Below are 72089 nucleotides of genomic sequence, written 5' to 3' on the forward strand. Positions count from 1 at the left end.
TTTTCAGTAATATGTATAAATTGTGACGAATTCTTTAGGGCGATATTCAAAAAACAAAATTTATAAAGGTGAGTGCTATTTAATCACAAAGGAAGAGCCGATAATTTGTACTAAAGTTCTCTGTTGCATGCACAATGTATTTTTTTGTGTGTTGAAGTAGAAAATGTCCTTTCTTTGAATGTGCCCCGTATTTATTGCAAAATAAGTCTGCCTGCTTTTTGCGAATGTTCATTCATTCCATTTTGAATTTGACCTTGTTTTATAGCTTTTATGTTGGTTAAGTAATAACTTGCAATTGGCGCTCAAGTTTGAGTCATATGCGTTACGAGCGTACACAAAGTAATTTACTCTATCACGTATATTTATTGTATTCTTGTTCCAATGGCTTGCATTTTTTTTGTCTAGTGCAATTTTGCAAAGTCAAAACAAAGCTACTGAAAAGAATATAGATTTTCACCGATACACTGAGAATTGGACATTTCTGCACCCACTCAATACGGCCCTCAAACACTCTCCTACAGTTTTCTCTCTAACCCTAAATAAATACAAACTGTGTGATTAAAGGATATGCTTTAGGTCTAAAAACAGACTGCTGCAAATATTTTTGTGAACTGATTTTTTTTGGTATGTTGAAAAGTAATTATCATCAGTTTGAATGCTGCGACATTACTGCGCTTGTTGTATGTATTTATTTTTTATTCGTGCGTGTGATGAATAATTGGCCATGTCGCTGCCTGCTTACAAATGCAATTTCTTGTAAAAAGATGGCTTATCCCTCTGCCAAAGGAATCGGTATAACACAAAAGTGAAACGTTTCATTAGAGAAGTAGTTAAATTGTTTATAGTGCATTGGTATATGAGAGCTCGTGCAATGTCTACTGTTGTCGGCAGATTCTTTTGATAAGGAGCTCATCACCAGATTGAATAGCAGTGGAGAGATAAAGGAGCCTTGTGGCGTACCCCTCGGCAGTATTCAAGCATCTCGGAGCGCAAGTCGCCTATTCGCACTGTGGCTGTTCTTTCTTTCAGAAAAGATCTTATGTAGTTGTACACCTTTTAACGCGATAGCGTTAGAGAGCTCGTTTCGCAGAAATGCCGCCGTCGGTGTCGGCGTCGCTACGTCGCTTGTGAGCGAAAAATTGAGAAAGATGCAAATAAAATAAACAGTAAAAATCTTCGGTCCCATTGAGGATCTAACCCGGGCCGTTCTGCGTGGCAAGCAGGTGTCCTACCACAAAGCCACGATGTTACTTGCAACTGATTCGGGGAAAAAAAACACTACATAAATGCCATGTAGTGGAAGGAGTCTCCTTGACGCATTTGGTTCGACAGGTGTCACGAAGAAAATGAGCCCATTCGGCGATTTGTAGGCGCATTGGCGAGGCCATCAAACTACGTCTTTTGCGCGACGCCATGCTTCGAAAAAAGCCGGGATAGTGCAGCCATCGCCGCTATAAAACACACACGAACTTTCAAACAGCTCCAAAAATGGACAACTATGTCCATCTAGCGGAAAACATATCAAGCCAACGCCTCCTTTCTGGAGGAGGCGTTGATCAAGCAAACAGCAAACATTAGATAATGTGCTGCCATCTGTGAGGCATTATGAGAAATATGTCTCGACTCTAGCACAGGGAAGTGCTTCAATCGAAAACCTGTACCATTACTATAGATACATAGCGCGCGCGTGCGTGTCTGTGTGCGTGTGTGTGTAACAACACACAGTTAATAAGTATGCACTGAGTGGTTGAAGTGCGCACTAGGGGCCGGATTTCGATATCGCGTTCAACTCTTGAAGACGAAGCTTAAAGGCCCCGCAATTTTTTTTATCCGCAGTTGCAGACGTTCAGGTGTTGCAGCATGGCTTCGTGCGACACGTCGTCAAAAGCCCCTTTCACGTCTAGTGCGAGGATGCCTCTCTCGGTGTGCGTGTCCAATTTATCGATGACTTTTTCCTTGATGTGCAGTAGACGTCTTGCGTCAGAAACGCAAACATTGCTTCGCTAGTGTACAGTCGCGCTAAATATGACTCACAACACGGAAGCGTGTGGCCTCAAGAGTTTAACGATTTCGCATTCCTTCCACTAGCCCTTATTTCTACAACTAAACGCTGTTCTCTCCCTGGGGGATGTTCCCAAATAAGGAAATAATATTGAGTTGCAGAAATGAAGGAAGTTGAAGCCGTGCGCAATCATTAAACTCGTGAGATAACGCGCCCCCGTGTTGCAAGTAATATTGAGCGTGACTGTACATCCCCATATGAATGTTGCGGGCCCAAGAAACTTTTTGTAAGTTCGTTGAATGTTTAATATCTGGGCAAAAACGAAGACAAGTACTTGCTCATGATGGTAAACAGCGCAAATGGCAACGGAGTGGTTGAAAAGAAAACAGGACAGGCACTGTCAACCAGTGCCTCGTAGTAAACGTTTAGGGACTATATAAAAATATATATAGTTGGTGCATTTTTAAAAACAGAAGGATTGCACAAAAACACAGCACGCCATTGGGGTCGTCGTATCTGTCCATTGTGCGCAGTGTTTTTTGCGCAATATTTCCTTTTTGAAAGCAGTGACTTGTAATTTCGGCTGTTTAACATCACAAATCCGTAACAACTTGCCCAACTTTGCACTTTAACAAAAGTACTGGCCACTGCCACCCCGTCCCCCCCGCCTCAACCTTTCCCACAACGGTATTCCTGCGGTCACACGTCTAAGAGCGCAATCTTCATCAGCATTTTATCAGCGGAAGGTACTACTTCGGTGTGAATGAAATGCGTTAGTATTACGTTTAATTACTTCTAATTTCCTTCACCGTGTTTGATGGCCAACTAACCGAGCGGTATACAAGATCAGTCAGTGCTAGCCGACCTTAGTCAGTGATGGTAATATGTGGGTAAATGCGGCAGACTGCGCGCAGCAGCCTTCAGACCCTCGTATGCATTTTTTAATTTTTATTTCTTTGTTAATATCGCTCCTCCAGATGGCAACACCTTTAAAAAAGAAGCAAGTTAAACTGTGTTTATTCGAAGATATATATGGCAGCTCACAGCTGAAAAGGACAGGCGGAGAATGAAAGAAAATCAGCCACAGTAAGACGTCTACCAATACACGCAGACGCAACATGTGCAGTTACACAAGATTTCGTGTTGACCAGTTAATTACTCGACGACTGAGTCGGTGGAGTGGTGGTGTTAGAGCGGATGCATTCTCAATAGTCGTGGACTTTGTTATGTGAGCATCGATAGCACGCTACCTAACCCATATATGCCCAGTGTCCTACATATAAGACGCGTCTTTGACGCACTCTAACATCGCTATTTCTTTAACTGATGACTAGCGCCACCTACAGCACATCAAGCAGGCCTCATTCTCAACGTGAGCAAGGCTACACATTGCTTGCTTTTCATGCGGCCACGTTCCGACCGCTTTCTCGGGAAAAATGCGTGCTTTGTGTTAGACGTCATGGAGAGGAAGAAGTGCACGTGAAATGCCGACAGCTTTCTCCGGGCCAACGTGTGCTTTCCATGAAAGACATCATGGAGAGGAAGAAGTGCAATGTCGGTGTGCACGTCAAATGTTTCAAGGCTTACCACACCCGCACATAGCACCCCTAATGCCCAGTCTCCTGTGTCTATAGGACGGCTTGAAAAACAGTGTTGCGTTTACCTGGCAGCAAATAAAGAACTTGTTCCTTTCTTTTAAGGGTAGAAGTACACTTTTCTGTGAAAAAAAATATTTGTTTTGTCATTTTCTTCTGAGTTTGGGCATATATAGGTTAAAGGTTAAGGTAGACACGTTCTCGCCTGACGACGGCGGGATTCAAAATGTCGCTAGCAGCACCTTTCTCGGTAGTTTGTCGACTGATGCAAAGATCAAGGCATAAATGAGATACCAAGTTGTCGTCAATGCAATTTACTCACTAGAAGGCCACTCAATAGGAAACGCTGTTGGTTTGACAGACATCGCGGAAGTATCGTTAGGTGCAGTAGTCATACTGCGCCATTCTTCAAACGGCTGCTTGCTTGTCCAAGCGATATTCCTTGATCCGTCTGGAGTGACCAGGTTGTTACTGAGCAGGTGGCTTTAAGCGCATCCTCAGCAATTCTCATATCCGTCTTGTTCTTCTACATTACGATACAGAGTCAACGAGTGCCTGCAAAGTGAGTAAGGTCCTGTGGATAGTGAATACGGGTGCGTGTTTTGTGGCAATGGCTTTAGCGTTCAGTGGCATGCTGTCGACCAAGATTAGATAGATAGATAGATAGATAGATAGATAGATAGATAGATAGATAGATAGATAGATAGATAGATAGATAGATAGATAGATAGATAGATAGATAGATAGATAGATAGATAGATAGATAGATAGATAGATAGATAGATAGATAGATAGATAGATAGATAGATAGATAGATAGATAGATAGATAGATAGATAGATAGATAGAGAGTTGAGGTTGGTGAAGAAAGGACGCCATTTATGCAGCCCAAAGACATGCATTCCGAGACTGCGAATCTGTTGGTGGAAGGTTAGATTCCTCCAGACATCCTCCGAATCCTGCTTTCTCATTTTCTCGTGGAGAATCTTGGGATAACCACAGACGGACACCGAAGGTGTACAGGCTCGTGCGCTATTGGGGTGAACACAGCTCAGCGTGGCAGCGCTCCTCGGAGCTCTAGTGCTTCCGACACGGCCGCGCACCGAAGCGAAGCGGCGCAGGCGGGCAGGGGTGGTTGGCATCTCCTGCTACCAGGCTGGGGTGCGCCGTTCCTGCTTTGCTGTGAAATATAGTGAGAGCGGCGCATCTCTGTGCGCATGCGCCACTTTCGTTCGATGCGCCGCCGCGACGGATGTGCTGGCGCTCCGCAGAGCGCTGCCACGGTGTGCCGTGTTCTCATTAACAGTGAATGAGGCGGCACATCAAAATGACTTCTTTAATTTATTTACCGAGATAGCTCTTAATATGAGGAAAGGAGGTTTTTGGAACAAGTGGCGTCGCGCCAATACCGTGCAGATTTTTCTCCGTATGATACCACACTGGCATCACGATCAATGTGAACATCCTCAGATAAGAGTGCTTCGTCATGGTGATACTTCTGCATTATAATTAAGATATACGTCTCCACTGGAACGTGACATTTTGCAGTTCAATAGTTCCATACATTTTTTTATGGACTTCATAGAGGTTCCATATATATATCACGTATATTTGCCATGGGAATTTTAGTGATACATGAAATTAAGTGAATGGCATACCAATCATTTCGGCAGAAAATTTGATCAAATAATTCATGAAAAAATTGAACTTAATTTCCTGGCACGGCAAGTGTAACTTGTTAATTGAGAGACTGAATCGCAATTGTCCTTACAAAAAAAAGAAAAAAAAAATAACTCGATGCGCGCTGCATGCCTGTCACTGTTATATTGTCCGGTCCCTCTGTATTGCCGGCAATATTCCGTAAATTGAATTTACTGCTCTCAACTCTCAGCTGAACATTGCATATTGGTACTCAGATGCTTGGGAAAGAGGCCACGATAGAGATCATGTGTTGGTAGGCACCATTCACATTCGACTTGATCCGGTTCGCGAAGTGTTCTTTTACGCTTTCACTCCTCATCCGCACACATCGTACTGAGCAATACTTCGTTCCAAATCTGAATATCTAATTTCTGGGCCAGTCTACTGCTTTTCGCATACAGTGAGGCGATTGTTCGGGGTCGCCATTCAGTCAGAATGACCGACTGCAGACATCCGATGAACTCTATGGTCATGCTTGTTTTTATGTATGTGTGAAAAAAGAACATGCGAAAGTGGGCTGCGTTAGAGCCGTCTATCCCATCAACTTGGTATAAGGATTGTAGAAACAAAGACAAAAAAAATTCGGCAGATCCCACGTACCGTGGGAATCGATGTTATGCGAAGCATGCGCAGGAAGTTGAGTGTGTCGCAATTTTTCACAGTGAGCGAAACGTTACCGAATGACGCTAGAGAAACGTGCAAATGGTATACGCACACACTTATTTTGAAGAGTCGCACATGTCTTATATAAGCAGTTGTTTACAGTTGCTTAACGACGCAAACAGCAACACAGGTATTACCAACAGCAAACGCAGTGAGCTGATATGTAGTGCTTATATACATCTATACTGGATAGCGCGAATTCAAATATTACACTGAAGGAACACAGATGCAAAGGACAGGCGCTACTCGCAACTAAGCTTTATTCATAAACGTTTCCCTAGATATATACACAGCCGAGTGGCACGAGCAGATGCACTGCACGTACGTTACAGTTACAGTTGCAGTTGTTAGAGTTGCGTTACAGTTGCTATGCTTATAGTTACCCGTTATGACGGAGAACGCACGCGCGTTTCGCGAACGCGTGCGCATATGTGGAAGGGGTTCTTGGCAGTTCGTGAATAAGGTCATCATCACCGTGATCAGTCAGCACCAGCAGCTGGGCAGGACGTGTTATCGGATCCGTTCGTGATCGCGGCTACGAACGGTCTAAGTGTAGTGAAGTATGAGGTATAGTACAGCTGTTGGAAATTGTGAATCCTCGGCCATTTCGTCGACAAATTGTCTGTCGATATAGGCCGTCGATGCTGGTAGGCCCAGATAGTGCTCCATAGAAGAACATCAGTGGATGGCGCTTGTCGTATACGTAGACTACCTGGGCGTATGTGGCCTACGTAACCTAGTCTACAAAGCGGCTGTCTATGAATCTGGCATCATCCTCGGTCAGCATGAGGCCATCGCCCAGCCTCGTAAGAAATGAAGAGGACACTGCGTCATTCTGGCAGACTAAGTGCACTTTACGGCGCGATGATGTGAATATCATACGTAACTTTCGTTATTGTATTCCTCCGGGGTCGAGCAATGCTTCAATATAGCTTGCTGAATCATAGGGATACAATTGTAATGTTTATTAGAGTGCTATAAAAGCGGAGCGAACACTGGAACCACCGACGTTCATCTGATATGACGCCTGTATCGCAGGAGTACACATCGTAGGAGTATCATGTAGTGTTTATTGGTTTCTTGCAAAATTAGATAGCCAGCACAACAACCACAACTGACGCTGCACCGATTTTACGCCTGCATAGGCTGTTTTTCCAAACCAGTTTGTAGATCTGGCGTGGTTCTGTGGTAGAATACCTGACTGCCACGCAGAATGCTTGGGTTCGATTCCTGCTGAGATCCTTTGTTTGTTTTGTTTTGTTTTGCCTTCTTTTCTATGGCACGTACCCACTCTGGGGGATGGGCCAAGAATATGTAGTTGAAGCTTAAAATGTTATTCGAAGAATGTAAAATGGTTAAAAAAAAAAAGATCCTAATTTTCATTCTTTCCATTCGTCGGCTCAGCGCTGCCGATGTCGGCGTTTCTTAACGATATCTCATTTAAGTAACCAATGTGTGTTATCGCCGTTCCTGGGTATAAACTGTCAATCACCTGTGGCGCATACCCGTACACCGCTGCCCGTGGTAAACGGGTATGTGCCACACGCGTCCGGAGGAAAGCGTTTGACGACGTACGCGACAGGACTTTCACGTTATTCATGTCATGACCCGACAGACATGTAGCGGCATCATCATCATCCCACACAATCATCATCGTTTTACCATTTACGCGCCGCGCCTCTCGCGTAGCTCATGCTCGGAGCTCGAGGCGCGATCAAAAGAACGAGCTCACGCTCCTGGGGGCTGGACGCCGGCAGCCGCTGCCGCTCTGCTTGTACCAGGGCCTTCTAATAAAGTGGCGAGACTTCGGCACGGCCACGTCGGCCGCCGTCACGTCTCTCTCTCGCTACAATTGGTGACCCGGAGAACACGCCCTTCGCCGAGCGGCCCGCTGCCATGCTTCCGCGACTCTGCCCTCCAGTTCCGCCGTTTCACCCGGCCTACCCCCGAGCGTGGTTCATGCAGCTCGACGCCTGCCTCGCGGTGAATGGTGTCACCGCGCAGCCACTCATGCACGAGATCCTGGTTGACGCCCTCCCAGCTGAGCTGAGTCATCTGTCCACCGCGTCGTCCTCCAGCCCGCAGCCATATGACGACCTCTGCGCTGCGGTGCTGGCCCGCTACGGCGAGACGTACCGCCCGCTACCGGGGACCCGTGAGTTCCGGGTTTCCCTTCCGCCAACGCGAACGGTACCACCCGGCCCGCAGCCCTCCCATGACCGCGACCTACCTCCCCCGGCTACGTCTCTTTCAACCTCTCGTCCGGCCACCAGCGCAGCGGTTCCCGCGCCGGATGACCAGCCCGACGACGTTCAGGTTCCTACGCCCGAGGTTCCTGCGCCCGACGACGTTCCTGCTGCCATCGACCAGTCCGCCACGAGGTGCGTTTCTTCGACGCCCTCGGCCGACGGTCCATCAGGCATGCCGGCCATCCGCCCGTCGTCCCGGTCCTCGCCGGCTCACGACACGTTCCTGACCTCAGCTTCCACGCTGGCTACCTTGCCGCACGACCTGCGAGCTGACACGGACAACCTCTCGCCCGCTGTGCGCCCCTCGCTCGCGGAGGTTTCGCCGTCGACGATACCCGAGCGTGACCTTCCATCGACCTCAGAGCTCTGCGTTTCTTGCCAGCAGCGATCCGCATCGCCCTCGACGTCTCCCGCAGCAGCAGTGCGTGCCCCTCACCAACTTCGGACGAACATGCGGGACGCGGCAACGATGACGGAACCGCCTGAGGATGACATGCCTGTTTCATCAAAGGCAGCACCGCATGCAAATGTCACGCCTGCCACGACGGCAGACGTGCAGTATTCCGACCTGAGCACGTGCCCTCATGTGCCGTCTACCGTAGATGCTTCACCGAGCGCAGTTGCACCGTCAGAACCTGCAGAGACTACGCTTGCTCGGTTGCATCACGGGTTTCCTCCGGAGCTTTTGACGCACGACGCCGCCCACACGACATCTGAGCACGATCCAAGCGCGCTCATCACAGCACCGACGATGACCAATCGCATCACAGGCGTACCGCGCACAATGCTACGACGGTTTGGTTGTCTTACGACACGACATGCCAGAACCTGTACAGGGCCGCATGCATGCCGGCGCCTTCGATGTGCGCCAGCGCAATCCTCCGCGCTGAGCCCCCATTCCGTCGCAAGCTGCCGCATTCTGCTCACGCCCACCGTACACGACGGCGTTTCGTCTCGCGCCGGAGACAACGTGCACCGAGTGCGCGCAGTGGCTCCCTTCGCCGATCTTGCCGGTGTAGCATCTGTCATCGCGTCCAGCCATTTTTCTTGGTTCTGCTCCGACGTGTACTGCTGCGGGTGCTTTCGCTCCTACCTACCACGTCCGTTCGTCGCGACCCCCGCCCGCTACGGAGCTCCCAGAGCCGCCCGCCAGAGATTTGCTGGTTCCCGAAGGTCCTTGCACGCTGACGACCTGGACTTCTCACGGACCCCCTTGTCTCACGTTCCCAAACATTTTTGTATATACGCTCACATAGTTTTCATTCCGGGGTCATTTCTGCGGGGGGGAGTATTCTGTAGCGGCATCATCATCATCCCACACAATCATCATCGTTTTACCATTTACGCGCCGCGCCTCTCGCGTAGCTCATGCTCGGAGCTCGAGGCGCGAGCAAAAGAACGTGCTCACGCTCCTGGGGGCTGGACGCCGGCAGCCGCTGCCGCTCTGCTTGTACCAGGGCTTTCGAATAAAGTGGCGAGACTTCGGCACGGCCACGTCGGCCGCCTTCACGTCTCTCCCTCTCGCTACAGGCATATTTGTCAAGTCCTCTTACCCTCCCATGCCAATTTTGGTCTACACCAAGTTAAGGGGGCGATCATGAGAACACACAGACGTAGGCGGCTAGATAGATAGATAGATAGATAGATAGAAACGCTCAAAGTGCCAGAGGTTCGCTAAGAAATGCTTCGCATTTAAAGCAAGAACAACTGGAAAGTATTATCATGATTGCGTTTCTTCCGTTCCATTGCAGGACAATAAGCGAGAAGTAGGAAGAGCCTCCAGCGTCCGTCCAGCGGCCTGTAATACACCATGGGTCGCAAATTCGCGGGTCACGCATTCCCCGGAAGCTTCTTCATCCTTTTCGGAACATGGTGGACCTTTGCAGTGTGGCGCAACTACATCCGCAGCAGGCAGAACAAGCAACCATACGTATGTCATTGCACGTACGCGGTGCCCTGTCTTCCGAGGAAAATCAGCGTCGAAGGCATTGTCAAGGTCATCAGCTCCTGCGCGTGCATTGCCGTTGAGTACCACGTAGCCTTCGGACGCGGCCCCCGGGTGTTAGCGGAGAGTGTCACCCACCAGAGCATGATCCTGTTCTTCCTGCTCAACGGAGTCGTGGACCTCATGTACAACGCCGGGTTCCCTTTCCCGCCGAACACGGACTACGTGGTGCTGCTGCTCGCCTGTGCCTCCGAGGGCCAACTGTTCCACTCACACCTAGTTGGCAGTCCGGAACTCAACGTCATCGTGCACACGCTCTTGGTGTACAGCATGGTCGCAATGGTGGTCTGCATCGCAGCCGAGATGTGTCAACCTCGAAGCGTCCTGCTGTCCCTGGGTCGAGCGTACTTTTGCCTACTGCATGGGACGTGGCTGTGGCAGATCGCCTTCATCCTCCACAATCCGCTGCCCGGATACAAACCCTGGGACGTTAACAGCCACAAGGACTCGATGTTGGCCGCCAGCATATTTTCGTGGCACATGATGGTTCTTGTGGTCTACGTTGGCACGTTGGGAGCTGTGGCATGGGCGGTGAACCGAACGTGCGGCTCGCGCTGCGAAGACATCGCCTCCGAGGATGCAGAGGAGGACGGTGCCCTCTGTGAAGCGCTTATAAGGCGTGGCATGTGAAGGTGACCGAAATGCGCTCCTGAATGTGCTTGTGGGCGATACGGCGGGTCAACGAAAATTTTCAAGCTAAGTAGTTACAGCAGCGGAGACATTGGCATATCCTGGACTTTTCCGTGCGAGCCCCATGAGGGAAGAAGTGTGGCATGTGTTACGCTCTTTAACAACAAAAGTCGAAAACATCGCTGGGCTCATATAGGACAAGATGAACCGCAATGAGGACTACGTATGTCTGGCATTAAAGTGGAAACTAAGTGCAAGATGGAAGCTTGAAGAGATGAGAAATCCTTGGAACACGGGGTGTTGTCGGAGACAACGTCTCGACAAGCGGACTTGTCTTCTTCGAGAAGCCGCCTTGAAGAAGACAAGTCGGCTTGTCGAAACGTTGGCTTCATCGACGCCGCCAATTCCAAGGATTTTTCATGGCATTAAAGTGCACCCTTTGAACGCCTTTTGACGGCCCCTTTTCGTGTTGTGCGTAACTTGATGTTTTCCGCTTCTCGAGCCCGTCGCTGTTTCGCTTCTCACTTCCGCAATACAGTCTAGTGAATACAATTCAATCAAAAGGGTCAATAAAGAAAAAAACTTTGGTTGTCGGGATTCGAACCCAACCCTATCGGTCCGCCACGATGGCTGGCGGGCGTTTAGCCCACTGAGCAGGGGCGTAGCCAAGGGAGGGGTTGGGGGGGTTCAAACCCCCCCGAAATTTTTCAGTTTTGCTTGCGTATATATACACACACATACAAACGCACGCACGAACATACATAAAGTATGGTTGAACCCCCCCCCGAAAAAAAATTCTGGCTACGCCCCTGCCACTGAGCTACCGCCAAACACATAACGGAGGTTAAATGAACGCGCCTTTTATCTTTCACACTTTCCTCTTGCAGTGCTCTTGGGTGGGTGGATGGATGGATGGATGCTATGAGCGTCCCCGTTATAACGAGGCGGTGACATGTGTGCCACCAGGCTCGAAAAAAAAAAAAATCGCCGTTTCTACGACCGTCCCTTTCGGCGCGTTTATTTCATAAAGGCTTTAACACACCGCGAGGTGGCGGCTTTAGCCCAAGCCTAGCTTATAGCATCCATCCATATCGAAAAATAGCTCTCCGATGCTCGCCTGGCTGTCGCGCCGCGTTGCCCGCTGGCCCCGCGCGAATAAACGGCCACGCTAGAGGGAATACACGACGCGCGTAGCGTTTCTCTTCGCGTTTCACAACGCTTTGAAGGAGGGTATATCGAGTATCAGTATTTATTATGTGCTTGTTGGTGCCACCTTTGCGCGGGATTCACCCATATGCGGTGTCCACGTATATGTTAAGAACTTCAGCTACCGCAAGGGTTAAATCATGATCATGTGGGTTAGTCATCGGTACGGAGGTGTGCCACTAGGCGTCAGTGTGAATGCGTGCGCATGAAGCGGTGCTATATCTGGCAAAGAGTAGACATTGTGCAAGCTCTCATATACCATCGCCCTGTGAGCAACCAACTACTTCTGTGACGACACGTTTCACTTTCGTGTTTTACCGATTCCTATCGCGGAGGGATCAGCCAACATTTTTTTAGTATTTTCATCTGTCTGCAACCAAATAAATGTTAGTATGAATGAGCCCTTCGAACACACGATCCATTGCGCTGTCTGTTTGCTCTGTAGAATGCGAATGACTATTGTGCATTGTATAGACGCCCACTGTTTGCGCGTCGATAGTGAAGGGGGTCAGGCAGAGCCCTTCATCTCTACCTGCATTTTTCTGGCAAAAAATTGGAGGCAGCAGTCTTAGGCGACGGTTGGGGGATGGAGAAATCCTTGCCTTTGGTGTTGAAAGCACTCTATTGTCTGCATACGTGCATTGTACTGGTTTCTACGTCATTCGCATTGGTGGCATTCACCGACTCAACAGTGCCATCCGAGGCAGTGACTGTTTGGAAGCTTTCCTACGTCCCCAAGGTGAGACCAATCTATAGAAACCTACCCTTGCATGCGCACGATTGAATATCTTTGAACCGCACCACTTCCTTTCAAAAAAAAAAAAAAAACAGGCTGACATCCTTTCGGAAACGTGTTACTCCATGCACCACAGATCGAACTTCACGATGCATGCTTGCCGAGAAACCACATAGCAAGCTTCTTTTAGTGTTATTGGGACGCCTCGGTCACGTTGCAGAAGCAAGATTACACTTCACAATGTTATCATCATCATCATCATGATCATAATTATCAAGTCTCAGCGTATATTGCGTCATTGCATCGCGTGACATTGCTTTGGTAACGTGTTTCACAAATCTGCCAGCCATTCAGCGTCAGCAGAAGCGCAGCCAAATATTTATTTCAGGGAGTGCGAAATAAATCTGCTTTTAAATGCGAGAAAGAGAGAATGCACTTTATTTGCACCCGTCAGAGAGTATGGTGATCTGTGTGAGACGCAGCTCCCCTTTCACTGTCTACCCCTCCTCCTCCCCTAGACATCGGCCAGAACCAGTTGGCTTCCGGCGGCAGCCTGGCATTGAGGGATGACTTGCTTTTGGGCGTGTTCTTCTTGGCTGTGGAGACGGGATGCCCTATGACTCATTCATTCGCATTTAGACTGTTTAGCGCTGGACTAGCCCAGAGCATGTGATATAGAGTCATGGTGTAAGAACGCACAAAAACAGACGAGAACACGAAATAGGAGAGTATAATACTCGAACAGGCACTCGCCTTACGTGTTCTCGTCCGTTTCTTTTTTTTAACTCGAAATTATTTTATGCCGGGCTCCACCAAGACTTTCATGACGTATTTCCGTCCCGGAAGTACGTCAGCAAAATGAACGCCATCAGATGGCACAGAAAAACAAGGGAGAAAATTGCCCTCATCCTCGCCGTCACATCTCTCCTCCCCACACTCACTTTCCTTTTCAACCCCCTTGGTATGCTATAGTATACAAGGCTGTGCTGTGCTCTGCTAGCGTGCTTGGATAGCCGAGTGGTTAGGACGCCCGTCTTCTCATCCCGGGCACGCGAGTTCGAATCCCGCCTCGAGGAATATTTTTTCGCCAAGAATTTCTCTTTATATCCTTCTTTATATATCTCTCTTTCCGCCTCTTCTTCTTTCTCTAGTGTACTCGTTCGCTCAACCATCCGGGTTACTACAGGCCACGCCGGAGAAATCGTTGCACGTGTTCTGGGATCGAAGCAGAAGAGGACCAAGAAAATGAAGAGGATGTAGAGACCGCGTGCTGGTCCACGATGATGATCGTTTCTGTTTCTGACAAACAAACTGCGGCGAGCTTCGATAGCTCCACTTTTAAAAACAAATGAACCCGCTTTCATCTGAAGATGAGAGAGCTCACACCTGAATGGCACAGGAGGAGAATAGAAGAAAATTGGGACCTAAAGACATGCACATACACGGGCAGCCATAACGTGTCCAGTTATGCAAGACGTCTGGTTGATCAATTAATATCTAGGTTATTCAGTCGGCAAGGCGGCTGCGTAAAATTGGCCAGTATTCACGTGTCGCAGCCCTGGTGATGTCAGCAACAGTGCTCTACTTGAACATCGCGGTTCGTAAATTGTTTGTCTGACGGCGGCTCGAATCGAAAAGACGCTAGCGGCTACAGCTTTTCCGGAAGTGCGCTGAGGAAGGGAAAGGTTAAGCCATACATACGACATCAACCTTAGAAGAACCACCGACCTTTAATCTAAATCATGTGCTTTTGCACTACATTCTTTCTTTCTTTCTTTCTCCTCGTTTCTGTATATATATATACGTGTGTTTCCGAAAATAAAATTTCTAGTTTTCTCCCTTGTTTCTTTTTTGCCCAAATTGCCCTTCACAACAATATCAAGCTGACGTCAACGTAATTTCTTCGCGGCCTGTAATAACCCTGAGAACGAGTACAGAGAGAGAGAAAGAAAGAAAGCGAGAAGCAAACAGAGAGACGGAAAGAAAAAAATAAAGAAAAGGAAAGAGAAAAATTCTTGCTAAAAAATGTTCACGAGGCGGTATTCAAACCAGCGTATTCTCGATCCGAAGGCGAGCGTCCTAACCACTCGGCTATCCAGGCACCCTAGCCGAGCATAGCATAGCCTTGTATAGTATAGTGTAGCAAGGCGGTGGCAAAGGGAAGTGAACATGAGGAGGAGAGATGTGATGGTGAGGGGGATAGAAAGTAGCAGGGGCGAGAGTAAAGCATACCATGTGGATTCAGCGCGATACACCGAGGACAGAGGTGAAGAAAGGACACGAACACTAGCGCTGTTTGTTTAACAGTATGTTTCACAGAATCCAACTCGCCCAAATGTCAGTTCTTCTTCGAGAGAGTAAAGCGTAGCACAGAAAGAATGAGAAGGAGAAAAATAGAGAGAAAGAAATTCAGAAGAAAAAAACGAAGGAGAGAGATATAGAACATCAACGAAAAAATGTCGTCGAAAGACGATAGAGGAGCGCTGCGTTAGAATTACTGTATATGCTACCTTTGGGTAGCAGAGTTGCGCATAGGTCTGGCTAGCAACCATGGATATGTCGCGAAGACTCACTCCGTTTTTGCAGGCGACATGCCCACCGGGTTACCGCTCGACATGTTTGGCGTGTCGAAGACCGGTGATTTACTTTAATGTGAATGACTAGTGCCAATCCAGTTCGCTGCAGCGGCGCCATCGAGAAATACAAAACTTGGCCCCAGCGTCAGCTTCTCCGCAACGCATGGTTGCTAGCGGCGTTTGGAACACAGATGCGCAACTCTGCTACCTAAAGGTAGCATATGCAGTGACTCTACGCTGCGTTTACGCTGCGTCAGAGTCATATATACCCTTCGGGAGTTTGGCGATTGTTTCACCTCGACGCTCTCCGCGCCCCGCCCCAGCACCGCCTTCTTCTCGTGACGTAAACCCTCTCTCCTCGCCGGCGGTGGCGGGTGGCAGTGGCGGCAGCGAGCGCCGGAACGCCACATTTACACGATTGCTGAGTAGCGCGCGTAGGTGGTCGGTTGAGAAGCTCTTGTGCGAAGCCTCGTATGGTCTCGCGCGCGTATTCATGGCGACTGCTCCTCGCATTCCCGCTTGAATTTGTTGCGTGCGATGGGCTGTTGTTTATTCCAAAAGCGACAACTCCTTTGGATTAGAAACATCAGACGCAGCAAATTTGACCCCGAGCCTACTGCTCCGTGTTATGCGAGATACGTACTTGAGTATTTCGCTTGAATATTGCTGGTATTGCAAACAGCGTACCATTAACACAACCTTATTATTCGTTGTGCAATGGAGCCCTTTCAGGCGCACAAACTTTAAGAATCATTTTGCCACGCCGAAAAAAAGGAGTTTTATGGTTCGCGTTTCGAACGCTTGGGCACATTGAAATTTTGCAGCGATTAGGCTATAGTGTCAAGCCTGATGTGTTGCGTTTACGTAATTTATCGCGCGTTCTGAGCACGAGCTTGGGATGTTACCGTGATGTTGTGAGGGGAAGATTTATTTCAATATCGCGGGTTGTGCCGCCGCGCGTCAGCTGCGGCGTCTATCTGGCATGTGTTGCACGTTATGTGGTCTGCGCGTCTGTGACTGTCAGCCTACGGTGTCATTTACCGCAGTGTGTTGCCGCTTGTGCACATGCTACCAGTTTTACGCTTAATTCGCGCAGGTAAATTAATCCGCGCCTCTGTGCTAAGCGAATGTGCCTTGCGCTTTTTATTCAGTCATGTATGTGCGCGATGTCTGTGCTCGTGCAGGAAGCTCTTCTACTATAGCAAGGGGCCCTCATGTACTCGATGAAGTTTCGTGATTGGAAGTAGCGTGAAGTTGAGCAGGAAAATGATTTTCTAAAGTAAACCAACAGGATGCTCGCTATCACAGATTAGCAATACGAAGTAGTGTTTTCATCTAACACTCGCCTTCTAGGGGCCCTGCACCTGCTCTGGCGAAAACCTTAGATGCCTCAGCAAACCGAAGAAGTTACAAGCATTAGCGTGGCGCTGTGGTGGAAGACCCGACTGCTACGCAGAGGGCGCGGGTTAAAATTCCATTCGATACTATAAATTTGTTTCTCATTTAATTTTTTCTGATATCACGCGATAGCGGTCACGGACAACTATGGCGCCAAAATCAGCTGTTGTGATCTCATAACAGCTTTCGCTGTAACAAACTTCAGCGCCGACAATGCCCTGTACCACTTTGGCCTGCGTGACAGGCGCGCAAAAGTCCACTTGCGTTAATATAAACATCTCTGGTTGCCACTATTTTCGTTTCCTGTTTGAGGTTCGCGCTACTGTACCCTGAGATATACTCACATTGCATGAGCTCAGTTGTTCCGGATCGCGAAGTTTGATCGTGAACCGAAAAACGATTGAAAAAATTTCGGTTTCACTCCGGAACGAAATAACGGATAAAGTTTCGGTTACGCTTTCGTTCCGGTCTAAAATATCGGTTTTTTTTTTTCGTTTTTCGTTTTCGGTTTTCGTTCCGTTCCGACACACTGGTTCAAATACACATTCCCGATCACAATGAGCAAATCTCATCTCTGATAAAGGCCGGTGCCCGACCGAAAAGTCAGAATAAATGTTATGTTTTGTACACTGTGACTTTTTACTGACGTCATTAACCGAATGCCCAGGAACGTGTCTATGAGTAGAGTACAAATTGCTGCTGGGCAAATTCATTGACATCTAAGGATGGCAAGACGGTTCGCGCTGCTATGTATTTAATAAATATTTAAGATTCCGCTCATCTACTCAAACACTCTGTCTCAATTATATGCAGTGCCTCTCAAGACACACGGTCGCACGTGGCATATCATCGCTTCGTTAAATGTCATTCTGTGACTCTTTACAGCTTTAGCTTAAACTCTTTTAATTGGTGACGTGTACAGCTACCTCAGAGTTTCGAGCTGTTCATCGCCATCGTACTAATGTCTGTGTAGTGAAAAGGTTATGCTGTTGGTAGGGAGTTTCACCGGAAGATAAATATCCACTTTGCTATCCTGCTCTGGGAAAAGGGTAAGTGGTGAGACAGAAAGATACGAAAGAAAAAGGATAACAGTTAGCCACAGGCCTATATTGAATGCTGCCACAAACATGAACGAACTACGGGAAACAAACAATTTCATTTGAAAGTACCTATCTGTTAAACAAAAACGAACGTCAAGTTTGTTATGAGTGCACCTCGAACGCAATCAGAAAGCAAATTAAACATTTACTAATTAAAATTAAATTACATTTCTACTTGAGCAATCTTTGGAGGTGACCAGGAAATGTATATTGACATTGTATTTGCTTTCTATTACATTTTCCTGGGGTTTGTCCTATGTAGTACAACAATGTATGTGGTCATTATGTGTATATAGCTTCAGTTTAAAGGCCACAGAGCATTCTGCTTCCATATTTCGGTGCTTTATGAACGGATATGTTCTGAGCGTTATATGAATATATATGTATAGGGTATGCACATATTAGATATATGCCGTTTAAATCAGTGCTTATCTACTGCTTAAACAACGTATAAGAGCAATTATGCTCTAAAGAAGGATGTTCGTCGTTGACTGAAGTCTATGTGGGGGCTGGGCCTTTTGTCAGGCGCATAAGCCTTTAGTCCTTGCCTCCTTCTTGACTTGACAAGAAAATAAACACCTTGAATTGAATATAATTGAATATTATGTCACATTACGCTTTAGCAAATGCGTTCTTATGTGGGAATCAAATGGTAGTGGTTTAAACATGCGCGCGAGTTTACGATTCCGTGCAATCAGTAGACACAAGTAATCAGTAGACACAAGACGCGATCAACACAAGACGCAGGACACAAGACGCAATCAGTAGACACAAGATTCTGCTGCGTTTGTGTAAAATATTTCTATTCCGGTTAAATATATTGTTTTTAAAACAGCCGGCTTTAAATATTTCTAACAGTAATACATATTCCGCTGAAAAAATCTATTCCGTCCTGTTTTTTTTTATATATGAGGAGTGTAAGAAACTTACAGGGTCCCTTACGCATTCGCCTAAGACGACTCGAAGGCGAAAGCCGTCCTTTTTTTCTTCTCAATCTATGTATTGCTCCTTCCCCACCCCACTCCCAAAGCTTTGTGCACCTGACGTGGTTTTACATTGCCTCCAGGATCGGAGGCATCGCGAAGTTTCAGCACCTCAACTGGTTTTGCACTGCCTCTGGGTAGAATTTGGGAAATCTGTGAGGTCATAATGACGTCATATGATGACATCTTCACGTGATGATGTTTTTTTGCATCACTCGTGTATACGCCGCCGACGCCGTCAGTGAATTTTCGCGTTTTTATGAGGCTTCTAACGCTTTCGCCTTAATAAAAAGTCGCGTAAACTCAACTTAGACTAGTCAGTCTCATATCCGTTCAAGAGCTATTTTTCATAATATAGGGGGTATGCACTTGACGTCATCCGCAAGGAGTGCTAGCGTCGTTCCAGGATGCCGCCATCTTGGCGGTCTCGGTGTTCGATGCGCTTACGATGGCATTGTGGAACTATCTGTTTTTTTTTTCGCTTTTCTTGGTGCACCTGTGGACTGTAGTGGATTTAAGCGCACACGCACGTGGGTTAGATAAACCTGCACGTTTGCGCTACCTGGAGAAAGTGCGTCTGTGCGGTGGCGTAGACCAACTTCAAGACGCTGAACTTCAACGCGATGTTGAACTGCTGCCCCGGATCGACTTTACCGACATAAAAGACGTATACCTTGTTCACGCGACAAGTTTTGTGTCGCCTGAGCAACTAAAAGCTTACAAAACCTTGGACGGACACAATCTCACGAGCGGGTGGGTGCAGCAGCCGGGCGTCAAGGTTCTCCCAGGCAGCACGATAGTTGTAGTTAGAAAGGTACGCAGACTTCCCTCGTCCACTTATAATCGCGTTTATTGTGCCGTGCGAGCGCTCTGTCGCTACTGTAAACACGGTAACGGGATTTCGTGGCAGGAAAGGGATCACAGCAATTGCTGCAGTGGCTGTTTCCAAATGGTTTTTGCTTCTCAACAGCTGCTGCATGCCGTGATAATCTGTAGCCGAGTTAATGCAGCTGTTTAGTGCAGGCTTCAAAGTTCTGCCGTGCAGCACAATCGCTGTGGTCAGAAAAGTAAGCCGATCCCCGTTTATTTCTAATCGCGTTTTTTTCTGTCGTGCTAGCGCCGTTTGAAACCCGTAAACAACCAACCGAGGCAGCATTCTGATCCACAGGCTTCTTTTTCGTGTGATTGTTACAACCAAACACGGCACAGTTCACCATTGTCGCAGCTGGCTGACGTGCAATCACGGCACGTACAGTTTCTCCGCACACGCAAATAAATTCGTTCAAAGACTTTTCACGTAATAAATACGCACCGCGCACAAGACACTGGTGTGTGTGAGCTAAGCAGGACGGCTTGCACGTGCTGGTTTTTATTCCAGCCAAGCTGTTTACCTCCAGCCCATGCGTTCCCAGGTGGGGATATTTTGGCCGGCTCGCTTCGGTATGTGGACACCGGACGTAGACAAAAAAAGTAAAAAGAATGAAAAATAAAAAAATAGAGACAGTGAAGCTGGCGAAGCGCACTCGCGCGGCGGCGCTTAAGTCGGCGCAGTAGTGTGGTGGCGCTGCTGTAGTATGACGTAGAACACTGCGAGAAACTGGAGGTTGCGCGACACTGAGATGGCGCAGCGCGTTCACCCAGGAGCAAAAAAAAAAAAAAAAATTGGCGTAGCTTACACTAAGTCGCGCTAGGCGGGATCACAGCAGAGCTGGTGGGCACCTAGCTGGTCCTGGTTTGGCTAGCCTTTTACCATGTCAGCTGTGTCTTACCTACGCCTTGCTGTACTATACATGGTCTTAGAGCGAAGTAGAAGAGGAAGGCGATGAAGAAGAGGACGATGAGAGCGCGTGCCGGTTCATGATGATGATACATTTCTATTTACGACAGACGGCAAACTTGGACCATAAGAGCTGTGCTGTAAAACGCAAAAAAAAAAAAAAACCAGAGGCGTCAACAGCAGCAACACGAACACAGACAACGAAAGCGGTACCGTGCGGAAGCGGAGAATGCGCCGAAAGACCTCGAGTCCGAGGAAGAAAGCCACCGTCAGCAGCCGATAACGCCAGGAAAACTAGCGGACAGGCGTCTACGGCAGAAACGCCAATATTGCTTCGCTGCTGTTCATCCCTATATGAATGTTGTGGGCCTGAGAAAGTTTTTTGTAAGTTCGTTGAATGTTTAATATCTGAGCACAAACAAAGACAAGTACAAATGGCAAGGGACTGGTTGAAAGGAAAACAGGGCAGGCACTGTCAACCAGTGCCTCGTAGTACACGTTTAGTGACTATATGAAAAATATATGTAGTTAGTGCATTGTTTAGAAACAGAAGGAAAAAAACAGCACACCACTGGTGTCGTCGTCTCTGTCCATTGTGCGCAGTGTTTTTTGCGCAATCTTTACTTTTTGAATCCAGTGACTTGTCATTTAAACTGTTTAACATCACAAATCCGTAACAACTTGCCCAACTTTGCACTTTAACGCAAGTACTGGCTAGTGCCACCGCGTCCCCCCGCCTCAACCTCTCCCACCAAGGTATTCCTGTGGTCACATGTCCAAGAGCGCAATCTTCATCCGCATTTTATCAGCGGAAGGTACTATTTCGGTGTGAATGAAATGCGTTAGTATTACCTATAATTACCTCTAATTTCCTTCACCGTGTTTGATGGCCAACTAACCGAGCGGTATACAAGATCAGTCAGTGCCAGCCGACCTTAGCCAGTGATGGTAATATGTGGGTAAATGCGGCAGACTGCACGCAGCAGCCTTCAGCCCCTCGTATGCATTTTTTAATTTTTATTTCTTTGTCAATATCGCTCCTCCAGATGGCAACACCTTTAAAAAAGAAGCAAGTTAAACTGTGTTTATTCGAAGATATATATGGCAGCTCACAGCTGAAAAGGGCAGGTGGAGAATGTAAAAAAATCAGCGACTGTAAGACGTGTACAAACACACGCAGACATAACATTTGCAGTCACACAAGATTTCATGTTGACCAGTTAATTACTCGACGACTCAGTCGGGGGAGTGGTGGTGTTAGAGTGGATGCATTCTCAAGTCGTGTACTTTGTGATGTTACCATCGATAGACACATACTCTCGCCTGACGAGGGCGGGATTCAAAATGTCGCTCGCAGCACCTTTCTCAGCTGTGCGTCGACTGCTCGGTAGGTCAAGGCATACTTGAGATATCAAGCTGTCGTCAATTCAACTTACTCGCTAGAGGGCGGCTCATTCGGAAACGTGTTGGTTTGGTAGACATCGCGGAAGTATTGTTAAGTGCAGTGGTCGTACAAACGTACACGCCATTCTTCAAACAGTTGCTTGCTTATTCAAACGATATTCCTTGATTTCTCTGGAGTGACCAGATTGCTACTGAGCAGGTGGCTTTAAGCGCATCATCAGCGATTCTTATATCCGTCTTGTTCTTCTACCTCACGATACAGAACAGTGTCAACGCGTGCCCTGCAGGTGAGTAAGGTACAGCGGATTGTGAAAACGGATGCGTGTTTTGTCGGAATGGTTTCGGCGTTCAGCGGCAAGCTGTCGACCAAGATTAGATAGATCAGCTGCTTTTGAGAAGAACTGCCCTACTGAAATGTTCCGTAAGCCATTCCAATAATTCCATATGTTTCAATACGGAATCCATATGTTTTCCGTATATTTTCCACATGTTTTCCATATATTTTCTTAATATTCTTACGGAAAAATACAGAATTATTGGAATGGCATACGGAACGTTTCAGTAGGGTGGTCCGACTTCGCCAACATTCATACTCTGCGTAGGAACAGGCTGCGTAATGAAACGGTGCAAATGCTTGTTTTTGTACAAGCACATCTCATCATGGTGAAGAATGCTACAGATGAAGCCAGTGATACTGACTCAGAATAAGAGGTAGAACTGTATCTTTTTACCGTCTTGATCAAAGTTTTCATAGTCGAAGCCACGACGAAATAGCCACAAAAGAGACATTTCGGTGTTCTTTGCTCTAACTGCCATACCAATTCTAGGAAGACTCCCTCCCCCCCCCCCCCCCCCCCCCATTTACAGAGAACTGAACGCGTTCGCGGTGATGCTTCTGGCCGGCCTTCGATCTATTAAACCCTGCATTCGTTTGTGAAAACGCAGAAAGCATTTCACTTCCGTTATTTCATAATGAGAGCTATGGCTCTTGACATTTGGCAATAAAGTATTGCCATGTGCTCGCGAAAATTGGTTCTTTTCCATTTTTTCCAAAATTTCGGGAAAAAACGTGAAAAAAAAATTGTTTTTTTCCGATTGCTCAAAATTTCCGGAAATTTTGAATCTCTAGTACTGACACGAATTTTGAATATTTTTAGGTTGTCGCTCAAAATAAAAGCATTCTTGTCGAGAACCCTAAAAAAGAGTATTGTGGTGCTTGGGAATGCATCACATATACGTTTAATTGCGCTACCTCAAAAAGACACTTTCGGTTTCGATGTCGAGGGGGCGGCTTCTCAGTGACGTGTCAAGACAGTGTTACGTCACGGGGAGACAGTAACTCTCAACGTACTAGCGGCAGATACGTCACCTGCTCGTGGTGCACGTAAACAAAGATGAGCTGATTGTCGTTCAGTGACCCACACAGTGATTTCTACGATTTAGGTCGCATGCAGGGCGCAGAGTTCACAAACTTAGTGGAAACTGTGTTGGCTCGTCGCGATAATGTCCATTGCGGTGGGGCTGGCTTGCTGATGTTCAGCGACGAAAACTTTAAAATCAAGGTAAAATATTTTATACGTGTTGTCTGACTCCGGTGTTTGGAGAGCGTTGACACTGCACACCAAGGAAACGAAAAACGTCCCTTTAAAGATGTCTCATAATCGTGTCAGTACTCGTTTAAGGGCAGAGTTATTGCCACGCAGGTTTTTGATGATAATGGCGGCTGAAGGATCATCATGTTGAATTCCAAGAACTGTTTACTTCCCGTCTTTACTGCCGCAAAGCCGGGAACCACGGGCAGGTCATTGTGCGAAACACGTCATTGCTTCATTTTCTTTCTTTTTTTTTCATCCATTGAAATTGAGAAGCACTTTGGTTTATAGAGAAATTTCAGTCTTCCAAATAGCTCAGCGAACTGCTTTAAATGAACACTAAAGAGCAAACATAATTTTTTTTTCGTATTAGTAAAACTCTATTTCACGATACCAAGAACACCAGGCCTGCTGCGAAAAGAGGCTTGGTAAAAGGGAAAACTTCTAAAAAGAAAATCAGTGTGGCGACGCCACATTGAAGTTCCTGTACCCGTCGCCATGACGCCATAGATTTTGACGGCGTCCACTAAGGCCTACGTAGTTGCTAATCGTCAAAAATGAAGGACGTCATCTTGTGAGGGAGCCAGAGACTTAACATGTCAATTTTCAGGAAATTTCGTGGAGCCAGTGTGGCCAGAATTAAAAAAAAAAAAACCATTGATATCAGTGTCGTCACCAACAGAGCTTTCAGCGGGAAATTTAAAATCTGCATGACGAACATAACTGACACGTGGTAGCATGAAAACCATGACATCCATGACATGTATGTCATGATTTACATGCCACGCTCATGGTGCATTCGCGGCCGTTTCGCTTGCATGATATACACCAAAATTGGTATTGCGCGACATGACTGTATGACGAACGTAAGTGAGAGGTGATAACATGAAAATCATGACATGAAGTCATGTACGACCTGATGTACATGCCACTCTCATTGTGCGCTAGCGGCCGTTGCAGTAGATTGATATACACCAAAATAGGTATTGCGCGATGTGACTGTATGAAGAACATGAATAACAGTTGGTAAGATGAAAATCATGACATACATGTCATGTATGTAATGATTTACATGCCACGCTCATGATGCATTCGCGGCCGCTTCGCTAGCTTCATATGCACCAAAATTGGTATTGCGCGAAGCGACTGTATGACGAACGTAAATGAGACGTGGTAACGTGAAAATCATGATATGCATGACATGCACGACATGATTTACATGCCATGCTCATGACGCACTCGTGGCCGTTTCGCTTGCTTGATATACACCAAAATTGGTATTGCGCGACGCGACTGCATGACGTACGTAAATGAGAGGTGGTAACATGGAAATCATGACATGCAGGTCATGTACGACATTATTTGCAGGCCACACTACGGATACACTCGCGGCCGTTTTCCTAGCTTGATATATACTAAAATTGGTATTGCGCGACGCGACTGTATGACGAACATGAATAACAGGTGGTAACATGAAATCCGTGACATGATGTCATGTATGTCATGATTTACATGCCGCGCTCATGGTGCATTCGCGGCCGTTTCGCTAGCTTGATATACACCAAAATTGGTGTTGCGCGACGCGACTGTATGACGAACGTAAATGAAAGGTCGTAACATGAAATTCATGACATGCACGACATGATTTACATGCCATGCTCATGGCGCCCTTGTGGCCGTTTCGCTAGCTTGATATACACCAAAACTGGTATTGCGCGATGTGACTGTATGATGAATATTAGTGACAGGTGGTAACATGTAAAACCACGATATGCATGTCATGTATGGCATGATTTACATGCTCTACTTATGGTGCACTCGCGGCCATTTCGTTCGTTTGATATACACCAAAATTGGTATTGTGCGATGTGACTGTATGACGAACATAAATGAGAGGTCTTAACATGCGAATCATGTTATGCATGTCATGTACGGTATGATTTACATGCGACTGTCATGGTGCGCTTCCGGCCGTTTTGTTAACTGGATATATGCCAAAATTGGTATCGTATGACACGAGTGCGTGATGAACATAAACGACAGGTCATGCATTGTATATACCAGAATATGCGTTTCATTGGCATGCATGCGTGCATGGCAAACATGCGATATATGGTGCACTGGATGCCATGGCATGAATGATTTCACTTGGCTCAAAGACAAACAAGGCGATGTATGCAGCTCTTTGCTGGCTGCTTCGCATTACATCGATTCCCACAGTGCGTGGATCTGCCGGATTTTTTTTTAGTCTAAACTAATTTATTGTTTCAGTTTCGTGTGCCACTAATTACTGTTCTTCGCACTTCTGCAGGTGCAGGTTCTAAATTTAATAGACGTTATCCACGCCGCTCCTCGTATGCGCTCAACGTAACCGACGAAGTTACAATGCTGTCAACCGTTTCAAGCGTGCAGATTCTAAATTTAATAGACATTCTTCTCCAGAGTCTGCTCTACAGGTTGAAAAACATTCGCTTCAACCCACACATTTTCGAACGACTCCCGGATAAAGGAGAGATAGACGAAGACGTGGTGGAGAGGCTGATGGACGTCGATGACTTGGATGACGCAAAGCAATGCCTCATGGCTACGAACGCGTTGAGTCAGACAGCTGTGTGCGACGTAACATGCATGGCCAGTCTACAAAATCAGACGCATATTTTGACCATCGCTCTCTGTGAAGGTCAGACGCCGATGTCAATTCTGTACGATTGTAATGCGGAAGACCATTCAAGCGACGTCGCAATGGTATAATCGCTCTGGGTTTCGTTTACAGCTTCGCTGACCAACAACCTTCACAGCTTGGATTGGAGTCATATTTTTTTTTTGTTATCGTGACAAGAACTCGTTGTTGCACAGTTAGCCCATCACTAAAATGTTTATGACAACTGTGCGACCTAGTTTTGTGGTCCAGCTGGCCTGCAGTGTTCAGCCTGTCAAGCTTCAAGAAATCGTTCTGTGTCTAGGTCAAAACACAAATCGCGCAAAGCAGCGGTGATTTTAGAAAAAAGGTTGCCAGTGTTCGCATACCGTGTTCCTAATTCGCAGCTTCTCATGTATTAGTTCTGTCGGGTTGCCTTTCTGGACGGGCGCTAGGTCGAATCGATACGCCAAGCAATTTACGTGATGACCTTAGCTGCACTGTATGATCTTCTGTCCGGTCTACATACGTGTCGTCATGATACACATCATCTTGGCACACTGATTCCGACCTTTCCTGCACGTCAATGCGCACGAAAAAAAAAACCCACACTGAATCATGAAAATTTTGAACATAGTGCCAATGTGACAATGACCACGTGGAATTTGCGCAGTGTTGAAGATGCTCAAGGAGCCACTACCAACTAGCCCAGCTATCGATTCTTCTGCTGAATATTCCTCGCAGTTATGATGCAATTGCACCTTAAAGGAGGACTGACACGAATTTTAAATATTTTCGTATTGTCGCTCTAAATAAAAGCGCTGGTGTCAAGAACCCTAAAAAAGTATTGTGATGCCTGCGAATGCATCGAATATATTTTCAATACCGCCCCCTTAAAAAAACACTTTCGTTTTCGATATCGGGGGGCTCATTCTTAGTGACGTGTCATCGCAGGGTAACATCACGGGGATACAGCAACTCGCGACGTACTAGCGGCAGATCACCTGCTCGTGGTGCGCGTAAACAACGATCAGTGAATTATCGTCCAGTGACCCCTAGAGTGATTTCTGCGATTTAGGCTGCATGCATGGCGCAGAGTTCGCAAACTCAGTCGAATTGAGTTCGCTGATGATGTCTATTGCGGTGGGCCGGGCTTGCTGATGCTCAGCGACGAAAACTTTAAATCGAAATAAGAAATTGGGGTGGTGCGAAGCATGTAGGGAAGGGTGTTTCAGCTCCACTAACGTGAAACCTGTGGAGGGGCGAAGCATGCAGTGTGCGCCGGTGTTTCCCACAGCAAAATCAATGCTAATGGGCAATAAGAGAGAAGAAGGATTACACAGAGACCCGCAGTCCGCTTTTAGTTAACGTGTACGCTGGGAATATTTATTTTTCAACTAAGCACAAGAGAAATCTCCCACCGGCACTACATTGCAGGTCAGGAACCAGCGCCTGTATATGTGGGGCGGCCGGTGAAAGGTTGTGCAGCGCGAGCAGTCGGTTTTTCCTTTCAAGGAACTCGCTAGCAGACGCTGCCTGCGTCGGCGTTGTCTCTCGCGGCCGAGGGCGCGTTCTTGTTCCTTGCGAGCTGATAGTTCAGCGCTCATCGCAGAAAGAGCGTATCCATAGTCAGCGCGCACCGTTCGCTCTCTCTCGCCACACGACAAGCGCTGAGGTGGTGGCGCCCTCTCTTGCGCTCAAGCAAATGGACAGAACACGACGATGCACGCAAGCAAACGGACAGGACAAAACGATGAACGCCGCGACAGCGGACGACGATGCCCGCCGACACGCCGAGACCCTGAGGTACTTCGGCCCTAATATTTCATGCGTATTGTCTGACACCGGTGTGTGGAGGGCGTTAACACTGCATACCATGGAAACGAAAAACGTCCTTTTTACGACGTGCCAAAATCGTGTCAGTACTCCTTTAACTATAGTAAAGAGCAGTGAGCTTACTGAAAGCTGCTAACGTGTTGTTTTAAATGCGAAGCATTTCTTAGCGAACCTCTGGCACTTTGGGCGTTTCTATCTACGTATCTATCTATCTATCTATCTATCTATCTATCTAGCCGCCTACGTCTGGGTGCTCTCATGATCGCCTCCTTTAACTTGGTGTAGACCAAAATTTGCATGGGAGGGTAAGAGGATTTGACGAATATGATTGCTGGGTCATGACATGAATAACGTCAAAATCCTGCCGCGTACGTCGGCAAACCCTTTCCACTAGACACGTGTGGCAACACATACCCGTTTACCACGGACCTCGGTGTACGGGTATGCGCCACAGGTGATTGACAGTTTATATCTACCCAGGAAGGGCGAGAACAGACATTGGTAACTTAAATGCTAGAGCGTTGAGGAAACCCAACATCGGCAGCGTTGACTCAACGAATGGAAAGAATGAAAATTAGGATCCCAGCAGGAATCGAACCCAAGCATTCAGCGTGGCAATCAGGTATTCTACCACTGAGCCACGCCAGGTCTGTAAAGTGGTTTGGAAAAACAGCCTATGCAGGCGTAATAACGGTGCAACGTCAATTGTGGCTGTGGTGCTGGCTATCTAATTTTACAAGAAAGCAATAAACACTGCATGATACTCCTACGATGTGTACTCCTACGATACAGGCGTCACATCAGATTAATGTCTGTAGTTCGAGTGTTGGCTCCGCTTTTATAGCAGTCTAATAAACTATATGTTTGTATTTCTATTATTCAGCAAGCTATATTGAAGCATTGCTCGGCCCCGGAGGAATACATCAACGAAAGTTACGTATGATATTCACATCATCGCACCGTAAAGTGCACTTACACCGCCAGAACGACGCAGCATTTCTGACGATCTTCCTTTCTTACGAGGCTGTGCGATGGCCTCATGCTGACCGAGAACGATACCAGATTGACTGACAGCCGCTTGGTAGACTAGGCTACGTAGGTCACTTACGCCCAGGTATAGTCTACGAATACGACAAACACCATCCACTAATGTTGGTCTACGTACCACTATCCAGGCCTACCAGCCTCGACGGCCTATACCTCACCAACGCGAAGGGTGGCTTCAGGTTCCGACACGTCGCCGGTTCTGTCGACAGACAATTTGTCGACACAATGACCGAGGCATCCACGAATTCCAACAGCTCTACTGTACCACATACTTCACTACACATGGACCCCTCGTCACCACGATCACGACCGGATCCTATAACAATTCATGACCAGCTGCTGGTGCTCACTGATCACGGTGATGATGCCCTAGTTCAGGAACTGTCAAGAACTTCTTGCACAGATGCACACGGGTTCGTGAAACATGCGTGCGTTTTCGGGACACGTATAAGCACTACATATCAGCTTACCGCTTCTGGTGTTCGTAATACCCACGTTGCCATTGGCAGCGTTACCCAACCGTAAACAACTAGTTATATAATACATATGAGGCTCTTCAACATATATATGTGTGTGCGTATAAAATTTATACATATCTTTAGCGTCATTTTATAACGTGTCGCTATGTAAAAAACTTACGCCACAGTCACCTACCCGCCGCATGCTTCGCATAATATCGACTCCCACGGTACGTGAGATCTGCCGATGTTTTTTTTTCATCCCGGATTGAGGTGCTGTTTTCCAATCAGACATCAATCTTTAAATTCTTGTTGGTGCACAACAAACATTAACCAAAAAACGCTGGTACCTAAAGTTGTCTTTATTTACACGATACCATAGATCTAGGTCCTCGTGGCACAGGCAAAGGCCAAAGAGAAAAACACAGGGTTAATTACATCGCCATGTACAAATATAATTTTAAACGGATTCTTCTGCATATGCGACCTACCAATTCAATAAATGTTTTCATCCCATGTTGAGTCGCCAGCGAGGCATATGAAAGCTATCTCATTTAAAGCGTTACCATCCTACTTCAGGCTCATGCAGATGTTCGTCATAACCATGACCGCACTATGCACAAAGTTCGAATGGAATGCTTATGCCAATAGACATTTTAGATATGTATAATGTATTTTAAAATTATAGATATGTATAAGACATGCACGCATCTATGCGTATGTCTGTGCTTGTTTATTTGTGTGAAAACCATGCGTGGACATTCATGTAAGATGCTAGCTTGTTTTATTTCAATATACTGCATAACTCCTCGGTTCAAGCAGGAGCTGTACACAAGATATGCAGAACAGTCACAATGGTCATTTCTGATAGAATATGACGCGCACACAAACACGGGCACTAGAAAAAAGACGGAAACAACACATGCTACCGTTTCTAGTGTCCGTGTTTGTGTGCACGCCCTTTTCTATCAAGGATGAGCAAGTACCAACTGGCCCAATTATCCATGCTACTGCAGTTACAACGGTGTCGTATGCAGAGAAAGACGAACACAACCCAAAGAAAACAATTCCATTTAGAGTATTGTATCAATAACAGTGCCAAAGATACAAGGTTCAGCTAACATTCGAGAACACACAAACTCAATACAAAGTGTGATAAGAAATAATAATTCATAACAAACCCTGTAGCCCTAGATGATCCTTATACAATCCTTATACCTCTTCGAGAGACCATAAACATTTAGAGCGCAATGCTCTGTTCCACGTTCTATGGCTACCCTTCGTTAAATGTCTGCTGCTTAAACAGATGCAATTGTTCAGCTTCCTCATTGACTTAGAATCGCTGAATACAAAGCGCTGATGAACCCTTTGTTTATGTTGGCATTTCTTCCGTTCATTTGCAGAACAAGTGACAATTAGGAGTTGTCCTCGACGTCACAACCCTCTACTGGCCCGTCACATACCATGGCCAATTTCCAGGGCCACACACTGGCCGGAACTTTTTTCTTCCTTTTCGGAACATGGTGGACCTTCGCGATGTGGCTCAATTACGTTCGCAAAAGGGAGAACAAGCAGCGCTACCTAAGCCGCTGTTCGTACGCAGTGCCCGGCCTGCCCAGGAAAATGAGTATTGAGGGCATCGTCAAGATCATCGGTACCTCCGTGTGCATTACCATCGATACTCGCTATCTATTCAGATTCGACCACTCCCTGAACGCAGAGAGCGTCCAGCACCATTCTATGTACGCGTTCTTCATGCTCAACGGCCTCATCGACGTCATGTACAATGCCGGGTTCCCTTTCCCGCGGAACACGGACTACGTGGTGATGCTGCTCGCCTGCGCCTCCGACGGTCTACTGTTCTACTCACACCTAGGTGGCAAGCCGCAGCTCGAGGTCATGGTGCACGCGCTCTTGGTGTGCAGCATGGTCGCAATTGTGGCCTGCATCGTAGCCGAGATGTGTCAACCTCGAAACGTCCTGCTGTCCCTGGGTCGAGCGTACTTTTGCCTACTGTATGGGACGTGGCTATGGCAGATCGGCTTCATCCTCTACAATCCGCTGCCTGGATCCAAACCCTGGGACGTTAACAGCCACATGGACTCGATGTTGGCCGCAAGCGTATTCGTGTGGCACATGATGGCTTTGCTGGTCTACGTTGGCGCGGTGGGCGCTGTGGCCTGGGCGGTGACCCGAACGTGCGGCAAGTTCTGCAATGACGTCGTCTCCGTGGATGAGGAGGAGGTCGGTGACCTCCGTGAAGCATTTTTAAAGAGTGGCGTATGAAGTGACGGGAACGTGTCCTCAAGGTGTTTGTTGGCGACGCGGCGTACGACGAACTTTATCATTCTTAGAGAGAGAGACAAACTTTAAGTGCCCTTGCTGGCGTCAAGGGTGGCGGGGGGCCGGGACGGTAGGTGATATATATTTAATGTTTGTGCTGTGTTTTATTGTGTGAGTAGCTAGCTGCGGGATAGGCTCATATCATATTGTCGCGCTCGCTGCGAGGCGCACCACACTCCTTGCATTGTGGTGTGTGGACTGCGGGGTAAATACGGCTGTGCGGTGAAGGTCAGGGGAAAGTGCGTGTCTGTAATAAACGTCAGGTGACGGATTGTTACTTACTGAAGGATTTGTCTGGTAAGTGATTACATTAGCGAAGGTAGAGCCTTTGCCTTAGCCTTATTGTCCTAACCGCGTGAGATAATGGTTCAGATGTGCCACCCTGGAGCGGTATTCCGAGACGATCACTCTCGACGATGCCTTCACATTCGAGAGGTTCCATGAGATTAGGCCCAGTCGAGTCGGTGTCTGCGAAGTACAACGTTTCTGACCGCCCGTTTTGGCACAGTTTGCAAAGTCTGAACTGATGTGGTCTGCAGACGGTCTAATACACCGGGCAATACATTCTCGTGAAATCTTGCGGGAGAAAAGGTTGCTGATGAAGTTTTCGTTTAGGAATACGGCTCCAGGGTCGTATTATGCAAATCAGGAGCACGTTTCAGGAGCAGTACTTCCCAGCACAGGACTAATTTCACATCCGATAAGGCCAGCAGCGAAGAAGGGACAGCTCAGGTTTCCAAATGATAGGTCTCTGGACCAAAACTTTTTGTAATCTTGACTATTTCCTAACATTGAAGCTGTGTATGGCTAGGGCCCGGTGTGTTTTTCCTGTCCCTGAATAAAAACGTACGGGCCACACAAACTGGGCGAACCCAACCGCTGTACAACGGTCATGCATAGACGTGACACTGTTAAGAACGCGTCCAAGGCTGTACCCGAGCAGATCAGTGTGCGCCATGGCAACCACAAAGGCGGAGATAATTTGGCCGGCTCGCTTGGCTATGTAGATGCCGTGTAGGCAAAAAAAAAAGTGGAGACGGCGCAGCGGCGCTAACCTCGAAGTTCTGTGGTGGCGCTGCTGAAGTATGACGTGTAATGACGTATGGCACTGCGTGAAACTGGACATGGCGATACGCTGAGACAGTGCAGCACGTTCGCGTAGGATAGAAAATGAAATCAAAGCCACATCCAGCCCAAGTAAAACTGTACGAATTGCGGATCACTTATTCGCCTGTGTTTTCCTTGTGTTTATCTGCTCTTTTCTGTTCTTTTGTGTGCTTTTCTTGTGTTTGCACTTTTCCGTTATTTTCGTGTGACTACGTAATATTTCGTGTTATTTTGTGTTTTTTTCTTGTGAACATCTGATTTGTTTTGCCATTATCTCTTTTCTGTCGTATGGTCTCTTTTAAATGCGAAGCATTTCTTAGCGAACTTCTGCGACTTTGAGCGTATCTATCTATCTATCTATCTATCTATCTATCTATCTATCTATCTATCTATCTATCTATCTATCTATCTATCTATCTATCTATCTATCTATCTATCTATCTAGCTATCTATCTATCTATCTATCTATCTATCTATCTATCTATCTATCTATCTATCTATCTATCTATCTATCTATCTAGCCGCCTACGACTTTGTGCTCTCCTGGCCGTTTCGGTAATCGGATGTATACCAAAATCGGTGTGTCATAACATGGCCTTATTACGAACATAAATGACAGGTCATATCATGAAAAACATGACACGCATGTCATGAACAGCATGATTTACATTCCACAGCCTTTGGGCTCCCTAGCCGTTCCGTTAATAGGACGTATACCAAAATTGGTGTGTCATAACATGGCCTTATCGCGAACATAAATGACAGGTGATATCATGAAAATCATGACACGCATGTCATGAACAGCATGATTTACATTCCACGGCCTTTGGGCTCTTGCGGCCGTTCCGTTAATTTCATATATACCAAAATTGGTACGGCGTGGCAAGAGTTCATGACGAACATAATGACAGGTCCTAACATGCAAATCATGAAGCGCATGCAATGTGCAGCATGATTTACATGACATGGTCTCGGGGCGCTCGCGGCCGTTTAAATGAAGGGATACATACGAAAACTGGTATGACGAGACATTTCTGTATGACGAACATAATTGACACAAGGTAACATGAAAATCATGATATGCATGTCATGTATGACATGATTTACATGCCACGCTCATGGCGCACTCGCGGCCGTTTCGCTAGATTGATATACACCAAATTTGGTATTGTGCGATGTGATTTTATGAAGAACATGAATAACAGGTGGTAGCACGAAAACCATGACATCCATGACATGTATGTCATGATTTACATGCCACGCTCATGGTGCATTCGCGTTCGTTTCGCTTGCGTGATATACACCAAAATTGGTGTTACGCGACACGACTGTATGACGAACGTAAGTGAGACGTGGTAACATGAAAATCATGGCATGCAAGTCATATACGACCTGATTTACATGCCACGCTCATGATGCGCTAGCGGCAGTTTCAGTAGATTGATGTACACCAAAATTGGTATTGCGCGATGTGACTGTATGAAGAACATGAATGACAGTTGGTAAGATGAAAACCATATGACATGCATGTCATGTATGTCATGATTTAATTGCCACGCGCATGATGCACTCGCGGCCGCTTCGCTAGCTCGATGTACACTAAAATTGCTATTGCGCGAAGCGACTGTACGACGACGGTAAATGAGACGTGGTAACATGAAAATCATGACATGCATGACATGCACGACATGATTTACATGTCATGCTCATGACGCACTCGTGCTGTTTCGCTTGCTTGACACACCAAAATTGGTATTGCGCGACGCGACTGCATGACGAACGTAAATGAGAGGTGGTAACATGGAAATCACGACATGCAGGTTATGTATGTTATGATTTACATGCCGCGCTCATTGTGCATTCCCGGCCGTTTCGCTAGCTTGATATACATCAAAACTGGTATTGCGCAATGTGACTGTATGATGAACATTAGTGAGAGGTGGTAACATGAAAAACCATAATATTGATGTCATGTATGGCATGATTTACATGCTCTACTCATGGTGCATTCGCGGCCATTTCGCTCCTTTGATATACACCAAAATTGGTATTGCGCGATGTGACTGTATGACGAACATAAATGAGAGGTCTTAACATGGGAATCATGTTATGCATGTCATGTACGGCATGATTTACATGCCAATGTCATGGTGCGCTTCCGGCCGTTTTGTTAACGTGATATATACCAAAATTGGTATGGCATGACACGAGTGCGTGATGAACGTAAACGACAGGTCATGCATTTATATACCAGAATATGCGTTTCATCGGCATGGTGTACACTACATTGTGCATGCATGCGTGCATGGCAAACATGCGATATATGGTGGACTAGATGTCATGCCATGAATGATTTCATTTGGCTCAAAGACAAAGAAGGCGATGTATGCAGCTCTTTGCTGGCTGCTTCGCATTACATCGATTGCCACAGTGCGTGGGATCTGCCGCATTTTTTTTTCTACTTTGTGCTATTCGCTGCTCTGAGGCGGTGCGCCTAGCCCCCGGCGCTGGCGCTTCACCTTCGCTTCTTTCTTCCGTAAGGCCTCTCTCTGATATACCCCAACGTAACGACGACGCGCGCTCGCGCGCGTCACGGCAACGTTACGTTAGCAAAAAACAGCCCTCGATAGTGCGGCGTCGGCTGACCGCTGACGCGGCCGACGGCTGCTGCCGCGCTCGGTCATTGGCGCCGAATAGACCCTGCAGCATTCGGCGCCAGAAGCGCGCGGCTGCGCCGGACTCTAGAGTGGTGTCAGCTTTTGAAAGGGCGGGTGCCGCCTCCTCGGCCTTGGCGGCAGCGTGGCCGCCATTTTGAATCCCCCGCCCGGTCTGTTGTGCATGGCGCGCGTGCTGTTTTTAGGTCGGCGCTCGTTTCCCTCCAGTTTTATGCGCTCGCTACCGTCACCATGGCCGGGTGTTGCGTGCCGCAGTGCACCAATCATTCCAGAAACGCTGGGAGCTGTATCGTCTTAGAAGATACGAGGTTTCTTTGGACAGTAAAAATCAAACGTGACAAGCGGCATCCGAAAAACACATTATGCCCTTGCAGCCTAAGTTTCCGGCCGGTATTTCGAATGCACATGCAAGGATAACTTCTGCCGGTGTTAACCTTGCGTAATAAATGGACACACTGAGATCAGCTACACGCTTAAAATGCTTTGGTTCACGTGTGCATGAATCCTGCATTTTTCTTCGCAAACATTCTTTACTGCATTTGGTTGGTCCTGTATCTGCCTTTGATTTTTGCTTTCGCTATTTTTGTGATTTGAAATGTATCATGGAATATATTATGCTTGTTTGTCTGCAGACCAAATCCTTTTTTCCTAATAATAATTATTTGTGAGAATTTACGTCCCAAGAATTCGATATGATTATAAGAGGCACAATTATAGTGGAAGGCTCCCGAAATTTTGACCATCTGTTGTTCTTTAACGTACACCTAAATCTAAGTACGCGGGCCTCTTTCATTTCACCTCCATCGAAATGGGGCCGCTGCGGCCGGGATTCGATCCCGCAACCTTCGGGTCACCAGTCAAGCACCATATCTAAAACCGCGGCGGGTTCTTGTTTTTTATATTCCTTTCCGTGTTTCAAGTACGCCTTCTGTGCTGGTCTGATGCCCATGTCTGTATGTGTGCAGTTAAATGTTTTTTATCCTTCCCTGTTTCTGTGATTAAAGGTTACATGTTCGTCCTCTCCAAAATAATTACGCAGTTCCTCTTTTTTTAATCATTTATACGATCACTGTGAATCGACTAGTGGCAGTTGTGTTTTATTGTTTAATTTGCGTTTTATTTGTGTAATTGCTTCTGTCAGCGCAGCATTAATGCGCACAAATAAATGGCCTGTACACTGGATATTAACGCGCGCGCGCGCGCACGCACGCACGCACGCACACATACACGCACGCACGCACGCACACATACACACACACACACACACACACACACACACACACACACACACACACACATTCAGTATTTTATTTCTTTGAGCAAGCATAATTTAATTATTTATTAATAATGTAAGCCCTGACGGCTCATACAGGAATGCGCATACAAACAGTTCTCGCGAAGCGTCTATACAAAGACGCATGAAAACAACAAGAAGACGGGGAAGCATTATGTACAGTAAACACGCTATGTCAGTAAAAAAATACAAGAAACGAAGTCGAGTTGTACAATGAGTACGTCATAAAAACCAGTTAATGAAATAAAAACTCACAGGGTCCTTATGCGTTCGCTTAAGACGGCTCGAAAGCGAAAGCCATCTTCTTAGTTTTTTGCGCACCTAGCGCGGTTTTGCATTGCCTCCAAGATCGGAGGCACCTTACCTGTTTTTGCACTGCCTCCGTGATCTGCCCACTTTTGACCAAGCTACGATGTCATGTGATAACGGCATCATATGACGTCACGCCAAAATTTGTGAAGCCATGATGACGTGATATGGTGACGTCATCACGTGACGATGACTTTTTGCATCCCTCGTCCCCGACGTCGTGGTACGCTGACGCCGTAGACGCGGGACGCGGACGGTGAAATTTCGCGTTTGATGAGGCATTTAAGGCTTTCGCCTTAAAAAATGCGTCCGCCACGGTGGTATACTGGTGACGGAGCTCGGCTGCTGACCCGAAAGTCACGGGTTCGATCCCGGCCGCGGCGGTCGCATTTAGGTGGTGGAGAAATGCTAGAGGCCCGTGTACTGTGCGATGTCAGTGCAGGTTAAATAACACCAGATGGTCAAAATTCATGGCGCCCTCCACTACGGCGTGCCTCATAATCATATCATGGTTCTGGCAAGTAACACCCCAGATATTATTATTAATAAAAGAGACAAATAAACGACGCCCTGCACCTGCCGCACGAAGTGTAAAACAGTATTGGAAACACTGAATAAATTGTGCAAGCAATTGGGCATGTGAGAAAAGCTGCAGATATAGAAAAAGAAACTGCAGATACAAAAAGAAAGAAAAACGCACTGATACTGCGCGCATGCAAAGTTTTACGGCATAATACTCAACAACGTATTCATCGTTTTGATAAGGACTCAAGGTGCAACTCGAGTGCCGAGACACTAGCGGCTACAGTTTGTGAGCAAGGAATGTCAGCAATAATAATGACAAAGAAGCTTTCGTTTCACTTTGGCAGGATATTCGCACCGCACTGCCCCTCGGCCCTTTATTCTGTGTACAATATGCATGATGTCGTTTATAATAAACGCGAGTAAATTGTTTGCAAACTTAGCAAAATGAGCCACCTTAATCGCGCTTAGGTAGCTTCGCAACACTAAATTGTGTGTGTTCAGATACATATACTGCTGCTGCTGACATGTATACGAATACTTTAAACGATTATTTGTGTATATGGAATGCAGAGCTTACGAGAAAATTAGGTAAGGCTTTAGACTTTGTTCTTTCTGGCGTAAGGAAGAGGATTCGTTTTCAACATAACAGAGTGTACGTCTACCTTCAGCGCATAATGCACAGGCCGTCAGCTTACATGAATCACATGCTTCCTTAATAAACATTTAGGCAACAACAGCAATAAAAGCTGCCCAGGCTACAAAAAAGAAAAGAAAAAGAGAAAGCTCACTAGCGTGCACTTTTTTCCGGACGTATCCGCGCACCGCAAGCGCTTTGTGTGGCGCGTTTCGCATGCTGCCGAGCTGCGGCGGGATTCGCAATGGCGGCCGTCGTAGCAGACGACGCGCCTGTCCTCACCCTCAGCGGAGCGCGCGGGCATCAAGGCACCCTACCGGACTCTCATGTACAGGAACCTGCTTCGCGGGCTGTTTCGTCGGTTCCCGACAGGTGGCGCGGCGCGTTCTTCGCTTTACTGCGCATGCGCTTCTCGAGATGCGATCGCACCGGCTCGTTGGAGCCGGCTCGCGCGCGCACGTCGGTACGTCGGGAAAGTTGGAGTACATATAATAACAGAGTAACGCCCGACGCTGGCATTTTGTTGGCTCGGACAAACGAAATGGCCATTCGGCGACGCTGGCGTGCGCAGGCAAGTGCGCGCTGGCTTTCCAAGCGTGCAACCTGCTCGGCTGATGTGTATCCAACGTGACGCCAACGCGAGACATGAGGCTGCCTGACAACAACGCGTGACACGATATGACGACGGGGCGGTGTCCCTTAAACTTCTCCGCAGTTAAGGAACCGCCAGAGGTTAACAAAGCTTAGAGGCGTCGACAGCAGCAACTCGCATAGAGGCAGCGAAAACGGTATTGGACAAATGCGGAGAATGTATCGAAAGACCATGAGTTTGAGGAAGAACGTCACCGTGTGCAGCCGCTAGCGCTTGACAAACGAACGGAGAGGCGCATAGAGCAGCAGAAACGCGAATATAGCTTCGCTGGTAATCCTTCCCTTTATGAATGTTGCGGCCCTACGAGAACATTTGTAAGCTCGCTGACTGTTCTTTATTGATCAAAAACAATGTCGGGTACTGGCCACAGCCACCCCCCCCCCTTTCCTCGCCTCAACCTTCACGATAAAGTATTTCCGTGTTCACAAGCCCAAAAGCTTAGTCTTCCTCAGCATTTCAACATATTAATATACTACTTCGGTGTGGATGAAATGCTTTAGTGTTACCTATAATCATTGGCTTGCAAAAAAAGTGGATCTCACTCAGACTCACTCAAGAAATATATTTTGTGCTAAGACACACTCGGACTCCCACTAACCAAATTTTTCTCAACCGGACTCACTCGAACTCAAGCTCATCGAAACATTACTCACCAGGACTCACTCAGACTCCGACTCACCGTACGATCTGACTCCGAGTAAGTCTGAGTGAGTCGACGCGTTAGTGGGTTGTCCGACCTATGTAATAATTACCTACGATTTTCTTCACGTTCCTTCATGAATGCAACGTAAGCCAGCAGTAGCCAACTTCAGTCAGTGCTAGACCCCTTTAGCCAGTCGTGGCAATATGCGCGTAAATACGGCAGTTTGTACGCAGCAGCCTTCAGCCACTCGTGTACGTTATATTCAATATCGTTCTTCTAGATGCCAGCGCCTTTAAAAAAGACGCGAATTAAACTGTTTATTTCAACATATGGCAGCTCACAGCTCAAAAGCAACGGTGGAGAATAAATGGAAATCGGCGACAAACATGGCATGCGCAAACAGGCGAAGCCATAACATGTGCAGTTACACGAGATGTCAGGTTGAACACTTAATAATGACTCAGTTGGGTGTTGAGGAGGCCGCATTCTCAAGTCGTGGGCTCTGTGATGTTAGCAACAGCAGTAGGCTACTTGAAGGTTAAAGTAGCCACGTTCTCGCCTGACGACGGCGGGATTCAAAATGTCGCTAGCGGCACCTTTCTCGGTAGTGCGTCGATTGATCGAAAGGTCAAGGCATAAACGAGATATCGAGCTGTCAATGCAACTACCTCGCTAGAGGGCGGCCCACTGGGAAACGTGTTCGTTTGAGAGACGTCGTTACAGAAGTCGAGGAAACGTGCGCGCCATCGTACTAAAAAGCTGCTGGCTCGTTTAAGCAGTGGCGTTCTTTGATTTTTCTGGAGTGAACAGGTTGATACCTTCAACGTATCACCAACGTATCACCAACGGCTTTCAGCGTATCACCAGCCATTCTTATGTCCGTTTCGTTCGTCTGCCTTACGATACAGAGTCAAAGCGTGCCGTGAAGGTGAGTACGGTCCTGTTGAATGTGAATGTTGACGCGGGTTTCGTCGAAATGGCTGCAGCGGCGAGCTGTCGACGATGATTAGATAGATAGATAGATAGATAGATAGATAGATAGATAGATAGATAGATAGATAGATAGATAGATAGATAGATAGATAGATAGATAGATAGATAGATAGATAGATAGATAGATAGATAGATAGATGTTGTGTAATTGACCGATGGTCCCACGACAGCTTTTTACCTTGGGACCCTTGCCTGTAAATTTTGTTCCCGTGACTACTTTTTTGAAACCAATAACCCCGAATCTGGTAGCTTAATGAAGGAATGTGAAGAGGTCGGTCTAAGTGCTGTCACTTGAACCTGCAGTTCGAATGAGGGACAATGCCATTCTGTGACGTCATGATGCCTGCACGCGATGACGCAATTGACGACACCATGTGACGCAAATTTGACACCATTCATGTTGTCAACGCCGGACGCGAGATTTTGCGACTCACAGATATGTAATTATTTCGCCTTCATACACCACAACTCTAAGCAGTCGGAAGCAGTGGAACGAGAACAGTAGCAATGAGTATGTTTCTCACGTTGCACGGTATCCACAAGAGGTGTTTGTCCATGGTCAAAGAACGTCTCTTATCTTAATAGTTGAGTGTCCTTGTGAGCGTTGACTTCGGACATCAGGGCCCAGTTTTCTATACCAAAGAGTCTCAAAGAGGTTATTGATTGGTAATTAACAAGCTAAGGAGCAACCTCGATACTGGCATAAGGGAACTTATCATGCTGGGCGCGTAATGTGACGGCAAGATTCAGTGCGCTTTCGCATTCGTGTGTCCAGGAAGCGCATTTGACAACCGTATGCTACGCAACGCAGGAGAGAGAGGGGAGACCGAGGGAGACGCCCATGTCGTCTGCTCTGGCGTTTATTGGCTGCCGGTGCCGCGACCGCCATTTCCGCTTTGCCAGTAGCCGAGGGCCGAGGCGGCGGGCATTGCGGGCATGCCGACGTTGGTGGTTGATGAGTAACTGAGAGCCGCTGTTGTGTGGTGTTTTTGTGAATACGCTGGTGATCAGATAGCGTTTGGGTTGTTTCCAAACTACTGAGGCCGTAAGTAAACAGTGTCGGGCTGACTGCGTAGATAGACGGCAGCTGCGCACGCATCGCGTAACGACGAGTAGTAGACGTCCAAGACTTGCGCGTTGGAGCGAGACGTACGCCGAGGCCGAACGTTTGTTTGCCGCTATGTATATGCCGCATAGGGTTCCACAGCTTCGCTAATATCAAAGCTCGCTTTTTCCCGTAACCTCCACAGCATGTACGTCACGCGTGTTTAAAGCATGTCAAGTTTTAGCCAGTTCGGCTTATTTACCTGATGCAGGTACGGCCCTACGTTGCCGTTCATGTTTTGAGCAGTTTCGAGGCTACCGACGGCTACGCGTTCGATGCATAGCGATTGCACCTGATATTTTTTAACGATTAAGTGCTCGTTGGAACACCAAGTCAGCTTTTTACCTGCAGCGAGACCGGTCCGAAAACGTACAATGTTGTTCAGTCACTGTGTATTTCATGTTTTAAAATAAACTGCCTTGCAACTTGGCATTGCTGTGACAGTTCGTGACATCTCCCGTAGTTTCGCTAAATTTGTGAAGCAATCATTCTACGTAATAGTGCGATTGCATAACTTGCAGGTGACCGTGGTAACATAAGCAAAATCAGAGAGAAATGAGGTAGTTGTTATCTGAGCCAGGGAAAAAAAAGCTAGTTTTGACAACATACGAGACACAGGGGATAACATGTGGGTGACTCTTTTCACATAGCTGCATCACTGAAGTGATGGTACTCTGCTGTGAACAGAGTGGCTTCCAACTAAACACGGTGTGACGATACAGCATCAGATACGAAATTATGTCGAACATAAAGTGAGAGCTCACTGATGGACCATGATCAAGACTATATGACAGCTGAAGAGTGCATGAAAAGCAGTATTGTTCGTGATGAGCAGAGATTATCAGCCACCAACCTAGCGGCTGACAATGTTAACAAAAGTTTTTGGTGCACCATGGGAGACAAAAACAGTCAGTCAGTTTGTTTGCAGGCACTGTAGCACCAAATAGACTAAACACCGAAGGAAACACTAATGCTATATATATATATATATATATATATATATATATATATATATATATATATATATATATATATATATATATATATATATATATATATATATATATATATGTGTGTGTGTGTGTGTGTGTGTGTGTGTGTGTGTGTGTGTGTGTGTGTGTGTGTGTGTGTGTATGTATATTTAGTCTTTATCACACAGGCTGGGTTGTTGTGATAAAGACTATGAGTCTCTTGGCAAATACAGTAACCTTAGTTTTGGCACACTTGTGAGGTGACAAGAATGATCAATAAAATAAAAATTATATCACAAGCAGATGGTACAAAAAAAAGAAGACTAAATGCTGTTAAGGGTGACTTTAGTCACAGTAAATATCTGCAAGAGTATATTTATGCCAAATGTTTTATTCGTATTACCTCCACGGCTCGAGGGCATCGCAGAAGGGAGTAGAAAATTCAAAGCACACAAATAAAGTAAGCATTAGTAGTTTCTGATTATACAGCGTTATGTATATTGTTACATGTTTCTGAGAGGTTCAGGTGTTTAGAATAAGTAAGCAAGTACTAAAACACAAAGACTACCAATCATGGGAACAACGCCGTCGCCTTCCTCCTGTCTCAGCACTTCTTTTGTTTTCTATTGTGATCAACACGCTTTAATATTTCTACTCTCCCACACGAAGCCCTCCTGGTGAGTCACTCTTGATTCCTTCGTGTGAAGGGCTTCAGACAGGCAACATGCATCACCTCAGTCTTTGATGGGCACTGTCCACTTGAAGTAAAGAGTGAAAATTTGTAGTTAACTTAGCTAAGACGATCAGGGATGAACAGCAGTCTGGCATCGTCTGCAAGTAGCTTTTGACATAAGCCACATTTACATATTGGTGTTCACAGCCACACGAGGTCACCAAAAACATAGGTAATGTATTTGAGCTAATTATCATGGCATGTTTTGGAGCTTTCTCATGAAGCCCACATACATGAGCATGAGCAATTCGGAGGGCATCCTCTGCATGACGCGAAGTCTCCGCTATGGACGAATTGTCATGGATGGTAAAAGATAGTATCCAATGAGGTGGGTGAACTAAAAGGAGAAAGAAAAAGCTATAGCCAGTTGTTTTGTGATTGGCAGTGTTGAAAGTGTCCATCACACTAAATGATGCTTTATCGCCAGCTTTTGCGATATGAAGTGCCGTTTTATAACATATGTTGATCAATGTTTGGTTTATGCGGTCGATCAGGCCACTGCTTTGTGGATGATAAGGCATTGAGTGCTGGAAGTTGAACTACAGAAACAAGGCAATACTTCCACAACATCAGCTGGAAATTGGTGACCACAGTCACTTATCATGAGAGGCAGCCCATGTCGAAGTTTTACTGAATGCAGCATAAACTTGTGCTGAGGTGTCAGAGGTTAGAGCTGCTGTCTTGTGGTAGTGAGTCAGGTAGCTGCATACACAATTATCCACCAGTTGTCTATTGAAGAACACAAACTGTCCAATATTACATCTTGCCTAACACTCTGCAAGTACAGTGCACACAATAACATGCTAATAATTCCTGTTATCACAGAGACATTGTTAACATGACAAATAAAATTAAATTAAAAAGAAACATCAGCTGCAACCATCATCTCCGGCTCATGCCTGCTGGAGAGGTTGGGCCCTCAGTCCTGGCCATCCTGGGCCCCTATGGCTAAGCCTGTTTTCAGAGTCTGTGTATGCTGAGCTAGCTGTTGCTGTTGGCAATTTATTTATTTACCAAAGTGCACACAGAACCTTCACAGGCATTACAGTGGGTCATAGGCATTACAGTGGGCTTGTAAGGGTTGATCCCACAGCAACAAGCAAACTTGAAGGGAATCCATAGGCTGTTGTGAAACCTCTAGGTTGAAACTATCATTGATCTTTTGTCTGCATGGTTAGGTTGAAGTTGATTTGAGGCATAAGGAAGTAATTTCCTGTCTCACTAGTTCTCAAGAAGTTCCATTGTGAATGATAATGACAGTGAGTGCAAAACGGCGTCAGCTATTTTGGCATTGCTTGCAATGTTGGAAATGTAAGGTGCGTCGACGACAACGGACAAACGGGAGAGTACACACACACGGAGCGCCACTTCCAGCAATGTTTATTACGAAATGAGCACAGGGTATATATAGAGCACGTGCTGTCACAAATCATCAATGTGCAGTTGCATTAAAGTAAAACAACTCTTTTGGTGATTGTCAAATTGAAGCCCCGATAACACACTTACTGCCTCCTTTGATGGCTGTCTTGGCCTCAATCATTAATCTTACCCATTTATCGTGGCTTCACGCGACAACAGAGCAGGCACAGTGCTTTGTTTGCAGCTGACCATGTATGTTGACAGTACGAGCCTCGTGCAAACAAAGCACTGCTACCTTTTAGTTCGTCCCACTCTAAGCTCGTGAAACGTAGCATCGCCAATATGTGCTTGCTGAATGCTTTTAAGAAGTCCTGCCCACATAGAGCAACTGTTCATATGTTCACACCACCTAACCCTCTGCCACCCTCTGTCACTCTTCTCATCTCAATATCCATTTCGATGCTCTAGCTGACCATCAATTATCTGTCCTTCTCATGAAGTAACCAGCTCAGGTTCATTTTTTTCTCTTAATATCTACTAGGGTAAAGGCTACCCACGTTTGTTCTCTGATCCAGTCTGCTATCTTCCTATTTCTCAGAATTACACCTATCACTTTTCGTTCCATTGCAAGCTGCACGTCCTTAATGTCTTTGTTTATTTCTTATTCTCCAGGTTTCTGGTCCTCCACAAAACTTGATTAGAAATAATTAACCAGTCTCAAATGACGCAGCTTAACAGCTATCTTTGCAAGCTAATCATGTGGGAGTCTCACAGGGCTTAATTTCAGGCCTTCCTTTATTTTTGATGCTTATTAGTGACCTATCTACTATTTTTGCTAAAACCAAGTGCATAATTATGCCGACGACACAACCATCTTTACACCCAGGATATCCAGCAGCCACGCTCTAGTGTAACCTTAAAGAGGCAGTAAAGGCAAATATTAATTCGACGTGCATTGTTGAGATAGCATTCCCGAAACCTCGTAGTGCTTGTTTCGTGCATCATTGCATATAGGCTCATCCCAGATGGCGTTTGCATTGAACGTACTGGTACAGGGCGTCCAAAAATTGTTTATTTGAAGGGGCCGGGTGGCAAGTGTGTGCCGGTACTGCATGTCTTGGTTCTCGTCATTACATTGCTGTTTATGTTGTTATTGCTGCCATTGCTTCACAAGCTTTGACTCTCTGTGATAGTACTGATCCTGAACACTACTTATAACAACAGTACCTGGTTTTTCCTAGCACAATAATAATCTTATGCCTGCCGTTGGGAGGAATTACAGCAAGTTCGCAATCCTCTTCTCTAGCATAGCAATACGGCATTCATCACAGAATGCTCACACTTTCTCTACATGAAGCAATAAATATTAAGTCCAGAAATGAACCAACTGCGCAAATCTTCTAATTAATTCTCAGTATTGCTACCTAATAGCAGCAGTTATAGAAGACACTTCGTTCACGATTACAAAGACGATCAGAACGAGAAATACTGGAGCAAGCTGTTTGTCTTGTGCAGTACTACATGCAAACGCACTTGTAAATACAGCTGTGTATAGTCTTTCCCATGCCTCTCTTTTCATGTAACAATATTTATATGTCATTTTGCTGTATACCTTTTGGTTTGTATAATTTATATTGACAATGCAATGAGTGTTATGTCAGGTTGATTTTTTTTGTTACTTTCTCTTGTATTTTTGCTTGTTGAAACACTTTTGATTATTTTACATGCTTTTTGTTTAAATCAGTATTTCTGTTAAATTTAGTACAAATTCCTTCTTATATATATAATCATCTTACTTAATTTTCACTTTCGCTGTTCACATGTCTACACTTATTTGCCATTTTTGCACAGTAACCATATATTTATGTAATCGTAACAGTTCATCCTGCAGTTTTTCTGAATTCTGGAACCTGCTACTGTGATATTTTTACCATGTAGCTCCACCATGACAGTTTCAATAAACTTGACATATTAGACTTGATAACGTACGTTGTGATTGAGTGCAAAAATAGTGTCTTGAGAAACGGAATATGATTACAGAGTACAGTAGCGCATTGAATTGGGCTGGATGGTACATTACTGAAAGTGAAGAAAACAGTGCTCAAAATGGGACGATGATGAAGAGACAAACGCGACATTGAGTTACGTACGTCTCCAGTGGACATTTTTACACAGCATGATTTATGCTGGCCCTGAAAGTTTTATACGGATATCACAGGGTGAATTTTCAATCACGTTTCTTAATCGCGATTGGAGTGTTTTGCGCAAGATGCGGAAGGGGGCCATTCAGGATAGTGAAATTTAATAACTATCGCGGCTTGATGACGTCAAAAGTGCTGATATGAAACTCATATCGAGTATTTCATTTTTCAAGCAAGCGTGCAGCGGTACGCGTACTCGAGCCTCGATCGTACCGACCCCCACTTCGCGTATGGATTAAGGCGAGTCAGTAATGATAGTTTAAACTCGCAAGTATAAGCATTTCGAACGCGCAGGCGGCATCTTATGAGCAAGCAGTCTGTTAGTCTCGATGAACGGCAACGTACGGCCGTACATAGGTAAATAAGCCGAACGAGTCGTTTCGCCAAGACCAGAATACTGCTATGAGAATTAAAACTTGACATGACATGCGTTAAACGCGCGTGACGTACATGCGGCGGAGACTACGGGAAAAAGCGAGCTCTGACATTAGCGACGTTATGGAACCCTAGAGGCAAACAAACGTTCGGCCTCGGCCGTACGTCTCGCTCCAACGCGTAAATCTTGGACATCTATTTACTCGTCGTTACGCGATGCGTGCGCAGCTGCCGTCTATCTACGCACTGTTTACTTACGGCATCAGTAGTTTGGAAACAACTCGAACCGCAATCTGATCAACGGCGTATTCACAAAACACCACACACAGCGGTAGCGTGGCTACCCTAACAGCTCCAACAGCGGCTCTCAGTTGCTCCTCACCCGCCATTTACTGCGAGGCGTCAGCCGCTGCCGTGGCAACCGTGCGAAAAAATTTCAACCAAAGCGGAAATGGCGTTCGCGGCACCGGCAGCCAATGAACGCCAGAGCAGACGACATGGGCGTGTCCCCGTGGTCTCCCCTCTCTCTCCTGCGTTCTGTAGCATACGGTTGTCAAATGCGCGTCCAGGAATCTCCCAATGAAATATATGTAAGTTCGGTGACACGTCGATATCCGAGTAGAAGGTGTGCTACCTCCTGTCGATACTGCTCTCGGTACCTCGGAGAGCATTATTCTGATGGCCATGCGCGTTTGGAATGATATGATAATTTTTGGGGTATTACGTCACAAAACCACGATATAATTATGAGGGACGCCGTAGTGGAGGACTCCGTAAATTTCGACAGCCTGGGCATTCTTTAACGTGCATTTTAAATCTACGTACACTGGCCTCTAGCATTTCGCCTCGGCGTGTTTGGAAGATCATTATGCTTGTTTGTTGCTTTGATTTCGGCAATCAATCACCGAAAGCTGTAAGTAAAATGTTCCACGTCGCGAATTTCTTCGCGCTGAACTTGATGCAGTTCAAGAGCTTTAGACAAAAAAAAACAAGAAACAACACGCTGACACGGAAAGTCTTAATGTCCCTTGTTCTTCGCGTGTCATGCATGCTATTTTTCTTGTTTACAGCAGGGCTGTGATGCTCGAGGTTGGCCGTGGGTCGTGGATAGAAAATCATGATCATCATGAACCGGCACGCCCTCTCTTCGTCCTCTACTGTTTTGCTCCCAGAACACGCGCGCCGAATTGTCCGGCGTGGATGCGATAACTCTGATAGGCGAGAGAAAGAGTACAGAGAGAGAGAGGGAAAGAAAAATAGAGAAGAGAGAAATTTTTGGTCAGAAAATTTGCATGACGAGGTGAGATTCGAACCTGCGTACCCACAATCCGAAGGCGAGCATCGTAACCACTCGGCTATCCAGGCACGCAAGCTGAGCATAGCTTAGCCTTGTGTTGTATAATATAGAAAAGGGGTGGGAAAGGGAAGTTAAGGTGAGGAGGAGAGATCTGGGGATGATGAGGAGGGAAAGAAGGAGGGGAGAACGAGTACATGGAGAGAGATAAAGACTTAAAAAGAAAAAGAGACAAATAGAGAGAAAGAAAGGCAAGAAGAAAAAATTTCACCATCTCCCACTAAAGGGAACCATGTGGGGATGGGAAGCAGCGCGTGGGTCGACTTAAAGTTCGGTTCATCACGGGCACCTTGCCCGATGTTAACGCGTCCTTGCAAGTAGAGTCTGCTAAAATCTCGTTCCCCGACGCCATCACGTGATTGCTGAGAGAGTGTAGGGGGAAGAGGACACAGCGCCTTACCCAGCCCCTTACACAGGCCCGAACGCGCTAGCGCCTGCCAGCACACATGGTTCCCAGGAGTGTAAGGGGGAGAGGCGACAGCGTCTTACCCAGCCCCTTACACAGGCCGGAACGCGCTAGCGTGTGCCAGCACACGCGGCTCCCAAGCGGATGGTCGCCGATGGAAGGACGGACACAGCCCCGAGCGAAAGCTGCTCGGGGCTGACACACACACAGAAAAGCGAGTAAAGTGTAGTATAGCAAGGAATGGGAAAGAGAGATGTGAGAGGGTAAAAGCCTAGCCAAGCCAGGATCAGCTAGGTGCCCACCAGCGCTGCTGTGACTCATCCTTGCACGACTTAGTGCAAGCTGGGCTAACTTTTTTCACTTAAGCGCTGGAAATGCATGAAAGTTCAGCATTGGAAATAGCTCAGCAAATTGCTTTAAGTACTGTTCTTCGCATGGTATGAGGCAGATGTGCCAAAACAGCGAGCTTGTTATCTCTTAGAACCTTATTCCAATGCACGTCCGCGTTGCAAGATCCTTTTGTTCGTGCGTTGTAAAAGCAGGTTTAATAAGAACTTGTTGTTGGGCGAGTTGGTGAGTACTTAACATCGTGGTTTAGCTCTAAAAAAAGACAGACACATGTGAGGAAGCGCCTGCCCTGTCTCTCACATGTGTCTGTCTTTTTTAGCGCTAAACCACGATGTTATGTAAATGGGAACTAACAGACATGTAAAGCAGGTGTTGTAAAGCAGGTGTAAAACAGGTGATGTAAAGCAGGTGCTCTAACACTGCGTTTCTTTGTCTGCCTCTCTTTTCCCCCCTCCGTGGGCGGCGCTGTTTCCTTTCAAGGTCAGAAGAGGCAACGACTGCGGCAACGCCAGAACAGTGCTCTGCAGCTGACGAATGTGTCTGCATTGACAGATTTATGGGACCGAGGGGCGGTGCCTCGGAGGAGAGGAGAGGGAGAGAGGGCCCCCTTTTCGGGGCGCGAACACGAGCGCGAAGATGCACCCGGGATTTGGGGCAGTCGCAATCAGAGGACCCAAAACGACAGGCTAGGTTTTTCTTTAACCCTTTGACACGCCATGTACACAATTGTGCGCGCCACTTGTTTTTGCCATTTGTAACGACTAGGGGCTAAGAGAGAGCAAAGCACATTCAGCTTTGGATGAAAGGAGCCTCCTGCATAATAAATTTTATTGCGATAGCAATTATATGGACAGTCTCGGCTGGATTTTGCCGTCGCCGCCATCATGCACCGTATATGTATAAGTATATATATATATATATATATATATATATATATATATATATATATATATATAAGCCCCAAAGAAAAATAATTCAGAAAATGCTTCCGAAACGCGGAATCGAACCAGGGACCTCTTTCTCCGCATCGAGTGGCGCTAACCACTACGCCATGAAACGCACATCCTCCACGTTGCTAACGGCGAGCGTTATATACACACCTACCGCTGGACGGACTCCGAGACGGCAGGCGATAATAAGCGTTTCTTCATTACCAGCAAGATGGCGCTAGATGCGGGTCGCTCGCTCGCTTCTTCTTATATTTGCGCAGGGAGAACATTGCCCTTCCACTGTCTGCTCGCGCGGTTTTCTCGTGGTGAGGGGAAGAGCAATGTTTCAAGCTTTCACCGTGATGTCCGCGCTCATGTTACGGAGCGTACGAAAGTCACTCGAGCTCAAGGGACGCCGCTAAACGAACAAACAGAAGATGAGCGCGTACTATCAAATGTCACAGCTCGACACTTGAAGCACGCTAGTTTCCTTCGCTGCTTCGGCCGCCTTTGCAACAGGAGCGCTGCTCAAACTGACAGTATCCATTGGCGAGCCTCACTTCATATAGCATTAATTTCTTGCTATCGCATTCATTGCTTCGCCCTTGCGGCGAAACTGTGACTTTTTTCATATAACTTCATTCTGGAGTGCATTGTAACAAAACCGCCATTTGGGCTAGTTGGTATCGATTCATCTTGAGATTAAAGAAGGGGAGGCGCAAAATAAAACAGGGACTCTAGGTGGAGTGCACTGTTGTATATGATCAGACTGCTAAAGGCACTACATTGTTCGACGAGTCGTTCGACGTGTCCCTTCTCGAGAGCCACGTCAAAAGTTTTTTTCTTTGCTCCAAATGGACATAGCCGAAAACGAATTTGCCCTATATTTCTGGCGTAAGATTTCATTCTTTCAATGCAAAGAAGGATCACGAATCACTTCACAATAAATAGATATTTAACTACGACTGAATTAGAATTAATTACTACAACACACATAAATCGCCTCATGACATTGTTTTTGTTGCAATAGAATATCGCGTGCCTTGAAATAACGTATCGATTTGACGCATTTGTAGACAGTTCTTCATAGGTGGCGTCTGAAATGGTTAACGCTGGCCAGCCTCTTTGTATTCCTCGCCGAAGCAGTTTTAGAGCGCCTATTTCTTTGTTCTTGTTTACATTAATAAGCTATTCACTATCCAAGACGTTCTATGACTGTTTTTTCATGCGACAGCAGGGTAATCCTTTCGACACTGAGCTGTCGGCAGCACCGAGAAAAGTGCTTCCACACAGCGAATTTCTACACATTCTGTGAAGGCGATGTACGAAGACTGGAAGCCGTGCACGACAGCTGCAGTAATGACTGTACTTTGCAATAGCATAGTCATTGTTAGAGGCCGGATTTTTAGACATTAAAAAAGCGCGTTTTAGGCGCCAATAATAGGCGGGCCAAATTGCGTTTTAGGCCTCAAATACTGTAAAAATGGGCGCAATAAACATTAAATAAATGCAAATAATTTCAAAGAAAGACGTGCGGGACCTCTATGTGCGACAGGAAAACAAAAAAATATTGTTTAAAATGGCACACAGATGCCAACAGCTGAACACAGGGGCGTAGGCAGAAATTATTTGCATGGGGGGAGTGGCACCTCCTTGACCTGAAGGGGGCCGGGCAGGCAGATGTGGTCGAGTGCCATTTTGTGCTCTGTATGCCATGGCAAAAACATTTGGGGGGAAGGGGGGGGGTGCACGGGCCCGGTGTGCCACCCCTTGGTTACGCCACTGGCTGAACATCGCCGGGCAATTTTCATTTGTCCCGCACTGCTCGTAGAACACGATCTGTCCGCTCATTCATTAGCATGGTGAGCCAAGTGTCCACTGTTCAATCGACACACTCCTAGGTGTCTCTTTTCGGCATAACTGATGCATGACCGCTAGCGCCATGACAGAGCGCCGGCGTATGCTCGCCGGCACGCCCCACTTCACTGCTGCTAGCGGTTGTTTCGGGGAGTTGGTTTAACTGGAGGACTAGGCTGAAGCCCATAAAGTTCCGAACAGTAAGTTGCACGGCAACATGAATAATGGTCTCAAACTGCACCCGGAAGCAAAACTTGAAGCTCAGTAGTGTTCATATAGGCACCAGTTATGAAAATAGGCATTCATAGGTATTTGTAGGCATTTAGGCACAAGCGCCAAAGTATGCATTTATAGGCACTATAAGAACACTGTGCACGCCCTTTTTAACGTCTAATTCATGCTCATATATGAAAGTGGCGCGATAGGAGTGCAAGGAACAAAAATGGTAGTGGCTTAGCTCGGCTATGCCAGGATATACGTAGCGTGTGCTAAAGTTCAGCTGATTATTCTTGGCTCTCCTGGTTGTCTAGGATTAGCTTGATTATCATGCTTACTGCTGCTTCAATGACTCCCACACGGTATACGCATTATGTTACACATGTATATTTATTTTTTTGCTCAACGCCATTTCTCTTTGCCACAAAGACGGCTAAGTGGTCAGTGTAGTAACGCGCTGCCGTCTCTATGGCCCCAACCCCGGCGCAGCGTCAGACGGCCACTGCGCAACGGAGGCGCACAGCTGGGCGCGCGCCGGCGCCAGTATGTCTGCCGGTCTGCCGCGGCAATGATGTCACTCCGGAATGCCCACATCGGCGAGGCGCGCGCGGCGGCTCCGCTGCGCCAGCTGTGCGCCGTGTGACGTCACTGCTCCTCGCGCAAGCGCATAACGGCTTTTGTACACTCCCGCGAAACCGCTCCGACTCGGCCAGTGTAGCTAACGCTACGAAAAAAAAAATTATGGCAGCTTCGCAGGAGTGGTGCCAAGCCTGAAGGAACTGTGGAGCTGGACAGCTTTCTTTTCCTTATTTTTCTTTTTTCTCTCTTTACTTCTATTTATTTCTATTTATCTTCCTATTCTTTCCCATTCTTTCACGCTTTTTCTATTTCTCGCTTGCTTCCTCGTTTTTTTTTATTTTTACATGTGGTTTCCCCTGCATTACGCCAAGCGACGACAGCATACGACAGCCCGGGCCCTTAAAGAGCTCCGCACTTAATATCATCATCCAGGCGCTCGAAGAACAAGAGGACGGAGACTTCTGTCAGATAGATAGATAGATAGATAGATAGATAGATAGATAGATAGATAGATAGATAGATAGATAGATAGATAGATAGATAGATAGATAGATAGATAGATAGATAGATAGATAGAAACGCTCAAAGTGCCTTTGGTTCGCTAAGAAATGCTTCGCATTTAATAACACTTCATAGTGTAGGCTTATGCCACAGGAGCGAAGAGACGGCTGAACCAGAACCGACGCCAGCAGGGAACGCGAGCCATGGCTTCACACGGTCGTTCATGTAGGCTCCCTATCACAAGCCACAGCCAAGCGCCGTCTATATCTTCCTCTCTTGCGGTCGCGCGCTAGCAAGTTTGCCCGCCGCCCTAACGAGGGCGCGACAATAGTAAACCATGTAGCCCTGGACCAGGGGTCTCAAACTTACCTCAGCTAGCAGGCCGCAGCCACGAAATTCAATCCCGAAAGGGCCGGGAGAGTGAATGTTGAAGCGGGGGGCGGGGGGGGGGGGGTAGGTGAGGGACGGTTGAGCAAAATGTCACCCAACGCTGACATTTGGAAGAACGCATTTCCCATATCTCATATATGGATCATTTCTGAAGGCGACTGGATTCAAACCTGGATGATTCAAACCTGGACCCCGATTGTAAAATATAGAGATTTTGCTCCGTGGTTTCGTTTCGACACATGACCGCACGCGGTGCCTCACGAAAAACAATAATGCTTGAGACCAGTCCCGTTCCGGCAGCTTACCCGAACAATATTAGATGTGACGCATCTTATAGCGGAGTTCAATCCGGTGGTGTGCGGCGTGACCACCCTTACGCGCATGCGCAAGCCCTCTCCACACACCTCCTCTCCATCTCCACTCCCCCTCTCCCATCCCCTCCCCACCTTCACATCCTCTCTCCACTTCTCCCCTTTCCCTCTCTCCCCTCCCCCTTTCCCCTCCCGTTCTCCACTTCCTCTCTCTCTTTTGCCTCTCTACCCTCCCCTCTCCATTCCCCCTCTGAAACGCGGGCTGTACATGCCAAAGCGCTGCTTCGCATCGCATCAGGTCCCCTTTAGCGGGAGATGGCGTGATTTTTTACTGCAATTAGCCCCGAGAAGTTGGGGTGGCGCCGCCTGGCGGGAGGCGCGGATGACGTCACGGCAAGGACTCTTCGACGCCCGCCGTGACGCGCCGGCATATCACGCGCTTGCTTCGTGCGCTGTTCCGCTGTTTACGTTCGCTTTTTGCCTGTCTGAAGCTTCAGATGAATGAGCATCGATAATGTTCCTAGTAAAACGACAAAAAGTTATATGCATCTTTTCTTCACAGTCCCCAACGGTGCCCGCGCGCCGTCGTGCACACTTTGAAAGGGGTGATCAGGTTTGTTGTGTCGCGCTGCTAACTTCGGGGATGAGTCTGATTCTCGACCACAGCAGCCGCATTTCGACGGGTGTGAAAAGCAACATTTCTCTACTTAGATACAGGGGCACGTTAAAGAATTCGAGGCGGTAAAAATTAATCTGCAGCGTGTCTCACAATCATGTCGTGGTCTTGACACGCAAGACACTTTATTCATATTATTAGGTTGTGTTGTTCACGGGCGATTCCTTTAAAAATATGATGGCTTCGCCTCCACAAGTGTTATATGCATCGGACGCATCCGCGATCGGCGGACAGCGTTCTTGCCAGTGTGCCAAGCCCCGCGCACGATTACGAAAGCGCATGTAGTATTGAGTTTCGTAAAATATCTCGAAAGCGCTCGCCCGAGAATACTGCCGCAGTTGTTGTGTTTGTTTTTCTTGCGTGCTCGCTAACTCATCGTGTTGTTTAGTTTCACGTTTTTGTCGCAATAATTTCGGGGCTTCATTTTAAAACATAAAAAGTTGAGGTTAATTGCAGAAATTCCTTATTGGTTTCACATTGTGTCTTTATGCAGCATCGTAGCAACGGCGCTGTACACTTGTATAAGTACTAGTTTAGATAGTCAGCTCATAAACTATTTTTTTCTTGCATTTGATATACCCCTGAGCATCATGAACCTTTATGTGGACATGACGTGCGAGACCATTGATTGACTGATTAAGGCGAAGGACGTTCAATTAATACGTGGGCCACGTCACTGAGAGTGAAACAGTTCAAAACGCTCATTTCGACTTTCAGGCGTTTGTTTTGCAGACGATTGTTATCAACAGTGCGCCCACGAGAATTTAACATTACCGCTCGTGACCCGGCGGTTGATCGGACCAGCAGTTCATGCAAATCGGGGTACACGGCCACATCGGACCAGCAGTTCATGCAAATCGGGGTACACGGCCACATAATCCCAGACGAGTGTTGAGAAGAAATGTTTACATAATCCAAGTATACTAACACATCAGAATTTCCCGAAACCATTGTGTGCGTGGCAGTATTATTTTGTTTAATTTACCGAATGTATTAAGTGATTCGTTACGATAGACAGATTCATCTGAAGTCTTCTGTAGCAGAAGGCGCAATTCTGTCAAATCACCTAGATAATCTGCAAAGGCAGACGTAACTTGTACAATGTATTTAGTGAATTGAAAACGTCCTAATTTAATTTGTAATCTGCGGGACGCGTGTTCTAACCGTGGAGTCTACGCCAAGCAGTAATGAAGTTAGAACCATCCATTAGCGTAAATGTTTTAGCAACGATGTCTTGGAGTACGCGGTGAAAACAACAAATGTCTTGCTCTCGTGCGTCACCATTTTCACGGCGAAGCTTCCGTTCAGACAAGAATTCGCCCATTATAAGCTATATTATCGAAACTTTCTACAGCTTACTAAACTTTCGCTAGTAGCGTAAACTTCAACCTTCTCCCTTGGGAGATTTCCATCGCAAGAATAAGCAGTAATCACCACCGTATCGTGAAAGAGCGGGTACGCGGCGGGCGCGAAAAAAGGCGATCCTCGGCCGCGGAGCAAGCGAGTTCTTGCCATGACGTCACATCGCCGCGACTGCCGCGCCGCCAGTGTTCGTTCTCGGGGCTAATAGGCGAGTAAATAATGCGAGTAGCAGTTCACAAAGACACAAATGCTTTATTCCTTGTGAAGCCGCGGGCCTCTAGCGAAACCGCCACGGGCCGCGTGTTTGAGACCCCTGCCCTAGATGATGTCATGTTGCCTTCTACCCTGATACTTCTTCGAGACATCATAAACATTTAGCGCGCAGTGCTTTGTTCAGCTTTCTATGCCTCCCCTTCTCCTTGAACTGCCTGCTGCTTAAACAGATGCAATTATACAGCTTCCTCATTGAGTCAGAATCGCTGACTACAAAGCGCCGATGTTCATGCTTGCATTTCTTCCGTTCATTTGCAGGACAAGTGACAATTAGGAGTTGTCCTCAACGTCACCACCCTCTACTGGTCCGTCACATACCATGAACAAATTCCAGGGCCACGCAGTGACCGGAACTTTCTTCTTCCTTTTCGGAACGTGGTGGACCTTCGCGATGTGGCTCAATTACGTTCGCAAAAGGGAGAACAAGCAGCGTTACCTAAGCCGCTGTTCGTACGCGGTGCCCGGCCTGCCCAGAAAATTGAGCATCGAAGGCATCGTCAAGATCATCGGCGCTTCCGTGTGCCTTGCCAGCGATCTTTCCCATATATTCAGAATCGACCACTCCCTGAACGCAGAGAGCGTCCAGCATAATTCTATGTACGCGTTCTTCCTGCTCAACGGTGTAGTGGACGTCATGTACAACGCCGGGTTCCCGTTACCTCCGCACGCCGACTACGTGGCATTGCTGCTCACCATCACCTCCGAAGGCCTCATGTTCCACTTGCACCTGCAAGGTAAACCTCTCCTCAACGTCATGATCCATACTCTCTTGGTTTACACATCAGTTGCTCTGGTGGTCTCCATCGTAGCCGAGATGTGTCGGCCCCGAAGCGTTCTGGCGTCCCTGGGTAGAGCTTACGTTTGCGTACTGCATGGGACGTGGCTATTGCAGATCGGCTTCATCCTCTACAATCCGCTGCCTGGATACAAACCCTGGGAGGTTGATAGCCACATGGACTTGATGTTGGCCGCAAGTGTATTCACGTGGCACATGATGGCTGTGCTGGTCTACGTTGGCGCGTTGGGCGCTGTGGCCTGGGCGGTGAACCGAACATGCGGCAGGTTCTGCAGTGACGTTGTCTCCGTGGATGCGGAGGAGGTCGGGGACCTCCATGAAGCACTTTTAAAGCATGGCGTATGAAATCACGGCAAGGTGATCCTCAAGGTGCTTGTTGGCGACTCGGCGGACGACGATGAACTTCATCATTGCTAAAGAAAGAGACAAACTTTGTTTAAGTATCCTTGCGGGGGTCAAGGGTGGCGGGGCGCCTGGAGACGAGGCCCTCTGTGACCCCCCTTCCTCAGGTGGTTGCCAGGCCTTCATTTCCGTGGTGATTTTAAATTTAGGGTTTGTGCTGTGTTTTATTGTGTGAGTAGCTAGCTGCGGGACAGGCCCGTATGATATTGTCAAACTAGGTGTGAGGCGCACCAGACGCCTTGCATTGTGGCATGTGGACGGCGGGGTAAATCCGGCTGTATAGCGAAGGACAGGGGAAAGTGCGTGTCTGTAGTAGACGCCAGCTGATGGATCGCTGCTTATTGAAGGATTTGTCTGGTAAGTGATAACAGCAGTGACGGCACTGCCTTCCCCTTAGGCTTCTGCAAACAGCGTGAGAAAGCGATTGAGATTTGCCATTCTGGGGCGTCATTCCGAAACGATCACTCTCGGGGACACCTTCACTTCCCAAAGTTTCTATCGGATTAGGCGCAGACTTGTCGCCGTCTACGAAGTACAACATTTCTGACCGCCCGTGTTGGTAGTTTCCAGAGTCCAAACCGCTGTGTCCTACAGATGGTGGGATGTATCGGGCAATATATTCTCGCGAAATCTCGCGGGAGTAAAGGTTGTCGCCGAAAGTTTACATTCAGGAATACGGCTTTTGGGTCTTATTATGTAAATCAGGAGCTGGTGTCAGGAGCGGTACCTCCCAGCACAGAACTGATTTAACATCCAGTAATGACAGCAGAGAAGAAGGGACCGCTCAAGTTTTCAGATGATGGGTCTCTGGACCAAAACTTTTGTACTATTGACTATTTCCTAAGAGTGAAGCTGTGTATGACTAGGCTACCTTGTATTTTTCCTGTCCCTCAACAAAAACGTACGTCTCACATATATTGGGCAAACTCAAACATTCTACACCGGTCACGAATAGGTTTGACTCTGGCTAAGAACATGTCCAAGGTTGTACGGGAGCAGATCGGTGTGTACTATGGCAACCACAAGGCCATCGCCACCACTATCACGACCAAAATAGATTGACTCACCGATCAAGGCAATTAATGACCACTGATCAGCACAATGAAAGTCTGTGCGTAGCTTTCGTCGCGATGACCACCGCTGAAGACAATGAAAGAGCTCGTTTTTTTTCAAATTTTTGTGTCACATTTGCGTCGTGTGCTCAACCGCTTCTCTGGTTGTCCACCTTCACAGAGTGGAATCACCCACAATATCTTGCCCCTATCTTTGTTGCCACTTTATATAATGGTGGAATATTATCGCTCGTCAAGTACAAACACTGGCGGGTCTCTGCGCAACGCCACCTTGAAATTGAGATTGCGTCGTTTTGTTACGGGTCTTGTCCACCACGTGACAGCAATGCCTTCACGGAGCAGAGAATGCGACATAAGAGAACTTTTTGTCGCGGTGAGTTGGTATACGTTGCGCCTTAAAGCAAGTGTGAGCAGAGAATGCGAAGCAGCCTTTTTGTAGATACCAGAGGCCAGAGCTCGAAAGTTTAGTAATGACATGAGCGTGTCTATAATACTATGTTGCTATACTGTATAGAAAAGGCAATGATCCACTTATGGTAGTCTTTTACACATCATAAGTTCTCTCTTGCATGGTGGGCTTTTAGAGTTAAAATAGGAAATGTTACTTCGTTAAACATTGCATGCTAATTAGATTCGTTCTTGTTTCATAGCTGAAACATTTTTTACGGAAGCGCTTCTTAATGTATTGCATTAATTTTGCTTAAGTTACGACATGTACTGCGTCGTAACGTTTTCAGTTGCATGCGTTTTATACTTTGCACAAACTGATGTATATTGTCATGTATTTGCATAATGTTCTTGTTTTGATCTGTTTGCTTTTCTATTGTATTGTTTCTACTAGCTATTCTGTAATATTTCCTTGCGAACGTTTCTTTTTTTAACTTCATGCTGTAACTTGCATTTATTATACGTATGTTTATTATTAGTAGTTCCCCCTAACAGCTTCATAGGAATGGTGCCTACGGATGTAATAAACCTCACAAGTAATGTACTAAGAATGTGCTTATGTCGTTCATTGCTTGCGCTTATTGTTTAAGTGGAGCGCCAATAGCCTTACCATGAATTGTTGACTATATATATCTATAGCCCAAACTAGCATCCTTCTAAATCTGGACAGAACAAGCAGAATATACGATAGCACTTGTTTCGTCTTGACTTTGTTCCTTGGTCTTTTTTGCATTACAATGAACTGCAAACCCGGCCAAACCTTCTCCCATCTGAAGTGTATAAAGTGCAAGTTTTTATTTCTTTTCACTCCGCAAAACAAATAAAGCCAAATATTCAGTCAGTCACCTAAATACAACTCCAGCCATTTGAAGGAAATTGAGATTGATATATGGGCTGACTGATCTCTACATAAATCTTTAGTGGCAGTTATTTCTGCTTTGTTTTGGGAACAAGAGAACAAGGCATGGGAGTGGGAGATGTAACTGCTGTCGTGAGCAATGAGTAATGACTCTTTCCAACGCAAAATATAACCTTCTTCGTTTCTTTTGAAGTGCTTTGTTTTCAGCTCTTTCTCTTTAACTCGGCGTACCCGATGAAAGTGAAATATGAATGAGCCCCGCCAACATACGATCTATATCACGACCTGTTTACTCCGGAGTGTCCGAGTAACGATTGTGCACCGCACAGATGATGCCCCCGTCTGCGTGCCTCTATAATGCATGCTCAAAACAAGCACGCTCCGGGTCAGGGCTCTTCGAGTGCGCCGCGGGTCTGTCGTGTACGTACTGCGTGACCCACTTAATGCGACGCATGCATATACGAGCCGCACCTCAGTCGCGGTTCGACACTGTTCGCGTGCGGGCCTATACCGAACGTTTCAGCGAAAGATGTGTGGTGGCGTTGGTGCATCATTGACTTTGTGACGAAGTGTTTCGAAAGCTTGGTTTCGCGGAACAGTACGGTTACGTCGTTCCAAACATGTGCCGGAAACTGCGTGGATGCTGAAGTCTACCGGGATATGTCGTGAGCGTAAGAACACTTCCTGCAATTGTTTAGCACTCCGGATAATTCGCAATCGTGCATGGTTGAAGGATATCGTTTGGCATTGGTTTGTCGTTAGCCCTATAGAACGCGCACTTTTACTCTTGTGCCCACGTTCATAGCAGGTCTATAGAATTCTTGGCCCCAGATATCAGCTGTTTGTGGGTACAGTGCAGGTACTGTGCGTATGGTTACGTTACAGCTAAGACATAGCCAACACTGGTGGCAGGCATGCCATAAGGACGAGCTGTAGAAGGCCACCTGACTCGCAGTCCCCTTTAAATTGTAATTTATAAAATCGCAGTGATTCATCCATCAGGGGACTTACACTACGGATTGGAAGTTAATCGATCATTGTGTCACATCGCGATCTGGATTTAGAACTTTCGACATGTGCAATCATACACAAAGGCAGTTTGTTATACAGTAAGGTCCTGGTCGCACACTGGCGTCGCGTGCCATAATGAACATAGTCTTGCGCTGAGCCTTGTTCAAGGCTGGCTTTATCAATTGAGCAGCGGATAATGTACACAGAGAACAGGTCTTGACATCAGAAAAAGCAAATCATAGAAGCAGCAATATAACTTTGCGGGGTACTGTTGCAAACGATGGTGGGGTGTGAATTAAAACTGCAGGTTCAATAAAGTGAGCCTGCTTCCAAAACACGTAATTTAAGAAGTGGCATAAAATCCGTACAGACACGGGCCGGACCACAAAAACGAAATACCTTCTTATGCTGGTCAGATGTTTGTGCTAAACAACTTAATTGCTCTTATATCTATTTCGCTTTTAACCCTCGGGACTATTTCATTTGCCCTCGTGAAGCTTTGCTAAGTGTGCATAAAATACATAAGATGTTAAATGACGACACGATAAAGTACTGTGTGAGCAAAAGACAACCGACAAAATAAAACCAACGATGCGATCGAAGAACCATTCCGTGGCGCGAGAAAAGCATCTTCCAAGGCTCGGAATACAATTTTTCCGAATTTCCTTGTCGTTGTCTAGTTTATTTTCAGCGTTAAAATTAAGTGGCCGTAAAATACAGCAAGCGTGAGGTCACAACATAGCACCAAATACGCCTAACCTTTTATCAGTTTGCCAACACAGGAGAAACAGATGCCGCTAAGTTCCCAAAATAGCGTGCGACAGCCGCTCCATCGATGGCGCGTAACGAGATGTGCGAGCTCGCGGTGAATCACAAATGTGGCGTCCTCCAGGAGCCACTTCAACTTCATCAGACCAGGGACGCCGTCATCTCTCCTAGGGTGCTATGCAGGATGGCCCGAGATTGGCGAAACTCGGAATCTTTCCGAGCTCTGTCGACACCCCCTTTTGAACGAGTTAACAGTACGAAAAGGACAAATCCATCTCTCAGCGCGCGCTGCGTTCCATTGGTTACGACGGAACGCGGCATCACGTCAGGGGCGGTCGACAAAGATGGGTGGTGTCTTCAAACCAGAGGCATCTTCTTTCATTTGTTTGTCGTTCCACCGAGTGCAGAAATGCACCCATGCAAGAAAAGTGTCAGAAACATTTACTAACGGTATTTTTTGGAGGTAGGGCTGTTTAAATTCATTTTCAAGCGTTTATTCTATGCACTAAGCATCCTTTAGAATAATCAGCACCGTGGCCTCTGAGATCAGTTCCGGCTGAGCACCTTCTTTACAAGACCGCGGCCTGACCTAATCGCCGAGGCCACGTGTATAATTATCATGGTCGACCTGTACATTGTAGCGCGTTGCTCGGTCGACGCGCGCCCTCTTCATCCTCTTCTTCATAGTCTGCTCGCTCCCCAAGCACGTGCGCCCGGCTGATTAGCTAATTGGCTGGGCGGTATACCTAGCTGATTAAGTCAGCACACGCTATGACCAAACTAATTAAGCCAGGTCATGCTAAGACCGAGCTAATTAGGCCACACCTTACTAATACAGCGCTAATGAAGCCGTGTAAAGACAAGACCGAGCTAATGAAGACTGTGCTACTTAACACTACGCTAATTACGGCGCGCTAATTAAAATCAAGCTATTGAGGACCTTTCTCACTAAGACAATGGTAATTATGACCGTGATTATTAGGGTTATGATAATCAGTACCGTACAAATTAGGGTCTTCTTAATTAAACCTCAGTTAATTGATGTCGTGTTAATTAAACCATCGCCAGTTAAGACATAACTATTCAATTTCATGTTAATTAACATCTAACTCATCCAAATTGAGATCGAACTGACGTGGTCTTCACTCCGAAGCAGACCGAGCCGAGTGAGTAGAGGAGCCACGTAAAAAGCTAGAAGAAGCAAGGTGATCACAAGTTCCTCTGATGGCTCCAGGATTGCACAAGTAGTGCAAACTGACCGAATTATTTTATACGCAAAGAAGCTGCTGCTTAGCGTCCACTACATGAAACGCTTGACAGCACACTGGCACTACGGCAGTCCCGAGCTGAACTGGGACCTTCTCAGTATCAACGAGTTCGTACCCGAGTTCACCCGTCAATCAGTGTGATTGACAGACGCCCGCGGTGAAGATCGGGTCCGCCCAACGCGATTGCTCTTGCCGAGGAGCAGTGCTCACGCCGAAACGCCAGCGAGCGGCACGATTCATCTAGGGGCTTAATCGCGCAGACTATGCAGACACGCACGAAGAACTAAAAATTATATCATCACCTGACTACGATGCTTTGCATGCAATTTCACCGCGCCCACGACGTAGCACTCACAGCCATGAAGCAAGCGCCCCTGGTGGTATTTGTGGTGAGAAATATTACTATTTATTCGTTCCTGGGGAGATTGTTTCTACCGATTCGTTACCCCAGAAAAATCTTCACACGTGAAATGTAAGTAGAAGTAACCAGTCCCGTTATTTATCTGTAATATTCCACAGAAGCGAAATGAGCCGCACGGGTGTGCTGCGTGTACGTGTCATTGCGCACGCCTTTGTTGCCTTCGAGAGAGAAAATTTCTATGCTGCAGGTGGAACGAAAGAACTTCCCTGAAAGAGGACAAACGCACACGAACACAGTTTCCTATATACGAACATGCCTGTGGGAGGCGCGATGTTCAGTTGGCAAGTTGGCGAAAAGATCGCGCGAAAATCACGCTGACGTCGCTGCATTGTTGAAATGTTGACTGAGTGGTGGTGCTGACGCGTTCGCACGCGATGTTCCTTTGAAAACCGCCGCAAACGCCGCACATGCGTGTCTGATGCCATGCTCGTTCTTGTAGCCGTTTTTATGAACGCTGCTATCGGGCGCTCCGCACAGTCTTCCTGTCATGACCGCCGTAGTGCGAGCTCGGAACAAACTCGTCTTCTCGAGAAGCTCGGGCCATGCTGCATAGCACCCCTAGGCGTTGCACCGTTGCACCTGGTTGCACAGCTTGAGGTGAATGCCGGGAAGAGCATTTGAATGTGAGGCGGCTGGTGTGGTTTTTGAAGTCGCGCTTGGGCTGCTCTTTGTTTCGTCGATTTAACCAGGTTTTACGCTTGCGCGCTTCGTTGACGTGTGCGGTCTAATCGTGTTTTGTATGCGAGTGGCGTGTAACTGGTGGTACAGCAAGCAAGGACGCTCGTAAACGTGCGCGATCCACCGCGAATGAACCCGAAGCAATGCGAGAGAGACGTTCAGTGCTCTGCGCAGCGGTTGCAACGAGCTGCATTGCTGATTCTTCGCTTGTCTGAGACTGACAATTGTCGAACGTGTTCCATACGTTGTTACGTTGCCCGAAGACCGTAATAGATATGATCTACAGGTAAGCAATATTCTCTCTTCAGTACGTTATTTGCTTGTGCATATTTTATTTCGCGTGTTTACCTGAATTCGTGCTCCTGCTTACGCTACTGTGAGAGATTTGTCGTGTCAGAAAAATAAATCACGTCATGCTTTTATGCAATGCATTGCTATCGGCAGTGCATTAGACTTTACAAGCTGGGTGTTTGGGCGTATATTATCAAACATCCGACTAAGATCATTTGTTATCATACACTTTTATGTGAGAAGCGATGAAGGAAAGAAGTTTAACCTTTCTTGCTGTCGCCGTTTTGGTACCTTCAAAATGCTCGATGAAGGCTGCTGCAATCATGGTGTGAAATACCGTAGGCGGCATAAACAAGCGCCCCAGATCACGGTTGCTCCGACGAACTCTGAGTGCGCCGTAACTCTCTTCTCTTCATGGCAGTCTGGACTGTTTGTCATGTTCTTGTCACCGGTACATGATATTTCGTGGCGTCTATACGCAACGTGTCGGCTAATTCAACTTCCCGCCATGCTTTAATCTCAGCTGCGATAGTTTAAAGTGCATAGGTGAGGGTATGGTTGTCACCACTGGCATTCACTTCGGTAGCGCAAAAAAGTTAAAGACACAATAAAAAAGAAAGAGCCCCCCCCCCTTCTAGTGTGATGTCGCGCGTTCGCACCTGTCCAACGGGTTGTTGTATGCTTCCTTGCAGTGAAGTCAGTTTATGTCTAGCGCCCGTTCTGTCTGCGTGTCCTCTCTTGTGTCTGTGTCTAATTTTTTCGCGCTACCAATATGAATGAATACGAAAGACGATGAAATGGCGTTAAAAGTGCGTTTCAAGTGTCTCAAAGGGAATCTCAGCATGGTTTCGTGTGTTGCTGAAGGTAGAAAACCCGAGGCACTGCGCCGACCAAAGCAAAAATTTAGTACACATACAAAACGACGTTTATGACGTGAACAAAGGAAATGTTAAATCCAGTGCTTTGGCTGAGCACGTTTCAGGGGGACACACAATCGACTGGGGGAAGGCACGTGTTTGTGCTAGAGAAAAATGATGGTCATGACGTCTTTGTCTCGAGTCGCTCTTCATACAGACCACTCCGCGCACTCTCAACACGAGCGATGGCAATCTACCTTGCCATCGCGCTGCCCGAGCGAGAACAATGCTCCCGTGTGGGAGCAGAAGCGTCCTTTTTTTTTTCTTGTGTGTGTGTGTGTGTGTGTGTGTGTGTGTGTGTGTGTGTGTGTGTGTTTGTGTGTGTGTGTGTGTGTGTGTGTGTGTTACATTCTTGCTTTGGTTGGCCTCGGGTTTTCTACCTTCACCATATATCAACCCGACCAGACGATCTTCGGTCAAACTTTACACTTCTTCTGTATGTTGATGTTAACTTCAAACCCAGATTACCTGAATTCATGCTCAAGCTTACGCTAATGTAAGAGGTGGGTCGTGTCAGAAAAATAAATTGTCATGCTTTTATGCAACGCATTCTTGTCAGCAGTATTTGCTCTGCGTCGCTAGATTACGTCTAACTGCGTCGCTATGGAAACGGGCCAGCTGAGAATGATGTGTTGCGCAATAAGCGATACTCTGTGGCTTAACGATTTTTCAGATAGCAAGAATGCCAGCAATCGTGCAAAGTAGGGGTCCAAAGGGGGACATGGTCAGTGTGATTCGTGCGGCTTTCGACGGTCTTAGTTCTTTGGCGATAAGAATTTGTTCTCTGGCATTAAAGGGACACTAAATAGAAACATTGAATCGGTTTAGATAGATAACTTGTGCTCTGAGAACTCTAATGTCATTAATTCCACCATCATAGGTTTATTAATAGAGGAGAAAATCAAGATCAAAGTTTCATTGCTGATTTCTCGCCTAAATTTCCGCGCATGACGTCACGGATTTTAAAGTGTATTTATCGTATTTTGGCGCCATTGCCTTAACAAAATTCCCCCAAACTTGGCATGTTATGTCTATGACCTCCTCAGAGGACATTGTACTTCATGTTTACCGATTAGGAACTACGTAGTCCCTAGTAGGCGCCGTCAAAAGATGTGACGTCACGGCGAATGGTGCGGAAACTTCAAGGTGGCGTCGCCACCCACATTTTGTTTTTTCGTGTTTTCTCGCTTGCTAAGCGTCTTCTCGCAGCATGCGTGGTGTTTTCGGTATCGGGAAAGAGTACTTTACTAATATGAGAAAAATCGTTTTGCTCTTTAGTGTCCCTTTAAGATAACTTTTTTTTTCTTCGTGTGTTCTAGGATGAAAGCTACGCGTCATTGTGGTTAGAAACTATGAACTGGTATACATGTTATGTAACTGTCAAAGCCGGAATGTTTAAAAGTATGTAGACAGCACAAATGATTTTCTTTTTTCACCATATTTAGTGCTTTGCGTTGAAACTGTTCACATCATACATCCCGCCCAAGGCATGCTGTGAGGATCTCCTATCAGGCAGCTTGGAAGCTTGGAGACGCCGATGTGCCTTACATTCGGTGCAGCCGAGGTTATGAGCTGCCAAGTGGAGTATACCCCTCGAAGAAAACGATTAGGTACGAATATATTCAAGCTCCACGTGAAATGCTTGGTCAGTGCAAAATGTTAATTGTAACATTTCTGTTTCTAGTCACCTGGTGTCGTGTTTATGCTACTAAACTGGTACTTGCATTATTGTATTGCTGACTCTTGTGGAAAACAGAAGATTACATGTGCGGTTAACGGGCGTTTGCAGTTCAGAATTTTTGTTTTCCGATAAACGTATTGCACAGGATACTAGATTATAGGAGTGCTTTGTATTAGTCGAGTGACACCCCCCCCCTTTCTTTGAGGGGATGGGGGGGGGGGCTAGTATGTGTCTCACATTGAATGTTATCAGCAGTTGTGTGCAATGTGCCATTAACCATTGCGATAGTGTGAAATAACGGTTCTCTCCTTTTAGGATCCACTGTCCAGCAAGAATATTGCGGAATCAGCAAATGACATACTAACTGATGAAACATGATTGTGCATGCAGCAAGAGAGGGTTTGATTGCAGATCCAGGTGACCTGCTTCTGTAAATTTGTTCTTGAATACCGCTTGAATGCTTTGAATACCGGCGGCCTTCTATCAGCTGGACAAGTCCCTGAATCAATATTTATAAAGGTAATCATTATTCACTGTATTATTCACTGTATGTATTATTCACTATACGCTAACTTTGATGTCTTCTGCTTTGAAGGTATCAAAGCAATAAAACATGAGTTATTTTTTGTACGGTGCATGTTTTTTCTTTTGTCTTTCAGACAATTCCTTATGCACAGCAGTACATTGCTTGATTTGGTCCTCTTTTTGAAGTTTTCTTTAACGTAACCATTCGTTTAGATACAAAGTGTTGTACGCCTTCACAAGCAGTGTTCTACAGCACATGCTCGGGAAAATCGAACATTGCCCCTATATAGCAAAAGCTGTTTTCACTCTCAGTTTTGTGTTTCGCACTCACCAAAAAAAAGTAAAAAAACCTCATATTTTTAAAATGCAATTACGTGTGATATTGTCACGGGTATGGAAAGGTCACTCTGGCACGGGCGCCGCATTGATACCGGATGGATGAAGACGACGACGACGACGTTGCTGCTGTGGGGCAGAGTCTGGAGCTGCCTTTGACCTGCGTTCCTGTGCACTGTGTGCAGTGTTAGCTCGACCAGTGCTTGCCGAATAAATAATCCCCGTAACATCTTTTTGGTGGAGGTTGCGGGTCTTCCAACAACCCTGCTCTGGATCTCCGTAGCGGTCGCCGCCTTAATCCAGCCACGATGCCTGAAGACGGCGCGCAGTCCTCGCCGTCCACGCCAGCTCCGGCACCCATGATCCCTTCCCACCTCCTTGACCCTGGCACATTTTGCGGCACGGACACAACTGATGTCGACGAGTGGCTCATCTTATACGAGCGCGTCAGCAAGCACTACAGGTGGGATGAAACGCTTATGCTGGCCAACATCATTTTTTACCTCCGAGGCACAGCGCGTGCATGGTACGAGACGCATGAGGAAGACCTCACCAGTTGGGACGTGTGTAAGCAGAAGCTCCGTGACTTGTTCGGCCGCTCAGTTGCTCGTCAGATGGCAGCCAGGCAGGAACTCGCGTCGCGCGTTCAATCATCCACGGAGTCTTACGTCGCGTACATCCAAGACGTCCTAGCCCTCTGCCGCAAAACTGACAAAGACATGACAGAAGTTGACAAGGTCAGCAACGTGTTGAAGGGCATAGCTGACGATGCCTTCAACATACTAATTTGTAAGAACTGTTCCACCGTTGACTCAATCATCACTGAATGTCGGCGGTTCGAGCAAGCTAAAAGCGAGGATTACTCAACGCTTCAACCGACTCCCGAATACCGCTGCGACTTCTTCCTACGAAGATCCTGTGACACCTCGTTCATTCGCGAATCCTACCAACATCACAAGGATTGTTCGCCAGGAGCTGGAAGCCATGGTCCCCGCAACCTATCAGCCCCCTGCGTAAGACAACTTGGCAACCATATCGCTTATTCAAGCCGTCGTGCGACAAGAGTTTGCCAACATGGGCGTCCTAGTTCCCCCAACCACCAGCCACACACCCCAGCCCCTGTCCACTCCCACCCATAACGCTGAGCAACGTGCCGCCCCACTTGTTGCTGCTGCCACTTCGGTTCCACGCTTCCCACCACGCTACCGAAATCCATCAGAGTGGCGCACACCAGATGATCGGCCAATCTGCTTTTCTTGCTCTCGTGTTGGTCACATTTCCCGCCACTGCCGCAACAAATGGTATTCCCGACCAAGTTTTCCAAACGACCGTCCTCAAGATCGCGGACAGTATTCACCGCCACGTTTTGCCGATGACCACCTTCAGGACGCCCCACCTCGCCGTTCATCTCTGCGCTCCGAACCATCCTACGCTGACGTCGTCGCTCAGAGACACTGGTCCAGCCGCTCGCCGTCGCCTCAGAGTCGCCAGGCGCGCTCCCCTCAACACCGCCGCTCTCCGTCGCCGGCTTATTCTGGACAGGTCTCGGGAAACTAGCGCATGCAGCTCCTGGAGGTGGCGCTGCATTGACAACTCGGACCGAAAAACCTCTACCGACCGCTAATTCCAGACGAAATTTACTTACTGTTCTCATCGATGGCCTGACCGTTACTGCTCTAATAGACACTGGCGCCCACATATCCGTTATGAGTTCTCATCTTCGATCCCGCCTGAAAAAAGTTCTCACACCCGCTGTGTCTCCTACAGTGCGAGTGGCCGACGGCAGCCGAACATCAGTTCTTGGCATGTGCACCGCCCGCGTCACTGTTGCTGGCCACCATACTTCAGTTCTCTTCGCAGTTCTCGACGCCTGCCCACACGATGTCATTCTTGGCATTGACTTCTTGACCGCACACTCGGCCCTCATCGATTGTTCCGCCGGCACTTTACGGCTCGAGTTCCGATGTTACTTCTGCAAATCGCACACGGCTACGGTCCGTGGAGTGTCTACGGATACCGCCTCAGGCTGCTATGTACGTTCATATGTCGCCGTTCCCACCAGTTCCTGATGGCGACTATCTGGTAGCTCCCGTCATTGACCTGACCCTTTCCCGCAACATCGCCCTTCCGCATACTATAGTGAGTGTTGCCAACAACAGGACGCTTGTACCTATTCTAAACTTCTCTACGTCGACCCAGGTCCTTCCTGAAGGCATTGCCTTAGCAGAACTCTCAACTCTGGAGCAATGTACGGTTTCAGCTTTCACCCCTGACACCCAGACCGTCGCCGAGCCTGTCATAACCGCGCACAATAAGGCATTCCTGGACAAAATGATAGCCAGTGACCTGTTACCTTCCCAAGTTGAAGCACTCCGCAGTGTTCTCTTTCTTACCTCGACATTTTTGACCTCACGACCGTCCCCTGGGCCGCACACGCGTCGTAGCCCACCGCATCGACACCGGCGACGCCAGTCCCCTTCACAAACGCCCTTACCGTGTGTCTCACCCTGAGCGCCAAATTATACAGAAGGAGGTAGAGAAAATGCTCGACAAAGACGTCATAGAGCCTTCCTCAAGTCCCTGGGCATCACCTGTGGTGCTTGTCAAAAAGAAGGACAACAGCTGGCGGTTCTGCGTCGACTATCGCCATCTCAATCGAATCACTAAGAAGGACGTCTATCCTCTACCTAGAATTGATGATGCGCTCGACTGCCTCCATGGTGCCAAGTATTTCTCATCAATTGACCTTCGATCTGGATACTGGCAGATTTCTGTCGATGACCGCGACCGCGAGAAGACAGCGTTCATCACACCCGACGGCCTTTACCAATTTAAGGTTATGCCTTTTGGGTTGTGCAATGCTCCTGCAACTTTTGAACGCATGATGGACTCTCTCCTACGCGGTTTTAAATGGTCGACCTGCCTTTGCTATCTGTACGATGTCATTGTTTTCTCGCCCACCTTTGAAAGCCACCTTCCACGTCTGTCGGCCATTCTTGACGTTTTTCGCTGTGCTGGCCTCCAGCTTAATGCGTCGAAGTGCACCTTCGGACGCCGTCAAATTAAACTACTTGGTCACCTTGTTGACGCTGCTGGTGTCCAACCCGACCCCGACAAAGTCCGCGCTGTCCGCGAATTCCCGGTTCCACGTTCCACACAAGAAGTCCGCAGCTTTCTGGGGCTCTGCTCGTACTTCCGCCGTTTCGTCATCAACTTCGCGGAAATTGCTCGGCCACTCACGGATCTCCTCAGAAAGAACGTGGCTTTCTCCTGGGGTGACGACCAAGAACATTCCTTTGCGTCGCTGATTTCCGCGCTCACATCACCACCTGTGTTGGCTCATTTTGACCCAACCGCTCGAACAGAGCTTCGCACCGACGCAAGTGGCCATGGCATTGGTGCTATACTCGCTCAGATACAGAATGGCACAAACCGTGTGATAGCGTACGCTAGCCGCCTTCTGTCACATTCGGAACGGAATTATTCCATTACCGAACGGGAGTGCCTAGCTCTCGTATGGGCTATCGCGAAATTCCGTCCGTACCTATACGGACGCCCGTTCCAAGTTATCACAGACCATCATGCCCTCTGCTGGCTGTCAACACTTAAGGATCCCACAGGAAGACTAGGCCGATGGGCATTACGATTGCAGGAGTACACGTTCTCGGTAGTGTACAAATCTGGCAAGTTGCACAGCGATGCCGACTGCTTATCACGACACCCTGTTGATCCACCCAACTTCACTGAGGTGGAAGCTGATGACTGCATCTTAGCCATCACCGACTTTCTGCAGGTGGCGGATGAACAACGCCGCGACCCATCGCTGCGCTCCATCATTGACCGCCTTCAGACCGGCCATACCGACCCTTCACTGAGCACGTTCTTGCTTCAAGACAACGT

The 72089-nt window shown here is 47.0% G+C and overlaps 3 protein-coding genes across 3 annotated transcripts; all 3 read left to right on the forward strand.

Annotated features, from left to right (window-relative positions):
- Positions 1-3971: 3971 nt before the first annotated feature.
- On the forward strand, positions 3972-11442 carry LOC119401747 (transmembrane protein 45B-like). The gene is made up of 2 exons (XM_037668706.1): positions 3972-4159; positions 9961-11442. Exon 2 carries the CDS (start codon positions 10020-10022, stop codon positions 10842-10844), a length of 825 nt encoding a protein of 274 aa, XP_037524634.1. The 5' UTR covers positions 3972-4159; positions 9961-10019; the 3' UTR covers positions 10845-11442.
- Positions 11443-22079: 10637 nt separating this feature from the next.
- On the forward strand, positions 22080-32219 carry LOC119401748 (transmembrane protein 45B). Its single transcript, XM_037668707.2, has 2 exons — positions 22080-22311; positions 30999-32219. Exon 2 carries the CDS (start codon positions 31060-31062, stop codon positions 31879-31881), a length of 822 nt encoding a protein of 273 aa, XP_037524635.1. The 5' UTR covers positions 22080-22311; positions 30999-31059; the 3' UTR covers positions 31882-32219.
- Positions 32220-40483: 8264 nt separating this feature from the next.
- On the forward strand, positions 40484-59985 carry LOC119401749 (transmembrane protein 45B). The gene is made up of 2 exons (XM_037668708.2): positions 40484-40705; positions 56975-59985. The coding sequence occupies exon 2, from the start codon at positions 57036-57038 to the stop codon at positions 57855-57857; it is 822 nt and encodes a 273-aa protein (XP_037524636.1). The 5' UTR covers positions 40484-40705; positions 56975-57035; the 3' UTR covers positions 57858-59985.
- The last annotated feature ends 12104 nt before the right edge of the window (positions 59986-72089 follow it).

The sequence above is a fragment of the Rhipicephalus sanguineus genome, chromosome 8, assembly GCF_013339695.2.
Source record: "Rhipicephalus sanguineus isolate Rsan-2018 chromosome 8, BIME_Rsan_1.4, whole genome shotgun sequence".
Lineage (NCBI taxonomy): Eukaryota > Metazoa > Arthropoda > Arachnida > Ixodida > Ixodidae > Rhipicephalus > Rhipicephalus sanguineus.

What these genes read in the sequence shown, in the direction of transcription:
- LOC119401747 (XM_037668706.1), top strand. Translation starts at nt 10,020, where the DNA reads ATGGGTCGCAAATTCGCGGGTCACGCATTCCCCGGAAGCTTCTTCATC.
- LOC119401748 (XM_037668707.2), top strand. Translation starts at nt 31,060, where the DNA reads ATGGCCAATTTCCAGGGCCACACACTGGCCGGAACTTTTTTCTTCCTT.
- LOC119401749 (XM_037668708.2), top strand. Translation starts at nt 57,036, where the DNA reads ATGAACAAATTCCAGGGCCACGCAGTGACCGGAACTTTCTTCTTCCTT.